The sequence below is a fragment of the Abrus precatorius genome, unplaced genomic scaffold (assembly GCF_003935025.1).
Source record: "Abrus precatorius isolate BTA unplaced genomic scaffold, Abrus_2018 Scaffold6, whole genome shotgun sequence".
Classification (NCBI taxonomy): Eukaryota; Viridiplantae; Streptophyta; class Magnoliopsida; order Fabales; family Fabaceae; genus Abrus; species Abrus precatorius.
Window position 1 is genome coordinate 9,259,052 of NW_020874406.1, and position 71,729 is coordinate 9,330,780.

Genomic DNA, 71,729 nt, shown 5'->3' on the forward strand with positions numbered 1-71,729 from the left:
GTTAGATCAAAGACAATCTCGACTGCGACAAATCGGGTCATTTTGAAGACTAGAGACCCACTTTTAGGTGTGTACAATGTCAATCCATATATAGTGGGGTTGATTATATATCCAAGGCTCTCACTTTCACAAATCAAAATCTTTTAATTTAGCAAAGTTGATGTAGACATTTTCCACAAACTTGTTCCTAACAAATTCGAAAAAGGAATCTCTTGCAATTAAAAAATTTCATTTATTAATCATAAATATTTATTAAGAGTTAAAATGATTTTTGTTAATAAAGTCTTTCTTTAATAAAAATTAAATTATGATTTTTTTAAAATTTGCACTAATGAATAATATTGAATACCAATGATTGTATATTAGTAATATATACTAATGTTATGTATTAAGAAAATTATTTATTAATTTAATACATCACATTATTAGTACAAATTTTAAATCTTACCAATAATTTAATTTTGTTAAAAAAATATGTACTAATAAAGATTAATTTATTATTAAATCAATAATAAATAATATTTTTTTCAGTACCTTTATATAATAACCCGGTAATCCAAAACCATATTTGCTGATTGTATGATCTAATGCCACAAGACGGTTACAAAGAAACAAAATAGTATGAAGTCTTACTTATATGCACACATCTCTATAAAAAAATTTATAATATATTTTTTAATTTTTTATATCACATCATTAATCTTATCTCAAAATTTCTTTATCTCTCTTAATTATCAAAAGGATTGTAGAAATTTTCATTTGTATGTGTACGCGCGCTGTGGCTAGTGTCTGCATGTGGCGTACGTATATATCTAGGAATAAAAAGGTTTGCGTCTCCACCTATGCAAGCGTTACAAAGAAACTTCGACAAGGCACGGTAACTACAAACCCTGTCTTTGTGTGTGTTTATAATGATCCGTGGAGACTGGATTCGGATTTTTCTGTAACATGTTGAATTTGTGGTTACTAGGAAGTGTCAGACCCTTGAAGTATTTAAACCCTCACTCCTCATGGGTTTGATTCATGTTATTAATTTGAGTTAAATACACATGTATCATTCATGCACAAATTGACGTAATTAAATCTGATTATTACACATCTAGCAGTGGAGCACTTCCCAAAACTATAGTATATAATAATAATAATAATATGACGATGATATGAAAAGTGGCAGATTGGTCCAAAGAACATAAAAAGATGATGGACAAATAAGAAAACTTGTTCCTTTTCTTCCACTAGGAAGAAGATCATGCTATGGGTAGCACACTCTATTTAGGGAAATGATTAGTATACCGCGGAAAAATAGAAAGTAGAAAAATAAAAAAAAGTGTGTATATATATATATATATATATATATATATATACACACACGTCTACGTCTGTGGCTGACAGAATATTTAAGATAATTATATCTTTAGTTGACACATTCACATGGTCACATTCCACTAGAATTATTGGTCATGAGTTAGTCTAACCTTGATATTCGATCTGTTGACTTTTGAATTAAAAGGCTTTATTATAAAAATAAGTTAAATATTTTATCAATATAATAAAAAATAAAATATAGATGTAATTTTTAAGTATTTTACATTATTAAAATTAAAAATTTATTTTAAAAACTAGAATACATTTTTATTATATTAACTATAGAGATAAAACTTTAAATCATAAAATAACACAAATGTAATTAAAATATCACATCTAAATTATGTTGACTTAAAAATTATCCACATGCACTAGTTGCTTTATTAGATACCTGGTTGAGGACCTTTAAGAAGTTATCAGACTCCTATATATTGTGCTTTTATTACGGGTTCTGCAAAGATTCAAGCAGCAATGTCACACCAAAATTGCTCTGATAATTTAAAATAAGCATCCGCTTACGATTAATTCACAATGATGTAAAAGAAAAATTAAACACACCATATATATATATATATAACCAACGATATATACATATCTATAATTTGAGGAAGGACATCTTATTTCCGATGGAATAAACCTGCTGTGCTTCCCTATGTAGGCGATCACTTATTCTTGCATATCCATAAATTGTTAAGAGAGTAGAAATTTATTTTCTGTTCATTAACGTGAAAAATGACTAAAAATTACCTTACCAAAGAGGAATTTTATATGCAATTAGAACTTAGAAGGACGCAGTCACCTACAGAAGAAGAATAGCTACCTATATAACTATGAAAAACCAAGCTCCGCTTCAGCGTGCTAAAAGTACTACTGTGGTATGCAAGATTGGTGTTCCAGGCGATGATTTATAGGCAACAAGACCATGAATTATTGTCAACATTGACATGTCAAGGACACTTCGATGATTGAAAGCTTATGCTAAAGGAGATGACCACGCGGCTCATGGTGGTATCAGAGAAAATATATACAGTATCTGGCTCCCTTTTTTTTTTTCACATTTCATACATGTTGATTTGTTTTCCTTTTGAAATATATCAAAACGTATATAAATTTATTTATTTGAATACTACATGATAGTACAGGATTTATTTTTTTTACTTTTTTTTTATTTACATTCATTCTATATCTTTTCTTGCTTTTTATCTTTCTCCTATTTATTTATCTATTAAGTTTCTCACTTTTTTTTTCTTTTTTCTTTCTTTTCGTTTATTTTTCACTTTCTTTTACTCATATCATAACTTCATTGTTGGGTGTGAGATGGATGTTATTGAACTAAAGATATATAATACGCTAAGAGTTTGGCATTGGATTTGCTTGCATTAAATATCTTTTTCTCTTGAAGAAAGTGAAACTATCAATATAAAATTATAAATTTATATGTCATGATACAGTTTATGATAAATAATTTGATAAGTATTATAAAAACTTATACTCACTCTTTATATATGATTATATTATTATAATACATTATACTATTAATGATTTATTGTAAACCTACAATACCTCTATTAACCATTTAATTTTTTATAGATAAAAAGATAACAATAGAAGCAAGTGTAATGCTTAATACAATTTTTTTTTTGTTAGTGCACGTGATTATCAACAACCCTAGCACAATTCACAAATTATTGAGTCTCAAATATTATAACTTGGGTATGATTTCTATTTATGTAAATAGAAAATATTTTATTGCACGGAATAAAATTTACTTTGATGATTTGAAGGTCTTGAAAAAATAAGATTTGCTGTTTTCTTTATACTTTTTTTTTAATAATTTCTTATAATTTTATATATAATACATATAAAATCTTTAAAATATAAAAAAATTACTAAATATATACATTCTTTATTGAATGATTAAACAACTATATACTCGAAGGATCTAGAATTTAGATTATTCTAAAGAAATTATTCTCTTGGAAATAGTGTGGATGCACGCTAAATATGATGAAGTGTGATTAGACACAATATCGCATATTCAAATTGTAGTATTATTCCTTTTGAAAAAAAAAAGCATTTTGTCAATTCCCCCAATCATGAATTGTCTCTCTTTGATGTAACGTGAGGTTTTGAGATGGAGAAAGAGAGACTTGGAAGAATGAGAACCATACTCTCTATTTGACAGCAAGTACAATGCAGTGTTAGAATTAACGAATTGGTTTTAATTTGGTCATTTATTTAACATTAACTCAAAATGAACCCAACCCAATTGATCCTCCGTGACAGAATGGCACCTGTCATATGGATGATAAGTCCAGTGGGAAAACACACCTGGGGCCTAACCATATTCTCCAAATCCATGCCGGCACCCAAACATGGCTCCATCTAGGGTCACATGCACGTCAGTATTTGCACGTCAAGATTCCACTTGGTCAAGATGAGAGATTAAGGCAAGGGCATGTGCATCACCTTTTAGAAAGGAGACGAGAATCGGCAGTGTAAGATTTCATGGCTCAGCTGCTCCAAAGCATCAAAATATCCTTTGATGCAATTTGAGTGTTTTTAATTCATTTTCATAATAAAATAAAAGTCCCTGTTCTTCCGTCACCGCAATCGACAGTTCGACAGTGACTGTGTGTATGTTTGATTTTTTTTTGAAAAACCAAACCTTTCTATTGATGGACAACATGGCTAGGTAGCTGCAAATGGTTATCACGTTTTCTCGGGAAAACAAAAGAAAAGGCCCCAGGCTCCATCACCTCAAATAGTGGCAACTAATATAACGTAACTATATATAAAAAGCTCAAAAATAAACAAAGATATTTGAGTTAGGTAACAAATATATAATTAATTTCCAGTTTTTAAAACTTTGCTAGAGTGATCGGGCCCTATTATCATTCTGCAATCACCACGGTACGTGTCCCAGAAATGTGAGATGGGAAATGTACTTACTCTCTTTGCAATACAGACAAAAATGGCGGTTAGTAATGGTTAAATAAAGTAATTAGTAGCCAAAAATGGTGCACAATTTAGCTGCTGATATTTCCAATAAAAGGAGGGTAGGGGAGAGGGAGTCGATCAGATGGTAAGTAAATCGACACCACAAAGAATTGCATTTGGTGTATCGATCCCAAAGCCACATATCCATGTAATCATTAATCAGTGATAATTAAAGACTCCATTGATACATTCAAATGAAATGACATAACTATAACCAAATGAATGAAAAAAAAAATCATAAAATTCCTGTTTGATAACTATTTGTGTGTTGTGTCGTGCCTGCATCTATGTGTGTTAGTGATGGTGCCGAAAGCGATAGTGGTTCTGGCCCCCTCTTGTCATGAACACATTCGTTGAATCAAACAAAAGGCTTTCTTCGAGATTATACGGACATGTGTATTTTTATCTTCAATTTGGCCCCGGGAATTAAATTCGGACAAAGAATATAAAGCATGTGATACCCCTCCACACAGGCAACATTGAAATTGTAACAAGTTACAAGTAACTTACTACCAACCTCCTATATATTACTGAAAGAAACTGTTCTTATTTTCAAACTTCAGCAACATTGAAATTTATTATGAATACATAATACAATGCTTTTTTTATATTTTTATTTTTCTTCGTCACAATCACTAGTTTACTTTGTTTTTCATTTTTTTTCTTTCTTCGTTGTAAAATCTATTGTGAAAATAGCATTATTCTTTATCATTGACAAAGATTTTGAGAATGTGATGAGGGTGATGCTTTTAAACGGCAAAGTATAGGACAACAAAAATGAGAAGCAAATATAAACATATATCACATAACGTATGATATCAAATTTTTTTTTTTAAGTTTGAATAACGCAATTCCTTTAAAATACAATTTTCTTTTCTTTTTTCCACCCAAATTTATCTCCCGTCGTCTGATTTCCCAAATATTTATACATGCATCACAACAATCTACCATCACAAGAAATTTAACTTTTAATGATCATATTTTAATAATAAATATAAAATTTATCACTAATAATTCATTATTTATGACAAATTTTTTTATATTGTCACTAATATTAATAATAATAATGACTTAACCAAAAATTATTACTATGATTTTATTAATTAGGATAAAATGTATTAGTCACAAATAATTTATCATTAATATAAAATATTAATGATACATTTTGATTTTTTTTAAAAAATTTCTAATGTTAATTACTAATTAATATTTAATCTCTTCAAATTTTTAAATATTCAAATTAAGTTTTGCTTCTTAAAATTTTATTTAATTATTAATAAAAATATAATAAAGATATGACATTTTATTAATTAATTTATACAAATAAGTAAAAAAATGAAATATTTATATTAAAATTTATGAAATAAAAGCTTTAATTAAAAAATCAGAGAAATTAAATGAGAATAATTATGAGTGATAAATTAATTATTATAGTTTCTTCATCGTCTACTAAATCTTTTAAAAAATTAATATTTTTATAATCACTTTCTTCTTTGTAATCAACTACTTTACTAAGTACCATTAGACTCCCATTAATAATAAGTTATGTTAAATCAATCATATTAAAAAATAATACTTGATCATTACTTAATATATTAGATATAATAGAGATTGAATTAATCTCATCATTTTTTTTACATGCATTCTTGTTAACCTTTAACATAAGTTTTGAGATTTTGTTTTGATAAAAAAATATATAGACGCAATAAAAAGAATTTGATTTTTTCAAATAATATTATCTAATATAAATTTTTTTTATTTTGATAATATTTAATTTAAAAATAAAAGTATATTATTATTTTATTGTTAAGAAAACACGTAATCTTGATTAAAATTTATTATATAACATTATCTAATATGCGGAAAGAAGTACTGGCTAAGACTTTCATGGAGATAGGACATACAAGGCAAGTGCCCTACCATATGAGTTTCCAGCTTTTGAATTAAGGTCTAACTTTTTTACTAATGGAAGTATATGAAAAAAAAATTAAATTTTTTATTTTATTATATTATTTTTAGTAAAATTATTAATATTTTAATAATTAAAAAGATTTGAAATATTACACCAGTTAAGCATTTAAAATGATATTTGATCACCAATTATGCATAAAAAATATATATTAAAATTATCTTGATGTCAAAGTTACAGCAAAACTAAAAGAAAAAAAAACATTTAAATAAAATTATCTTGCTTTTAATTTTATTTTTTGATCTAAAAGTTTTTAAAATTATTTATTAATTGTAAAAAACTATATCAAAATTTAAAATGATACTAGTATTCTACAAATGAAGTTAAAAATACTTGACTAAAATATTGATATTGTTTAATTATGTCATCTCCAAATAATAGCTTAAGAGATGATCGTGTTGCCATCAAAAGCTTTTGTATTTTTTTGGCAAAGATGATTAGGTGGCAAAAATTGACAACTTCCTATATATGCAAGTTTTTGTCTATTTGGTAGTCTTAAACAACATGTATTTGAGTGAAAACATAGACAAATAAATTGTTCTCTAGTACTCCATCCAAATAGATTTTCATGTGTGAGAAAATCATTAATAGTCCATAAAATAAATGTTGTAATCTAAATATTTCTTTTATTAATACATCATATGTCTCTATACCTTTCTCCCATAAATCTTTCAATTCATCAACTAATGATTGCAAATACACGTTAATATCATTCCTAGGGTTTTAGGGCCTAAAAATAAGTAATAACATTATAAAATAAGGATCTTTCATACACATTCAAGCTGGTAGGTTATAAGAAATTAACACAACTAGCCACACACTATATGCAGTGCTCATATTTCCATTAGATTAAAATCATCACTTGCTAGTCCAAGCCTAACATTGTGTGGGTCTACTGCAAAAGAAGGATATTGAGAGTCAAAACTTTTCCAAGCCAAGGAATCATCCATATGTATCATTTTCCCATTTTCAAATGGTCTTTCTTTATGCCATCTCATTTTTGCAGCAATATTTGAGGATATATATAATTGTTAAATTGATAAGTCTATATTTTGGCATATTTTTACAACCTCTATCTACATGCATGACTATCATTTTATTAGTGTTTTAAATTAGTTTTAATATCAAATGTGTAGATTAACATGAGAAGATCATAATTGAATTTTGAATGCATTTTGGAACCACATTGAATAGAAAGTAGGACAACACTGCAACAAGCACACCGATATTGCAACAGCTAGCACGCCCATGCTTCATGGACCATGCACTAGTGTACATATTAGTGAGCATGATTCTACTTACTTTCATGAGAAACAAACCTATCATAGCTTTTAAGATTTTGAAACCCTATTTAAAGAACCTTAAGGAGTATAAATGGTGACATCTTGATTTTGACCCGTCATTGACAACTTTAGGACCTTTAGAAACGCGTCTTGGGATCAAGATTTCTCTTCATCTCTTCTCTATTTGAAGACTTCTTTAATTTGTGTTTATTCCTCCTAGAGAAACACTAGTCTTCAAGTCTCTGCTCCGAAGTGATAACGTTCCTCTAACTGTCACTGACGTGGGGAGAGTACCTGCAAAAGGCACTCTGATGCTGAAGTCAGGATCCGATGTTGAGGAATAAATGTTATTTTATAATGAAAAGTCAACCTTTTACCTGTACTTTTACCTTCCTTATATAGGCACTATAATGGGCTAATGGGCCTGCTAAGCCAGTCTTGATTTTTAGCCTTTTATTTAAAGTAAATAATATGTTGATTATTACCCTTAATTGGGTTAATTACCTTTTAATCCTGACTAAGGGTATCCGGCCAAACTAGGCCGAATAGGTACTCGGTTTCCTTTCCCTACAAGTAGGACCGAGTTGTTCCCTATCCAGTACACTAGCCCCCCAAGCCCGAAGAGGTACGAAGTGAGGGCTTAAATAGTTGTTAGGCTCAGGTAGACAAGGAGTAGTCGGCTAAAATGAAGATCCATATCCATTAGTGCATTTAAACGATTGATGTGTACCTTGTACACCAAAGGGTATTCGGTTTAGTAACAGAATGATATAGGCCAAGAGAGTGGATAAGAAATTATAATATGAGAAAAAATAAATAATTGTGAAAGAAATATTCTAGAACGTTGGCCTTCCGGTTTTGCTCAGTGTGTCTGTATGAAACGAAAGGGTACCCAACTCCGTCCGTTGATTTGTAAAGGATCTGACGGTTCAAAAGGGGGGCAACCTTTCGTTTGCCCGAAACCAAATCTCCTATAAGTATGTGGTGGTCCTGCGTCCATTTTCTACTGTACCGAAACGTGCATACTGTTGTTCCAAACTGAAGGGTGCTCATTTTTCAGAGATCTTTGCTTTTCCTTCCCTACCGACTACTTGCAAGGTGCGTTTTAATTTCTCATTTCTCTTTCCTTCATGGCCGATTCTATTGAGTGGGAGGATTCTTTGTCCAATGTCTCGGGACCGTCGACTGTCGAAGTAGACATTATAAATGAAACCGAGGGGAGTGGCGAGGTTTTATCAATACCAAGCAAGAGGACTGAAGCACAAGTCAAAGGATGCAGCACCGATGTTGAGTCATCAGCTTCAAATGATACTGACGCTTTTGAACCCCTACCGAGTACCAGCCCCCTAGGGAAAGACAGGTGTTCCCCCCTGTACCATACCCGAATATGAGTGGTGCACGGTGAAATGGCCACGTACTTTTCTCATTTTAGAAGAAATAAAAGTCTTCAGTTTTTTGTAGATCATTGTGATATTTCCTTGTGGGAAGCCTCTGATCCGTATCCAATATACCACAACCCTTGTAAAGGGGATGAAACCGAGAACTATGAGTTTGTTTTCTTGGGGGGCATTGGGATGACCAACACCTATTTTTATGTATGAATATATGTTTAGAGAGTTAGGTATTAGGCTACCCTTTGATGACTTCCAAATGGGAGTTTTGAGGGTTTTAAATGCAGCACCGACACAACTTCATTCGAATGGGTGGGCGGTAATACAGGCCTTTAGAATACTTTGTAAATTTCATTATATAGAACCTAGTGTAGGGCTATTTCTTCATTTCTTCTGTACCCGCCCATCAGACTTAGCAAGGTGGGTATCTTTAATAAGGCAACCTGAGTTGCCTTTGTTGAAACCTTATGCTTCATCTTTCAAGGGCTTCAAAACCAGCTACTTCAAGGTAACCGTGGACCCTGTAGGTAGAAATTATTTTTTTGATAGCGAGAATAATCCCATTTTCTCTTTTCATTAGACTCGGGCCTCGCTGATATGACATATTCCCCGAAGACATGTTATTGGCTAGGGAGTTATTGGATTTAGAATATTTGAAGTCCCTTCTCTGAGAACTACCTGCCCGACACATACTCCTCGTGCTTAAGTCTCCGCGTCCTCGTTGGGAGATAGAGGGTATGTATCATCTTTTTTAACTTATTTTTTGAATCAAGTTGTATTGATTTGACTTATTGTTTTTAATGTAGGCTTAATGGCTCAACGAGGTGTTGATGTGTTGACTTTCCGTCGTACTCTGAAGTAGAGGATGCCGGAAAGTACGTCAATTGAGGAGCACCGACACCCTCAAATTGATCATCTGCTTGAAATATCCGACCCTCGCCCTTCTCCACAGGATCTAGTCCCGACAGAAAATCAGCCCAAGAGGCGCAAAGACAAGGGCAAAGGCAAGGAGGCTGAGAAGGAGAGAAAGAGAAAGCATGCCCACTCGGGTGGGCCAAATGGTACAGAAAGGGTGCACAAGCAAACCCAAACTGCCGCTGTAGAAGGGGCCAGCAGTTCCTCCAACCCGGTGATTCCTTTGGCAATGCTTACCGTGACCTTCTTGGCAACTGGGACACATGTCGGCCGGCTAACTGCTCCGAATCTACTGTCTGATTCGGGGAAAGAATTGGTCAAGAGTTTAGAACTGGAATCTCTCTGGCGCTGGTACGCAAAACTACAAGTACGATCGACAACTATGCTCCGAAGGCTGGTTGTAGATCCCATTCTTGAGGTGAAAAATATGCAGAAAGCTTATTTGGCTTCTCAAGAAGCCTTAGCAGAAAGCAAAAAGACTTAATCCAGTCTTGGCGAGACCATTCAATCCCTAGAGGCTGAGGTCAATCAGTATAAGGAGCACTATCGTATAGTGAAAGATCGAGTCCAAGCAGCTGAAGAGGCTCTGAGGGCCAAGGAGGAGGAAATGGAGGCGTTAAGGGTGAAGTCTGCTCAGATGGAGGAGGCCTTAAGGGCCAAGTCGACCGAGATAGAAGAAGCCTTGGCACTTGAAAGGCAGAGGGCTAAAACCGACTTGAAGGCTTTTGCTGAGAAGTGTTCAGAGCAAGTTGCTTTGGAACATGAGTCTGATTTTAACCATGCTGTTTGTCAATGTCATGGATTCTGTTACGTCCCGGCCGACTTCCATTTTGACATTACTAAAGACTTCTTTGGCGGCCAGTTCATACCTTCTAATGAAGTAAATGATGATGTGGAACCGGACGCCGAAGCCCCTAGCCGAGCTACTGCTAATGAAAACGCTCTTACTCCCGAGGGCCCTGGACCGGATGGTGGGGAAGGGCAAACATAGAACTATTTTTCATCATTTTCTATGTACTTTCGAGCCAATAGTGCCCCAATTTTGTAATTCTATTGGATTTTTGAAATACAATCTCTTTTCTGCTATTCTTATACCTTGCGTACTAGATTTCTTGAATTTTGAAATACAATTTTGTAAGTCTACTGAATACCCTTACAAACGTTATGTTTATGATTAGTTATTTCAACCTTGGCCAAGTGGAGATACTTGGACGGGATTTTTAATAGCGATTCATCCTTGGCCGAGTAGGGGTACTTGGGAGGGAATTAGTTAATTCAACCTTAGCCAAGTAGAGATACTTGGGAGGGAATTTTAATAGCGATTCGTCCTTGGCCGAGTAGGGGTACTCGGGAGGGAATTAATTAATTCAACCTTAGCCAAGTAGAGATACTTGGGAGGAAATTTTAATAGCGATTCGTCCTTGGCCGAGTAGGGGTACTTGGGAGGGAATTATTAATTCAATTTTAGCCAAGTAGAGATACTTGGGAGGGAATTTTAATAGCGATTCGTCCTTGACCGAGTAGGGGTACTCGGGAGGGAATTAGTTAATTCAACCTTAGCCAAGTAGAGATACTTGGGAGGGAATTTTAATTTAAATGAAGTGCTTGAAAGAAATTATCATTTTGATGAATGATAAACAAACAGCTTAGAAGAAGAACTTTATTGATAGGGTGCCTCGTTAAAAACCTTCCCAGGAAAATTCCTTTTCACTTTCTTTTAAGAGGACAAAATCTGGGCGAGGAAAAGAGTGCACCAAATATAAGTTACAAGAGTTAAACTAAAATAATGCTTTAAATGAGTGGCGTTCCAAGTTCTGGGTATCATATTCCCCTCTAGTGTTTCCAACTTGTACGCTCCGTTATCCAATCGTGCCGCTACCCGATAGGGTCCTTCCCAATTTGCTACTAGCTTCCTTTCCCGTCGATCCCGACAGGCTTCGCCGGTTACTCGCCATACTAAGTTATCTTTATAAAATTGTCTTGGAGTAACTTTGGAATTGAATCTCCTCGCCATCATCCTTTTACTTGCTTCGGTTACTATTGCTGATTGGCCGCGTACTTCATCTAAGAGATCTAGGTTTATGGCTAGGGACTCGTCATTCGACCGGGACCATAGCGTCAGTACCATATGTAAGCTGGAAAGGAGTCTCTCTAGTGGTTGTTTGTGGTGTACATCGATAAACTCATAATATCTCGGGCAGTTTCTCTGCCCATTCTCCCTTTGCCGAACCTAATCTTCTTTTTTAATTTATGTAAGATCACTTTGTTTGCAGTCTCAACCTGGCCATTAGTCTAAGGGTGTTCAACAGACGTAACCCTGTGCTTGATGTGAAGACCTTCCAAAAACTCATTGAATCGTCGATCTGTAAATTGCAGCCCGTTATCTGTAATTAATGCATGAGGGAGGCCAAAACGTGTGATGATGTTTTTCCAAGTGAATTTCTGTACGTTGTTAGCCGTGATGGTGGCAAGGGGCTCGGCTTCAATCCATTTGGTAAAGTAATGCACAGCGACAAGTAGAAATTTACATTGCCCTTTTGCTAAAGGGAAAGGGCCGAGGAGGTCCATACCTCAAATAGCAAAGGGCCAAGGAGAGCTAATAAGACGGAGGGTATAGGCATGTTGGTGTAGGTGAGGATCATGTTGTTGACAGGGAATGCATTTCTTTACAAACACATGGCAATCTTGAGCGAGTGTTGGGCAATAGTACCCAGCTCTGAGTATTTTTGCTACCATGGTTCGTCTGCCCGAATGGGTCCCACAGATACCTTCGTGAATCTCCCTCATGACATAGCTAGCTTGATCATCGTCAAGACATTTAAGCATGGGTGTTAAGATCCCTCTCCTGTACAAGTCTTTACCGAGGAGGAGGTATTTAGCTGTGTGTATCATTATTTTCTTTTCCGAAACTGGATTCTTTGGTAAGGTGCTGTTGGTAAGGTATTGGATGATGGAGGTCATCCAATTTTGAGGCATATTTTCTATGTCCATGCACTCTTGTTTGGTGATGCTAGGTTGGAGGATTTCCTGATGGATTACGCTTTGCAATTGCCCAAGTTTCCTTTGGCTAGCCAGTCTAGCAAGCCTATCGGCTCGTTCATTCATGTTTCTTGGTGTGTGCCGAACACATATCTCATCAAATTCATCTGTCATTCTTTTGAATTCTTGATAATATTGGAGCATAACCGAGTCCTTAACTTGATATGTATCATTAACTTGTTCGGCCACTATTTTTGAATCACTCCAGCCAGTAATACGTTTAACTCCCATCTCCTTTGCTAATCTGAGACCAGCAAGTAAAGCCTTGTATTCGGCTTGATTGTTGGATGCCTTAAACCCAAACCGAATGAATTGTTCAATGGTGACTGTGTTTGGCCCTTCAAGTATAACTCCTGCTCCACTACTTAGTCGGTTTGACGATCCATCAATATGCAGATTCCACATATCCGACATGGGTTGTTTTTGTGCTGTGAATTCGTTAACGAAGTCCGCTAGCACCTGAGCTTTAAGAGGGTGTCGATTTTCAAAATGGATGTCAAATTGAGAGAGCTCAATTGTCCATGCTACCAACCGACCGGCCAACTTTGGTTTTCTCAAAATTTTAACCATTGGACAATCTGTGCGCACAACCATCTTGTGGCTTTGGAAATAATGTCTTAACTGACGAGCTGTATGTAGTAAGGCCAGTACTACTTTTTCCATCAACTGGTATCGAGATTCAGGACCTTGAAGTGTTCGGCTGATGAAATATACATGAGTCGGTTCAAATATTTCTTGTAGTAAGACCGAACTGATGGCATTATCTGATACGGCCAAATAAACAATCATCTCTTGTTCAAGCTTCAATTTTGTCAGCACAGGTGGTGCTGCTAACATACTCTTGTACTGAACAAAGGCAACCTCACATTCGTTGGACCATACAAATTTTTGAGATTTTTTGAGCAACTCGATGAAAGGCCGAGACCTTTCTGCCATGATTGGCAAAAATCGAGCGAGGGCTGCAATCCGACCGGCAAGTCTCTGAACCTCTTTGATATTCCGAGGACAGGCCATTTCGATGATGGCTTGACATTTGTTAGGATTTGGCTGGATTCCCTTTTCAAATAACATAAACCCTAGAAACTTGCCTTCGGCTACACCGAATGTACACTTCTCGGGGTTAAACCGCATACCATGCTTCCTGGCCTCCCCGAATACCTCCTCCAAATGGGCAAGGTGTTGCTCCAATGCCGTGGACTTAACCACCATGTTGTCCAAATATACCTCCAAGCATTTACCTACTTACTTCTCAAAAATTTTATTCATAAGTCGCTGGTATGTCACCCCTGCATTCTTTAAGCTGAACGGCATTACTCGATAGCAAAAATTTGCTGAGTTTGTGATGAATGCAGTCTTCTCTTCATCTGAGGGATACATTCGGATCTGATTGTAGCCAGTATAGGCATCCAAAAAGCTGAGTACCTTGTGGCCTGCTGCGCTGTCCACTAAGGTGTCAATGTTTGGCAATGGATATGCGTCCTTTGGGCATGCTTTATTGAGGTCAGTAAAATCTGTGCACATTCGCCATTTCCAATTTAATTTTTTAACCATAACGACATTGGCTGGCCATGTAGAGTATCTGACCTCCTAGATGAAGCCGACTTACAACAATTTATTAGTTTCCTCCTTTACTGCCTTTGCTCTGTTTCCACCAATCTTCCTTTTCTTTTGTGCTATCGGTTTGGCTCCCTTATAAACTGATAAGTGATGACAGATAAATGCAGGGTCTATGCCGGGCATATCTGAAGCAGACCAAGCGAACAAATCAGCATTATGTTACAGTACTTCCTAAAAGGCTTGCCTCTCTTGCATAGACAAAATGACTCCCAGATAAGCAACCTGTTCGGGTTTTAGTCCAAGTTGGAAAGGCTGCTTATTTTCATTGGGCTCAACCGATATCCTTCATCAACTCTAGGATCAAGTTCAAAATCCAACTCCTCTTCCAATCGAGGGGATATAATGTTGACATCTCGGCTGCTCCCATGGAAAGGCTTAAGACGTAAACTTGTAAAGTAGCATTCTCTAGCCGTTTTCTGATCAGCATGAACTATAACGATTCGGCCCCTCTCAGACAGAAACTTTATGGCCAAGTGCGGAGTAGATACTATGGCCTTCAATTTGTTTAGGGATGGTCTGCCGAGTAGTATATTATAGGAAGTGGTCGCATGTACTACAAGATAAGTGATTTTTATACGTTTTCCCTCATGCTCTGACCCAAATGAGGTATACAGGTCAAAACAACCCCGAGTCTCCACTCGTTCCCCAGAGAAACCCACCAGCGGTTCATGATACTCTCTGAACTCTTCTTCTGGGATGTGATGGGTAAAAATTACTGGGAAAGTGTACCCGTTGTCGAAGTAATATTATTAAAATTAAAATTAAAGTACCAAGTGTCGTATCCACAGGACTGTTATTAAGAAACTTTTCCTTAATTGCGTAATTATTAATAAATATGAAAAATAAACCTTGTTGATCAAATTGCTAAAAGTAAAAGAATAATAAATTAAAAGGAACAGATATTCAAGTGAAAATAAATTATAGAAAATTATGACTAAAGGTATTCAATGTAAAAAGGCAAGTATCTAGACTGTAAATCCCCCTAAGTGTCTAAATAACTGAAATTCTTCTTCAACTACTTAGTTCCAAACCCTTATCGCTGCAGGAAATTCTAATTTAAATCAATATCTTTCTCAAGGGTAATGATTCCTAACCCTCAGTTGATTAATCGGAATCTCTTTCTTAATTAATACCCCTAGGTTGCATTAAGTTCATTATGAATTTCATAATTAGGGTTAATCCTAATACAGAAAACTCACGTCTTTCTATCTCTAGAAATACATTCAAGTCTTTTTAATTGAGCAATGTTAATTTCATGCAGGAATTTTACTCAAATTCAAACAAGAAAACAAGATAGAGAAAATTGATACTACTCAATTAAACCCAAGAGAAAAGAACATGAAATAGCATTAGAAGAATTCCAGAAAATTTAGTCAATTAGGATTCATTACGTCTAGATACTCAAAGGAAAATTAGAACCTAAACATCTTCAAATTAAAATTACAAAAGAGATGAAATAAAATGCTTAATCCTATCCTCCTGTCGTCTCTGAGTCTTTCGTCTCCAAAAACTTCTTCCTTAGGTTTGAGTTCAGTTCTCCTTTTATAGAAATTATCCTAGGGTTAATTTTCTCGCAAAAGTTAAATTTCTGACGCGCGTAAAAGTACACGGCCATGTATTTGGCCGTGTACATCTCTGTTTTCTAATAAACACCTTTCAAAGCTTTCCATAAAAGCACACGCTCATGTACACGGCCATGTATCTGGCCGTGTACATCTCTGGTCTTGATGATATACTTCAATTGACGCGACCAGTGAGATACACGCTCATATACACGGGCATGTACTTGCCCGTGTATATCTCTGGTTTCTTTTTCTTCAATTCTCGACATCTTTAAGGCTTTCACTTCTTGATCCTTTTTCCTGAAATATGAATAAAATGAAATTAATAATAGTAAATTTTCTCAATGAATAGCTTAAAACTCTCAATTATCATTCATAAATTACAATGTAGGATCAAGTATAGAAAGCATTTATCAAATTCCCCCGAACTTGAACGATTGCTTGTCCCCAAGCAAAGAAATGGATCAATTTTACCCTTGACAACAAAGAATCAAATTCCTGAATTTTTTATTTTATTATTATTGTTATTTTTATTTTATTTTATTTTTAGAGGGAAAGTAATTCTTAAATATCAAATTGTGCTTTCTTTTGCTCTCGACCATTGTAACTTCAGTCAGAATTGAAATAAGGACCTCTCTACCATTAGCTCTTAAAATTTTAATTCAAAACTTTGAATTCTTTCACAAGGTGTTATTTAATTTTCTTTACTTTGAGCCATGATCGACTAATAGGGTGCATTTTATGCTCCATCCCTATTAGCACAAGGTATTAATGGAAAATTTCACCCTTTGCTTTCCACATCGGTACCTCAAATAATTTCGGGGTTCTAGGATGTGGTATCCAGACATTGCCTGCAATCCACATTCAACTAGTTATGCTTCTATGGCATGCTCTTTTATTTCTGAGCAGAGCCCCAATTTTTCAGATATTAACGATTCTTAAAAAAAAAAAAAATTTATAGATTCAAGGGCATAGATTCAAGGTCCTCAAATCAGAAAAATCTACCGATACTTCAATCGAGAAACAATCAAAAACACAAATCCAATATCTAGAATAACTGCATATGAATCTTTATTATTATTATTATTATTTTATTTTCAGGAATATCATCTCTAATGCAACAGTAAAATTGACTCAATATTGCTCAAGAATAAAACAACAATTCAGTTCAAACATCTATAATTATCCACCCCACATTGTAAGATTTGCATTGTCCTCAATCAAATATAAGAATTAAAGTGCAACTGAAACTTCCCTGAAAAGTAAATAAGTAAGCAAAGAGTCGTGGGAAGCAAAGCTAATCTGGGATTCAATTGGAGAGGAAACTTGATAAAGAAAAAAAATTTATATGGAGATTTAACTCAGTTCATAATGACAAGAGGAGTAAAATGATCAAAATAATGCGATAAAGAAACATAAGTAATAAACAGACAAAAGCAATTTAAATCCTAAAAAATAACATAAGTAAAAAATTCAACTAAGACTCCTAATTGCAGACTAAAGTGTTGCACTAGCATCATCTGAGTCTTCATCATCTATACTAAGAAAGTGGTCATAAGGAGATAGGGTTCATGCTGGGGCGAGGACACTTATTCAAAATATAAATAAATGAGCAAATAAATAACTAAATTAAAATAAACTAAACCTACCTAACCTAAACTATTCAATGTAATTCAACATTCAACATTCAACATGGAGGAGTTTAAACTCCTCATTTGCAAAAGTTTGCAGTTGACCCCCTGGTATAGTTTGAGCCTATGTTCATTCACGTTAAAATTTCCTTTTTCTGGATGAGTTAATTCAATTATACCGCAAGGAAATACCTTATGCACAGTAAACGGTCCAGACCAATGGGATTTGAGTTTACCTGGGAATAATTTGAGGCGAGAGTTGTACAACAGTACTAAATCACCTTTTTGAAATAGTTTACCTCCCTTGAATTTTTTATGATGGTAGACCTTCAATTTTTCATCTGGTGGTTCATTAATGGATGGGTTGGGTTGCTTCTCTGATTTCCACTCCAAAACTTTGAAGTCTCTTTTTCTCCATAATGGCTTAGTGGCTTCTAAATGACACCACTGTTCTTGAGTTACCAAGCTCATATCATATTTTCCTCTATCATGAACTAAGCTTCTTTCCAATGGGTTTGAAATCAAGAATTCCTGTGCACAATCAGAAACATAATCATTAATTACATTAATAAAGTAGCAAGAATCATCTTGTTTCAAAGACTTTTTTATTACATTAGGAATTTTGAAAGTGACTTTTTCATCTCCAACCCTCAAAATTAACTTTCCATCCCTCACATCAATTATAGCCCCTGCAGTAGCTAAAAATGGACGACCTAAGATCAAGGGGACATCAGTGTCCTCGTCCATATCAAGAATCACAAAATCAACAGGAAAAATAAATTTGTCCACTTTTACAAGCACATCCTCAATGATACCCCTAGGATATTTAATTGACCTATCAGCTAATTGAATACTCATCCTAGTTGGCCTAGGTTCCCCTAAACCTAATTTCTTAAAAATAGAATATGGCATCAAATTAATGCTAGTACCTAAATCAGCTAAAGCCCTATCAACTATCAATCTACCAATGAGACAAGGAAGAGTAAAACTCCCTGGATCCTTCAATTTTTCGGGCATCTTGTTTTGCAGAATTGCTGAGCATTCTTCATTCAGAGTTACTGTGGCCAACTCCTCCAATTTCTTCTTGTTGGACAGTAGATCCTTCAGAAATTTGGCGTACTTGGGCATCTGTGCCAAGGCATCAACAAACGGTAAATTAATATGAAGTTGACAAAATAAGGACAGAAATTTACCAAATTGTTCATCATCCTTGTCTTTCTTCAATCTTGCTGGGTAGGGAAGTGGGGGTATGAATTCTTTCACTAAAGGGGGCTTTTCCACAGTCTCCTCTTGACATTTATCCTCCTCTTCAACTGCATCTTTTTCTGATTCTTGCTTCCCCTTCTCTTGTAATGTTCTGCCACTCCTTAATGTTACTGCATTAACCTGCTCCCTAGGATTAGTCTCAGTATTGCCAGGCAAGCTTCCTTGGGGTCTTTCTGAGAGGAGTCTAGAAATTTGACCCAACTGAATTTCTAGATTATGGATAGAGGCTTGTTGATTTCTTAGTGCTGTCTCAGTGGATAGAAACCGAGATTCTGAGGTTTGAATGAATTTGGTCATCAGCTCCTCAAGGTTTGACTTCTTTTCGGCTGGGGGTGGTGGTGGTTGATGTGGAGTTTCTTAAAACCCTGAGGCTGTGTTGTTCCGCATTGGTTGTTGATTGTTGTTCCACGGTGAGTTTGTATAGTTCCTCCAGCCCGGATTATTCATGCCATTATAATTTTGGTACAAAGGTCTGTTTCCTATCACATTGGCATGTTCTTCCTGAGTAGCTCAACACTCATGATTAGGGTGGCCTCCTCCGCAAATATCACATCTCATCACTGGAGCAACTGGATGGTTAACAGATAAACCATCAATCTTCTTTCCTAAGGCTTTAACTTGCATTGCCAAGGATGTCACTGCATCAAGACTATAGATCCCCGCCGATTTTGCAGGTTTGGATCGAGTGGAGCTCCACTGATAGCTGTTCATTGGCATTTCTTCAAACAGTTCTTGTGCAGCCCTTGGTGTCTTGCTATTCAAAGTGCCCCCAGCTGCAGCATCTATCATTTGTCTTGTGGCTGGGTTTAATCCATTGTAGAAGGTTTGCACTTGAAGCCAGTCCGGAATCCCATGATGTGGGCATTTCCGCAACAATTCCTTGAACCTCTCCCACGTATCGTATAACGTCTCTGTCTCTAACTGGTAGAAGGAAGAGATGTCATTCCTCATCTTAGCAGTTTTAGCGGGAGGAAAATATTTTGCAAAGAATTTTTCTGCCATAGCCTCCCATGAAGTGATAGATCCTCGCGGGAGAGAGTTCAACCATTGCTTTGCTCTTCTCCTGAGAGAAAATGGGAACAGCCTCAAGCGGATTGCATCATCAGTAGCTCCATTAATCTTGAAAGTATCACAGATCTCCAGAAAATTAGCGATGTGAGCGTTTGGGTCTTCATCTTGCAACCCATCAAATTGAACAAACTGCTGAACCATCTGAATAATATTGGGCTTTATTTCAAAATTTCCCTGCACATCCGGACGAACAATGCTAGACTCTGTCCCCGTTTATGATGGACGAGCATAATCGGACATGGTCCTTGGTTGATCTTCGTTGTTTGCCATTCCTTCCATGTGTGTTTGTGCGTTTTCCCTCTGTACTAGCAGTCGTCTCTCTTTCCGAATTTTTCGCAAAGTTCTTTCGATCTCTGGGTCAAATTCAAATAGTTCTTCAAACAGTGCAGTAGAACGGGTTTTGATCATACACTAGAAAAATCAGCTCCTAAAAAGAATGAAAGCAAAATAGTTAAGTTAATTCAAGACTAAAGAAATAAATAAAATTAGTAAATACGTAATAAAGGGAATCCTAATTAAACAGTCCCCGGCAACGGCGCCAAAAACTTGGTGTGTAAAAATTGAATCACTGGGCAAGTGTCCCCGTTGTCGAAGTAATATTATTAAAATTAAAATTAAAGTACCAAGTGTCGTATCCACTGGGACTGTTATTGAGAAACTTTTCCTTAATTGCGTAATTATTAATAAATATGAAAAATAAACCTTGTTGATGAAATTGCTAAAAGTAAAAGAATAATAAATTAAAAGGAACAGATATTCAAGTGAAAATAAATTATAGAAAATTATGACTAAAGGTATTCAATGTAAAAAGGCAAGTATCTAGACTGTAAATCCCCCTAAGTGTCCAAATAACTGAAATTCTTCTTCAACTACTTAGTTCCAAACCCTTATCGCTCAGGAAATTCTAATTTAAATCAATATCTTTCTCAAGGGTAATGATTCCTAACCCTCAGTTGATTAATCGGAATCTCTTTCTTAATTAATACCCCTAGGTTGCATTAAGTTCATTGTGAATTTCATAATTAGGGTTAATCCTAATACAGAAAACTCACGTCTTTCTATCTCTAGAAATACATTCAAGTCTTTTTAATTGAGTAATGTTAATTTCATGCAGGAATTTTACTCAAATTCAAACAAGAAAACAAGATAGAGAAAATTGATATTACTCAATTAAACCCAAGAGAAAAGAACATGAAATAGCATTAGAAGAATTCCAGAAAATTTAGTCAATTAGGATTCATTACGTCTAGATACTCAAAGGAAAATTAGAACCTAAACATCTTCAAATTAAAATTACAAAAGAGATGAAATAAAATGCTTAATCCTATCCTCCTGCCGTCTCTGAGTCTTTCGTCTCCAAAAACTTCTTCCTTAGGTTTGAGTTCAGTTCTCCTTTTATAGAAATTATCCTAGGGTTAATTTTCTCGCAAAAGTTAAATTTCTGACGCGCGTAAAAGTACACGCCCAAGTACACGGCCATGTACTTGGCCGTGTACATCTCTGTTTTTTAATAGACGCCTTTCAAAGCTTTCCATAAAAGCACACGCTCATGTACACGGCCATGTATCTGGCCGTGTACATCTCTGGTCTCAATGATACACTTCAATTGACGCGACCAGTGAGATACACGCTCATATACACGGGTATGTACTTGCCCGTGTATATCTCTGGTTTCTTTTTCTTCAATTCTTGACATCTTTAAGGCTTTCACTTCTTGATCCTTTTTCCTGAAATATGAATAAAATGAAATTAATAATAGTAAATTTTCTCAATAAATAGCTTAAAACTCTCAATTATCATTCATGAATTACAATGTAGGATCAAGTATAGAAAGCATTTATCAGGATGCCTAATTGCTTAAAAGTATTCCAGTAGAGGATGTCGGCTGAACTTCCCTGATAAATAAGTGTTTTCCGTACGATGCAGTTGAGAATGTCTACACTTATCACCATGGGATCGTCTTGTATCGGGTCGACTCCTTGAAAGTCTTCGTCAATAAATATAATAGGGGGGATTCAAATCCTACTATCAAGTGAGACATTATTGACTGATCGGACTTGCCTCAAATGTCTCTTTCTGGCCGAATGGGTAGGTCCTCCACCGGTAAATCCTCCAGCTATGGTATTAATGACCCTTTTAGGATACTTCTTACGTTCATCATATCGTCTAGTTAGGGGTTCCCTGGACCTACTCCTCTGTCGTTTAAATTTTTTGTCATCGTATCTCCTCGATGACTCAGGGTAACGGTCTCTTCCTCTATTGGATTGACCGATGGGATTTGTCTGCACAAAATCTTTTAAATGTCCTTCCTTAATTAATTCTTCAATTTTATCCTTCAGCGCTGTGCACTCCTCGGTGGTGTGACTCATGTTCTGATAGTAGCGGCAAGCCTTGCTTTCATCTGCCCGAGGAGAGGTGTTGGCGCGTCTAGGCATTCTCAGTATTTCTGTGGCCAATGCCTGATCAAGTACTCTGGACTGATTAGTGTTGAGCGTAGTGTAGGAAGGATATTTGGGTCCCCTAGGCAGCCTTTCAAGTTCATTTCTTTTCTCCTTACTTTCCTGCCTAGACTTGAAAGTTTCTCTTCTATCTGTATTTTTTGAATTGGACCCCTAGTCCATCCATACATGGTTTCAGTACTCGGACAATTCCTCCATCTGCATATACTTTGCAGCCCGACTTCTCAACTCGTCTAAGTCAACAGGTGGTTTCTTGCAGATGCTGTTAACAAAAGGTCTTGGTTTAAGGGCCGTTGTGAGGTGGTGCATAGCCACTGCTGGTTCGAAGTTATGGATCGAAAGGCTAACTTTGCCGAAGCGTTCCATGAATGCTCTAAGTGATTCTCCCTTTTCTTGCCTAATATTGACCAACACCAAGGATGTTAAGGGATGAGGTCGGCTTGTGACGAACTGCAAGCTGAACCATCTTGTGAGGGTTGCAAAAGAGTCGATGGATGAAGGGGGAAGTCAAGTGAACCAACTGAGGGCTGGTCCTCAAAGTGATGTGGGAAAAATCCTACACCATAAAGAATCGTTCTCAGTATACAGACCGACCTGGGTTGTGAAGACATCTAAGTGTTCCCCAGGATCAGACGTACCATCATATTTTTCTATTGTTAAGCCTCTCCAGTTGTCAGGTAGCTTAGCTTCCAAGATGTGGTGAACGAATAGGCTCCGATTCACAAGATCGTCTCGGTCATTTTTTGCTTCAGATTAAAAAACCTGCTTTGATTTCTCCTGCAACGCCAAGGATTCCCCCTGATCCTGGACGAAGGGTGTAGTTTGGGAAAAGATATGTGTTTTTATTTATTCTCTCAAGTTAGCATTTTCCCTTCTTAGAGCCGAGAGCTCCAATGCATCCTTTTCTCTCTCCCTCTTCATCTCTGTCATTTCTGCTTTGAGCTGTCTCAGTACAGCTAAGAGACTCTCGTCAGTTCCTCCTTGCATCACAACTTCAGGTGTTGTTCATCTGGTGAGACACCCTCCAGCTGTTGCCGAGAGGTTCCTCCTTGTTGAGCATGTCCTTCCTGCTAGCTTCTCGTTAGTACCATGATTAATCTGAAAAATGAGGCTAATTGTGCCCCACGGTGGGTGCCAAAATGTTCCTCCTAGAGAAACACTAGTCTTCAAGTCTCTGCTCTGAAGTGATAACGTTCTTCTGACTGTCGCTGACGTGGGGAGGGTACCTGCAAAAGGTACTCCGATGCTGAAGTCAGGATCCGGTGTTGAGGAATAAATGTTATTTTATAATGAAAAGTCAACCTTTTACCTGTACTTTTACCTTCCTTATATAGGCACTGTAATGGGCTAATGGGCCTGCTAAGCCAGTCTTGATTTTTAACCTTTTATTTAAAGTAAATAATTTGTTGATTATTACCCTTAATTGGATTAATTACCTTTTAATTCTGACAAAGGGTATCCGGCCAAACTAAGCTGAATAGGTACTCGGTTTCCTTTCCCTACAAGTAGAACCGAGTTGTTCCCTATCCAGTACAGTGTTTACTTCTCAAATGATTATGGATTGGTTCATTATTGTTTTAGTTTCCTATTACATTATGTCTAGTTAAATTCATAATTAGGGTTATGGTGAATTGTTTGCAAGACTCTATGTAATTTTTGTGCTTAATAATAATTTCAATTTTCTTTCTTGATTGTTGTTTATCCTATTTCACTCTATTTGTATGTTCAGAACTGATAAGTCTTAAACATATCATAATTAATTATATTGTAGGTGACTGAACCATATATAGTTAATGGATAAACACCAATCAAGAAATGGACTAAGATTAGTTCTTCTCTTTCAATCGTTATTAAATTAATAGCTTATAGCTCTTTATGCTTTCTTTTCCTTTTACCTTGCATAACTATCAGGGGTAATAGCTTAGGAAAAATTATTAACATTACATGACCATTGAGTGTTAATAAATTTAGTATGAGTGGTTGGCAATCATAAGAAAACTTTAATTAGAATTAATCTAAAAGTGAACATTAAGTGTAAAAGTGAAATCATATGCCCTAGAATTCATCTTAATTAGTTTATTGTCATAGATTGTGTTACTCTCTTTAGTCACTTATTTCTCTTGAATTTAAATCCTTATTTTATTTAATTTTGATTCTCTTAAGTTCAAACAATTGAATTAAGTTATTCTTAGTATTTGAAAACAATTCTTATGAGACGGTATTTTAAAAAGTTATTTTAGAATCATTTATTACTTTTTGATAGGTATACTTGCCATGTAACATCCGTATTCTTTTTATACATAATTTTAATAAAATTTAATTAAAATAAGTAACATTTTAGATAAATTAGAAAAATTTATGTGAATTTAAATCTTAAAACAATGAAAGTTATCAAAATACTAAAACTTTAAATATAAGTCTCATTCATAACATAAAAATGTATTTTTATAATTTAAATTGAACATTAAGATAAAGTAGAATTAAGAGAATTAACTATTAAATATTACAAATATACTTCAAATCATTAATTATAGTAAACTTTATCAAACCTTTTAAGTTTCTTAAAATCAACATCAAATTGTTTACATACCAAAATCAATTTCTAATTAGGATTTAATCAAAATTATTATAACTTTAATTCTAATAGAGCATAATCTTTCTTGCAATACCAGTGAGGAGGATATGATCTTAGAATAGATCGTTCTTCATTTAAATTCTTGAAAGTATAATTGTAAAGATGAGTATTCATCGCCCCACTAAATCCCTTATTTTATAAATGAACAAATAATACAAAAACATCATTAAATACAATAAACACCAAAATAATATTAGTTTGCATATTATATTAATGAATTTACAACAGCTCAAACATCATAACAATCACATCATTAAATAATTCAAAAAGTATACTAAGATCATGTCATTTTATTTATCTTTACATTAATCAATACGTCATAATACGTGCGTTCTAATCATATTAATCAATGGCATTACAATATATGCATTATAATCACACTCGTTGATGTATTATAATACATGTATTATAATAACACCAATCAATCTATTACTACACATGCATTATATTCACAAGATCACCATATTATAACAGATATGTCTACATTCATTGTCCTTGGGATCCTTAAGGTCTTACATAAGTATAAATAGTTGCTGGTTAGCCAAATCAACACGAATAGAACGTGTGTCCACTTGGCCCCTTCCAGCAAAGGTATAGTTAGGAGTTTAGTCGGAGAACAATTGTAAGGCCTATGATATTGTCATTTTCAATAATTCATGTACACCTGTAACATCCTTAATTTCTTATCCAAAACAGATAAAATTTTATAACGAGAAAGGAAAAATTAAAGTGAATTTCTTTTATGTTTTTAGTTTAATTATTGAAAAAAAAATCAAACTTGCATTTCTCTAATCCAAATTAATGAAAAGATAGGGACATTCCAAATCTTTTAAGAGAAATAATTTTGAAATTTTAAATTTACAAACAGAACAAACTAAAATTTTCGTCTTGGCAATTTATTTAGTCCATGATACATACATATAAATTTGGAACATAAATAACTTTGTCATTCAGTAAGGTAAATATCTATCTAAAATGAAATATAATCTATAATTAAAGTAACTAACTATCAATATTACAAATACTTTGAATTACTTATTACAGCAAAGTTTTACTAAGTATCACAAATTTAAAACGAATTGACCTTAAAATATTTAATACTCTTATCAATAAAAAAAAATAGAACTTAATCAAAATTATTACAGTCCTTCAAATTAATCTAAACATTATCAAATCAACTCTTCCTTACAATCTCACTAAGAGTATAATTCTAAATCAAATCAACATTTTTTAATTCTTCAATTTCATTTCTTGAAAAATGATTCATAAAGGTGAGTATTCTCGACCCACTAAATCCTTTATTTTACAAATAAATCATGCAACACAAAAATATCACCTCATACAATATGTACTAACATAATACTAACTCATTTATTGTATTAACAAATCTTACAGTAGATCAACATAATAAAAATCATATAATTAGTACTTTCATGCATACACTAGACTCATCATTTTATATATTATTATATCAAGTAGTATATCATAATAGATGTGTTATAATTACATTAATCAATCTGTTATGACTCACCTATTACAATTATACATTTCACAATTCCACAATTATTGTCTTTATGATCCCTTGAGGTCTTACATAAGTGTAGATAGTCGCTAGCTAATCTGAACAACATGGATACAATGTGTGTTCCCTGACCCCTTTTAGCAAAGGCATAATCAAGAGTCTAAAAGTTTAGTCAGAAGATGAGTGTGTATGGCCTATGATGCTCTCAATTTCAGCAAATCATGTGCACTCACTTACTAAAGTATTCACCACCTTTATTTCCTCAAGATTTCCTAAATCGTCTCTGGAGTCTATACCTTCAGTATATCTCTGTAACTATTTATATATATTCTCAGCATTTCTTATAACATTCACTTTATCAACATTTTAACATTTCACATGACATATATTTTACTAGCACTTCTCTTTTCATTTTATAACATAAGCAACTTTAATTTTTCATGCATACATATTCACCTTAGTCCTCTATTCATCAATTTTCACTAATAAACATTTTATCATATGAGGCAGTAAAACACTTTTCATCAATAACGTAAATTCACCAATCTCAACATATATCAACTATTAAACAAAATTCATATTCATATTCATTATCATCTATCATTCTAATATAGAGAAATCATCAATTAATCCCATATCATACATGTCAAGAAAATATGCTGGAGGTATTACACATTCGGATTTAGACAAATCATACAATATAATTACATTATTAAAGATCACACTCTCTCAGTCTTTTTATACAAATCATTTATCCTAGTGTTTAGCATCTTCTATTACATATTACTCAGAGTCATAATCCAACATTAACTGTAATTATATTAATATTAAAATTATAATTTTTTTAAAAACTCAGATTTTTGCTATAAAAATCTCATCTAGGTAATTTTGGAAATAGATCATAGGATTTTCATGCTCAAAATTCAATTCTTATCATTGAAATCTTAATAAATATTAAAGTTTTACCATTCAAACCAAAAATATTAAAGTTTTTAAGCCAAAAATACAAAATAAGAGTTAAAGTTTGACATTAACTCTCCTCATCTAGAAATATGTCTATAAAATTAAGTTCTTTGTAAGATTCAAAAGAAAAAATAACGATTTTAATTAAAGATTTTGTCTTAAAGATCGAGATTTCCTTGAGTATTTTATGTGTTTAGTCATTAAAAATATAATTTTTATTAAAAAAATTACAAAAAGTATTTATTTTTATAAGAAAATAAAAATTTTCATATTTTTAGAAACTAAACGTATATATTTAAGCTAAATATGATTATACATAAATCTTAGATTAGTCGAATGTCCAGTGGTATTCAGGCACTTATGTTCTCCGCTGAAAAAGGGTTAAATCTAATATATCTACTTGAATTAAATCTGCATGTTTGATCGTTAGTTAATATACCCTTCTAAGCAGGAAGTTAAAAGAGTTTCGTTTCAGAAATATCTGTTTTGGTTTTTCAAAAGAAATTTCTGCTTTTTTTTTCATATCTGCTTAAAAGCAAACTACCGTCCTTTCTGTTGGGCTACCTGTTTAAAGGTTGTTGGTTTTCAAAAAAGGTTGGGCCTATGAGTTGGTAGCATGAGCGTTTCAGGCTAGATTTGTTCTTTTCAAGAAAAAAAAAAAAGGCTAGACTTTTTCTCTGTGAGCTTGGAGTTTGACTCTTCGAGAGAAAGCGCAGCGCAGTGGTAATGTAATTTCGCTCCGGAGTTTTGAGTATGAGGGACGGGAACGAGGAAGCGTTCCAAGTTTGCAAATCAGCAAAAGCAAGCGAGTCCTGCAGAAGATTCTGAGCGTGTTGCCAGCTTCATCCATGTCTCTCTCTCAGGTTGGATACTTGGTTCCGCTAAATCAAAATTTTGAGGAAGAAGCTTCCGTTCCCAAGTTACTTATCTCAGATGGCACAAATGTTATTGGACGGTGCAACATTCCTGTTTCGGACAAGAGACTGAGCCGCAAGCACCTCACTCTAACTGCTGCTGCGGATGGCTCTGCCAATTTGCTCGTTGTATTAACCGTTGCACCTTACAATCAAACTGGGTTCTTGTTCTGCTTTTTTCTTTTTTAATTCGAGATTTTGTTCTGTTTTTTTTAATGTTAGGAGGGGACGAATCCAGTGGTTGTAAATTCTGGGAATAAGAGAAGGAAGCTGAATTCTCAAGAAGAAGGTACCATTTCCGATGGTGATATAATTGAGCTCATTCCCGGTCAACATATTTTTAAATATCAGGTGTTGAATGGTGAGAAAAGATCTTCAAGTGGTAGAAACAATGAGGCTCAACCATCATTCAGAGATAAAGCTTCAGGCAGGCTTTCCCAGGTATTCACTGCTTTATTTTCGATTAAGTGTTTGTGTTGTTCATGTAATAACCATCTATATGTGTGAGCCTTAAGCTAATTATGATCTCATTTGTGTGTGTGTGTGTGTTGGTAAAATGAATCATTTGTGTGAAATCTGCAGGATAAGATTGAAGCTTGCAGCAAGAAACAAGGAAGAAATGCAGCGGCTGGGAGTTCTCGGTCGAGTAAAGACAGTAGTGTGGAGGCCATACGTAATTTCCATGTCCCTAACGACCAAATACCTTCCACCTTTAGACTTTTGCGTGTGCAAGGGTTACCCACTTGGGCAAATACTTCTTGTGTTTCTATAGGTGATGTTATTCAGGTAGGTGATAATAATGTTGTGGACATTACTAACATATTCTGTTCATGCTGTGTTCTCTTGAATTGGTATTTTGATCTATAAATCAATTGTTTTTGTGCTTCATGGTAAACCTTGATGTTTCAGTTTTCAACCATGGCTAGGATTAATTACGCAAAGCTTACAGAGAAACCTTTACTGCTTTAATCATTGGCTCAATTTTTCACAAAAACACGCCAAGTTGACTAGTACAGGTGTATTTAGCTGGACAAGATTGGGATTACTTATTGATTTTATTTTAATGCTTGTCGCTGATAGGGGGATATTCAAATTGCTATTCTTTCAAACTACATGGTGGACATTGACTGGTTGGTTCCCGGTGAGTTTTGTGGTTCAGAATTTCCATTTCTTCTTTGCTTGTTCATTTCTATTCCTTGCATTATTTTCTCTGTTTGCTGTCTGATTTTCATTTTCGTTTTTCTTTGTTGTATTTTGAACTTGCTGGGGGCAGTTTCGTTCTTGCTTTGTCTTTCTTATGCTTCTTGTAGGGAAAATTACATTATATTACTTTACGAGTTTACGTATTAACATAGCAAAAAGGAGCCACCTAATCATCTATCTCTCTATTATGCATGTCCATTGGCTGTTGGCCTATCTGATGTTCTAAACTTTGTGCACACATGAATATATTGGATTGAACTTCTTCCATTGTTGATCTATTTCTATTTTCATCTTTTCTAAATTTTCTTGGTGTAGCATGTCCTGCACTTTCTAAAGTTCCCCATGTGCTTGTTATTCATGGAGAAAGTGATGCGAGGGTGGATTACATCAAGGTTTGCTCAGATCTAATTTTGTTTTTTTGGCTAGTTATTTGTAAGATTGAATATGTAAGACTTGTTGAATGAATAATAACTTGCTAATTCTATGATGGTTAGAGAAACAGACCTGCAAACTGGATTCTGCACAAACCACCACTGCCAATTTCATTTGGGACACACCATTCAAAGGCCATGCTGCTTATATATCCTAAAGGAGTAAGAGTCATTGTGCATACAGCGAACTTAATTTATGTAGATTGGAACAATAAAAGCCAAGGTTTGTGGATGCAAGATTTTCCATGGAAGGATCAAAATAGTCTGAGCAAGGGATCTGGATTTGAAAATGACCTGGTTGAATATCTCAATATGTTGAAGGTAATGATATATACTGTTCTTTTATACTTGAGAACCAAATAAACAATCTGAAGAAAAAATGGGGTCACAACTCACAACTACACCGATGCGATAAAATTAATACTCTGTTGTCTGTAGTTCTTGAAAACCCCAGTGGAAGTAACCTATCCCAAAATCCAAATAACTAGACAATTGGATTATTATGGAACATTCACTTGTAAAAGTTTTCAGCTTAGATTACTGTAAAAACTCATTGCCAATCTGAGCACTTACATTGCTTATGAAAGCTAAATAATTGCCGACAGTTGTTGATATTGGTGTTATTGATTGATTGGGTATTATCATTAGTGTTTCTAATCATTATTTATTGGGTGGTTCAGTGGCCAGAATTCTCGGTCAAACTTCCGTCACTTGGAAACTTCAGTATATGTCCATCTTTCTTCAAGAAGTTTGATTATGGTGATGCAAGGGTATGTTTTCCATTCACCATTCTTAAATTACTTTTTCTGTTATTTAATTGATTATAGCGATACATTGTCGGAGACACTGTCTATCAGGATATATAATGCTGTTTGCATTATACTCAGGTTAGATTAATTGCATCTGTACCTGGATATCATTCTGGTGCTGGTTTGAAAAAGTGGGGACATATGAAGCTGCGTTCTCTGCTCCAGGAGTGTACTTTTGATGAAAAGTTTAAGAAATCTCCGCTTGTTTATCAGGTGCAGTTGAGCTGTTGGCTAGGTTGCATTATATTCTGGGTGCAGTTGGTTGATTTTGATCTTAACTTATAACTCCAGTATTAAGTGAAAAGGTTATCACACTATTGTTATATTTTCTTTCATTTGATGGTCTTCAACTTATGCTAGTATCGTTTTGGTTAGAATTAGAATGTATCGTTTTGTGACAGATTTTAGAATAGTGCAGTATTTATCATTTGCAATTTGTTGATATACTTGGCCGATATCTACTGCAGTTCTCCTCCCTTGGCTCTTTAGATGAAAAATGGATGGCTGAGTTGGCTTCATCAATGTCAGCAGGTATCTCTGAAGATAAAACACCCCTTGGTATGGGGGAGCCTCAAATCATATGGCCTACAGTTGAAGATGTTAGATGCTCCATAGAGGTAAAGTACATGTATTTTGAGGATGTATTTTTTATTTTCCGATGAAAAAAGAAAGTTATCTTCAGTTTGCATTTCATGTTCAATTTAAAGGTTTTTTTTAGAGAGTAATAAAACATTTGCTGAAATGTCACATGCCTAGTCTATCTGTATCCGGTCAAGAACCCTTTCATTTTTGTGATGTATGCTTCATAATTCTTACTGGTACTAAACATAAATCTGAGAACGGGCATTGGGCAGGGTACCTAATATCACCCAGATATAGTAGATTGCACTAGCAGTAGATCTTGCCTACTTATTACTTAATTCCTTAATAGTTAGACCTGTATCCGTTTACCCATTTCCCACGTGTACATGTAAAAATTCTGACTTGTTTTTTTTGGTGTTCTATTAAAAAAAAAAAAAACTAAAAACCAGAGAACTCAAAAGTTATAATAATTACAAATATGGTACAATATTGAAATTTGGCAATGTTTTTAAATAATGATTATATATATATATATATATATATATATATATATATATCAAAATGCCCAGACCCTTGTAGATATTTCCTGGGGTACCTGTGGGTTCTGCGATCAAAGTTTATCCTTTCTACTTTAGGTATCTTTTGGTACTAACTGATAAATAATATAAACGTATCTTGACTATAAAACTAATTTATTGACATGAATGATTATTTAAATTTGTTTGACTACTCTATCATTGATTCCTATCTTCTATGATATTTATTGATGTGCAAGTTTTGTTTTCTGTTTTGTTTTTCTTTTTTTTCCTCTTCATTTAGGTGTGTTTCATAATTGAATTTTTAGATGCAACGTTTTAGACAACTATTTTGCCATTTATTTGTACTCTAGGGCTATGCAGCTGGAAGCGCTATTCCAAGTCCTCAGAAGAATGTGGAGAAAGTGTTTTTGAAGAGGTATTGGGCAAAATGGAAAGCAGACCATACCGGTCGTAGGTAAGTATTTTTTATGATACAATTGATGCTATACTACGACTTATTAATCTTACCTTTTACATAAAAACTCCTTTAGCCTGCCAATTCTTTGAAATGTTTATCATTTAAATAAATTCACATTGTCTTGGAATTATAATAATTATACGATATTTTTTGCAATCCATTTATTGAATTTGAGTCAAGAAATTGCACCACCCCACCTTTCCTAGCTTCTTGGCTCCGGAATAGGTTTATCAATAAATAAGTCACGATTGTCTTGTAGCGTATTGGTGGTTGATTTATCTAAAATCCTGGAAGGAAACCAGAAAACTTGGCACTCCTTGCCTTGGCAATCAAAATTTTACTGGAGATTAATGCAAATTTGTCTCACCAACTATACCTTTTTGTATGCTATGTTTCAGCCGTTGTATGCCACATATAAAGACTTTCGCTCGTTACAATAATCAGAATCTTGCGTAAGAGCTTCATCTGACCTATTATATGCACTTCAGTCTATCATGTTTGTTGAATTTTTTGGTCATTTACTGCACTGCTTAGTCATGCTATAGATAGTTAACCATGAAAACACCTTCCCAAATAGTTGGTTCTTGTTAACTTCGGCAAATCTTAGCAAAGCCGCATGGGGAGCTCTCCAGAAGAACAATACTCAGCTGATGATTCGGTCATTCGAGGTATGTTATGTTTTTCAGATTGTTGGTGTTCTTATTTGCACAGCCCCAAGATTAGTGACGACCATAATTTTCAAGCCTTACGGAATGACATACCAGAATCTGAAAATGCAAAAAAGAGTTTTTTTCTGGTGGTTATTAATTTGATTCTTAACTTAGGGAATTTGCAGTCAAATACATTTTATCCTGTTCTGTAGAGGTCGCACTAAAAATTATTTTTATACATATTTCCTTTCAGCTGGGAGTGCTATTTCTACCATCATTATTCAAACGACATGGATTTGCATTTTCCTGTACCAGTAATGTAGTATCTAAGGTAGCAGCACATCCTTGCTTTCTTATGGTGTTTTATTATTGGCATCATTTAACTTAAAATGGTTAGGGGAGAAGGAAGGATCTTCCAGTCACCTTCCGAAGTAGGGGTGATAGCTCAATCCATCTATCTAATAACCATCCAATTAACCTAGTGATAAAAATAAAAATTAATAGATAGATTAGATTGAATCACCCTTTATCATTGAATAGATAATGATCCATCCAACATATTTTTTATATTACATTAGATTAAATAATCTAAAGTCTATTAGATGAATAATAAGTCTTTTAACGGATGAATTGAATATTCATTTTGTAAAAAATCATTAATGAATGAGTTAGATATTTTTTATTAAATAATTTAATGGATGAATTGGATTTTTTAACACATTTTTAATAGATTATAGATTGATTAATTTTTTTTATTCATTATTATGAATTATGATTTAATTCAACTTATCTAATACTGAAGGGAAACAGACTCGTGCTAACAAACTAAGAATTACAGGATAAATGCTCATCAAAGGAAACTTCTGAAATGAAGAAAACAAAACTAGTGACCCTACCTGGGCTGACAAGGGAGAAAATGCATTCATCTTCTGAAGTTGATATCCCATTACCTGTGCCTTATGAGCTCCCTCCACTGCCTTATTCTTCTCAAGGTCTAGCCCTGCCACTCAGCTGTTTTTCATATGTCCCTAGTTTAAGTGGCCTGACCTTTTGCATGTCTTCTAATTATCATTTCCCTCTGCAGATGTCCCCTGGTCTTGGGACCGGCAATATGTTAAGAAAGATGTCTATGGTCAAGTTTGGCCGCGTATGTAAGCATACCAAAATTGATGACATTCTTAGTGTACATAACCATTGGACTCCTCTCCTTAGTAGAGATAATGGTGCTATTGTTTTTGCAGCCAAGAGTTTCCTTATGACAAGGTGTCTCATTTTCCTTCGACACAGGTTTCTTTTTGTGTATGTTTTTGTCAAAGAAATCGGGGTAAATTTTTGTTTTGGAGTAAAATATACCGAGTTAGTATATTATATGATTCATAAATAAGTTAATAAAATGGTTTATTATAATAAGTTTTTAAAATTATAATATTTATAAATTAATTGTGATAAGTTTTTGCTTTTATTCATGTAAAATTTAATTCTATTTTGTTGAACTTATTTTTTTTTATATTTGGTTTTTAAGTTAGTTCAAGTATTTTATTTATGTTTTTAATGACTATTCGATTAATTTAATGATTATGATTGAAATTTAAGTAATAAAGTTTAAAAAAATATTTAAAACAAAAGATTATATAAAATTTTTGTTTAGAATAGTATAGCAGAAACTTTATTCTATTATTTTTTATTTTTCTTTTTCAAATAGTATGTAGCAATATTTTTTAAATCTAAAAATTTAAATAATTATATAATTTTTATATTTTTATACTTTGCATTATAATTTGTGAATAAAATTAATTTAATTTATAAATATTATATATTTATCTTAATTCTTTTAAAAACAAATAATCATTAAAAATAATTAAAGAAATATGGTTAAAAATTAAAAAACGTAAAAAATTATTTCTTAAATTTTTCTTTAAATTATATTATATTTGTTTAAATTAATTTTATACAATTATGAATATACAAATTTAATATGCGTTTAAGTCATTATTTTGTTAAAGTAATTTAACTTAAATCATAATTATTTAACTTAAACAAAAATACGATATAATATAAAAGAAATTTAATTCAATCTTATTTAAGTCAAATTTTATTCACTTAAATAAATATTAAAATATTTTATGTAGCTTAAATAAATTAATAATCATTTAAATGATATTTTATTTAATATGCTTCGTTTGAATAAAAAAATATGATTTAAACAAAATTAAAAATTAAACGCAAACATACGTGAGAAAATAAAATTTTCTCTAACGAGGTTACTTCCTTCGTTATTTATGTTTAAAGATTTTGTTTAAAATTTTCACATAAATTATTGAGATAAATGAGATACTGAAAAAGTTTTATTTTATTTTTCAATATATCTATGGAGCGAGTACTTCACATAGATTATTGAGATAGGTGAAATACGTGAGGAAGTTTTTTTAACTTTTTTTTAATACATCTATCGAGTAAAATTACTCCCTTCATCACTCATGTTTAAGGATTTTTTTTAATTTAATTTTTTTAAAATTTCTATTTTTTTTTAATACATCTATCTTTAAAGATTTTGTTTATAAAAAATTTTCACAGAGATTATTGCGATAGGTGAGATTACTCCCTTCAATTTCAGATACGTGAGAAAAGTTATAACTAATATACTCCCTTCTAATGTAAAAGAAAAAAAAGTTATCAACCCCTAAAACCGGGCTTTCTAATTTTGCTCCCCAAACCGACATGCGCGCAAGCATAAGAAACCAAATCCAATTGACATTGATTGTCAAGACACACGAAACTTGATATTAGAATGCAGATATTCAGATAGTACAAAGCAATTCCCAAGAACACAAAAATCTAACTTATTTGAAGGCCCAACAGGGACCCATACTAGACAAGTTTTGAAATCTTACGAGCAACAGCACTTAAAAACCACCACGGAGACGGAGCACAAGGTGAAGGGTAGACTCCTTCTGAATGTTGTAGTCAGCAAGGGTCCTTCCATCTTCTAACTGCTTCCCTGCAAAGATCAACCTCTGCTGGTCCGGTGGAATACCTTCCTTGTCCTGAATTTTGGTCTTTACATTATCAATAGTATCTGAACTCTCCACCTCAAGAGTTATGGTTTTCCCTGTCAAGGTCTTCACAAAAATCTGCATGCCCCCCCTCAGTCGAAGCACAAGGTGAAGTGTAGACTCCTTCTGTATGTTGTAATCGGCCAAAGTGCGGCCATCCTCAAGCTGCTTCCCAGCGAAAATCAACCTCTGCTGGTCTGGGGGAATGCCTTCTTTATCCTGAATCTTAGCCTTGACGTTGTCAATGGTGTCAGAGCTCTCCACTTCAAGAGTTATTGTCTTCCCAGTAAGGGTCTTAACAAAGATCTGCATACCACCACGTAGACGCAACACAAGGTGAAGGGTCGACTCTTTCTGGATGTTGTAGTCAGCCAAAGTGCGGCCATCTTCCAGTTGCTTCCCGGCAAAGATAAGCCTCTGCTGGTCTGGGGGGATACCCTCCTTGTCCTGAATCTTAGCCTTTACGTTATCAATGGTGTCAGAGCTCTCCACCTCAAGGGTAATTGTCTTTCCGGTAAGGGTCTTCACGAATATCTGCATGCCACCACGGAGACGTAAAACAAGGTGAAGGGTCGACTCCTTCTGGATGTTATAATCAGCCAAAGTGCGTCCATCCTCCAGTTGCTTGCCGGCAAAGATAAGACGTTGTTGGTCCGGTGGGATCCCTTCCTTGTCCTGGATCTTTGCCTTAACGTTGTCGATGGTGTCTGAACTCTCCACCTCCAGAGTTATGGTCTTGCCTGTGAGGGTCTTCACGAAGATTTGCATCTGCAGCATCACCATCAATCAATAAATCAATAAATCATAATTAAACCAAACCACCACAGATAAATAAAGAAAAAACCCTAAGAATCTTAATTGCAATAATTGACAAATTTTGGTCAATGAACCTCGAGGTCCAAAATATAAATAGAAGCCAGAAATTTCGAGAGCAAATCCCAAATTATAATTATCGTGTTTAAAGAACAGCTATTATAAACCTAAATCAAGGGCGATGCGATTCATATTTGCAAAATCATAAACTATTGCCGAAAAAAAAAGACCAACAGAATGAATTTTCAGACAGATCTCAAATCTAACAAAGTTCAAGATAAGAAATTTAAAATCTCGAGGTTTAAACATAAGAACGAGGATTGATTTGGAGTATTGAAAGAACATCGAAAGCTGAAAAAGGAAAGAGGCGTATACCTTGAAGGCTTTCGCTGGATCAAGGTCAAAATAGGTATAGGTGATGTTGTATTTTGAAGAGAGAAACCGGTTCGGGGCGTATTTTATAGCAGGATTTTAGGTGACCGACTTCGCTACAGTGACGGAGAGAGCATGACCTAATGGCCAATAAGGCTTGGACACGTGTATGGATGAGTGCTAGCTGAGTAGCTGCCAGCTTTTGGCATGATGTTTAAAGTTTAGAATTAGGATACGTTAGTTAAGTTAGCGGTCTCGTGACGGAGTCAATGTACCTAGACGCTGTTGGGGTCTTTACTCTTTTATTCACCGCCAAGCGAGCGTTATGACGTCGTTATTACCGCTATTTCCTTGTCACTGAGCACCTGGTGTATTATATTATTATTATTATCCTTTGCCTACAGCAATAGGCAAGTGGGCTTTTGAAGGCTTAATCACTGTGGACTCCCTTTCCGTTATACGGTATCCGATACCTTGTAAGACTATACTTTTGCCTTTTCGGAAATCAAAATCTTACAGCTGCAAGTTTCATTTCCGGTTAACGTAGATCCGGATCCTCTCATGTTCTTGCGCGAACATGAGCATCCTTTGTTTAAATGAATTTGAAATGGTTTAAACAAATTTGAAGTGAATTTTTGCTTAAGTCAAAGTTTTTAACTTAAGCGACTCATTTATGAAATTCTGACTTTAAAGTGAAGCTAAGCAAGAGGTTGAGAATATCCGCTTAAGCGAAAAATAACTACATAAGTGAATATGGAATCGTTCTATTTTGCTCAAGTGAATATTATTTTATATTAAGCGAATTTAGAACAGAGAGCCATGTATTTTAGGATAGATACTCGCTTAAGCTATTATGTATTCGCTTAAGCAAAGACGTCATTGGCTTAAGCGGATGCAAGCGAATTTATTTAAAATAAAGCGAATTTGGGACAGAGAGCACTGATATATAGACCCATAAATCGCTTAAGCTAATTTGGATTAGCTTAAGCGAATAGATATATAGCTTAAGCGGTTTTTGTGAGATTGGAGCAAATTTATAATCGCTTAAGCGAATTATGCAGAAATTAGAAAGATTATGCAGAAACTGACAACACGTAAAAATTTTACAAAATTGCTTATCAAAGTCAACTTCAATCATCCAGAAATAGTTAATTGTGGCAAAAAATAATATGGATAAAGAGTCCATTCCATTAATGGTCCACAATTGTTCATAATGAAATATACACAAAAAGGATTCATTACTACATAGGCAATTCAAAAACAAAAAAAGTCAAAGCCATTCCATTCCATTCCAGAACATTCCATTCCAGAACAACAGAATCAAATACCATCATTCAATACACTTCAAAATATCAATTGATTATGCCAGCATAACATGGATAAAAACTTAAGTCCATTCCATTAATGAAATGTAATTGTTCAAAATGAAAGCATACACAAAACTAAATCCATGACAAAATAGGAAATATTTCAAAGTAAATACATCCATAAATAATTTGAGGACTATGGATTGATCATGTCTGCTATATAGTCTTGGTCATTGAAGTCCTCATTACGTTGTCCGTCATTGTATGCAGCATTATCCTCATCCGCTCCAAATTGTTCTTGTGCTTGGTCTTCAACCACTGGTTGATTTCCCTGAATATCTTCGTTAACTCCCTCCTCTGGGTGGACGATATCATCCTGTGCAAATTGGTGTTCAGTTGAGAAAGTTGGGCTGTCTCCAGGCCAGGATACAATAGTTGCAAAAGTTTCAGGTGTAGGCCAAGGGAAAGTCTCTCCATGATGTTGGTGTAATGTAAACCTGTGAATTGACAAAATGAGGGTTATGTTCAACAAATTGAATATATCCAAATAGTATGTAAAAGAAATTCTTTAAATAAAGTTAACTTGTAAAAAGCCTCATTCAGCTGCATGTACGCTTGGTTGTTTGCTGCATTTTGTTGTTCTATATGAGTCAAATGGTGTATGATAGCAAAATCTATATTTTGCATGTGAGGCATGGATGGTGTAGTTTGTGGTGGTGTCGCTGCAGGTGCTGTAGATGAGGTCGGCTGAGAAGAAGCTGGATTAGGATGCTCTAATGGATTAATGTAGTAATTTCTGATGAACTGAGAATTTATAGGTTTCTTCAATTTAACTGTTTGGTTGGAGCAGTCGAGAATCGTAACACCTTGTGAAGCACATAAAGCAGTAATCAAAGCAGTAAAACCCAAAGGCTTTGTCGCTGCTGCAGTAGCAGAGGTGTTGGACATGACAAATTGGTGGATTTCATCTGAAATGATTGCTGCTATGTCCACAGTTAACTTCTCCACGAAGCTATAAATCAGATATGCTTGAGGCATGCGAACATCTGAGGTGTGTGTGGTGGGGGCAATGTTGGCAAACAGAAACGATGTCCAGATTTGTGCCAAAGTATTTAAACTTTGCCTCTTGAACCTCATTGCCTTTCCAGCAGCATTTGTCTCAAAGGTTTTCCTGGGGATGCATAAGATCTTAGCTACCTCTTGGTCTACAAAACCTAAAAATCTCCTTCTACGTTGTTGGTATTGGCAAAGCTCTCCTTCTGGTAAGGTCATAGGATTGCCTAGAAGTGTAGAAATAGCCTCCCTATCATAAGCAATTGTTTGCCGACGAACCCAGGACTTCCTCTCTGACTTATCTGGTATCAACGACCATGCATTTGTGTAAAATTCTTTTACAATGATTTCATGTATTTGGTTGGGAAGATTTATCAAATATTGCCATTTCCTTCTGACAATTTTCTGCATAAATTCATCATACTCTCCTTGGGCTAATACCACTTTCCTTTCAGGTAGTAATTCCCTTTGCTCCAATTGAATGTATCTTTCAGCCTTTGCCCTAGTTCTGAACCTAAATCTATCCCATGATAAGACTGGTGTATGTGTTTGTATTTCTATTGCCTCTTGGTCATCCATAACTTCATTTTGATGTGAACCTTGTCCAACCTCAGGTCTTTGCCTTTTTCTTTGAGGAATTGACTTCTTAGGTGCCATGCTGAAATAAAAATAAGAAATAAAATCATGAATTTTGGATTAAAAATAGATCAGTCGATATCCTAAATGAACCTGAGAGGTTATTTCACTTCAATGGCATAAATGACTGAATATATGTTATTCGCTTAAGCTAAATTTGCTTGAGCGGTTTTTGAGCCTGTGGATTTCAGGTATGACAACCAAATCGCTTAAGCGACGCTAAGCGGCTTAAGCGATTTTAACAGCGTACATAACCAACATGCTGGGCACCCAAATAATAGTGAGGAAGAAATAATCAAAACATCTACTTTGTTATCACATTAGAAAATTAGAAATACATGTTTCAGAGTAGTTTGCATATATCATATACAAGAATGACAGTGGGACTTTCATTTAAAAAAACAAATTGCATTCATTTTACAGGTTAAGAAGAAAGTACCTGATTTTAAACAGTCTGGAATGAAATATGTTGGGTTTAGGGTTTTGGGATGGGAGAAGGAAGGAGAAATTTCAGAACGCAGGTACTGTGAAATGAGAATGCTAATGACCAAGGCAAGGAGAAGTCTTCAAGAGTCAAGGGTACTTTGAACTATGAAGAAGTTAACCGTCACATATTTTGCTTAAGCTAAGTATTTTTGCTTAAGTGAATTTCTGTTTAAGCGAAAAAATAGAGTTAAAAATTTCGCTTAAGCGGTTAAGTTAAGTGGAATTTCGTTTAAGCGAAAATTACTCGCTTAAGCGGATGAATTTTCTGAATGGCGCCAAAAGCTCACTGCATTGACGTATAGTGGAAATAATAAAGGATTGCTCCATTCTTCCCTTCTATCAAACACTCAATTATTTTTTCTTGTATGAATATTTGATACAGAATGGACCTTTTTGTATCTACATCCTTCACTTAAGAAAGGACCATTCTGAATCATGCTCCTACAATTGTACTAGGGAAGGTCTTGCCAACCGACGTCAACAACAACCAAGGGAAAATATCACAACGTAAACAACAGTGTAAAGAAGCACAGTTATTTAACATTGTGTTTTTCATTTACCTTATTCATTTTGAGGAATCAATGGTTATGATGTTTCTTCTTGAATTTTTGGGTTAAAAAGTAAATGGAATGCATGGATGTTGCATGGAAGCCACGTGTTGGGTTACAGTTTGAGACTCTTGAAGCAACATGAAAAATTGGTGTGAATATGGAAGGATAACAGGATTTGGTGTGAGGAAATAATATTGGAATAGGCGAAAGGTTGATGGTGTTATTTCATCTTGTCAGTATGTTTGTTGTAAAGAGGGACATCGAAAGGATGATAAAAGAACAGTGATGAAGCCCAGGACAGAAACTAGGACTGATTGTCTTGTAAGAACAACATTATTTTTGGGAAGCAACAACAAATATGTTGTACATGAGTTTGTTGAAGAGCATAATCATCTATTACAACTTCCAGAAACAACACATATGCTTGCTTCGCATCGTAACATAACTGAAGTCTAAGCTCATCAAATCGATTTGGCCGAGTCCTCAGGATTGCAACAGACAGCTAATGAGCACACTTGCAGGACATCGAGCTAATGTTGGCTATACTCTTCTAGATGCAAAAAATTATTTGAAGGTTAAGAGACAAAGGGGAATGTTATACGAAGAAGTTGGTTGCTTAATGGAATATTTTCAACGACAGTTAATTGAGAACCCATCATTCTTTCATGCATACCAAATGGATGCTGAGGAACAAATTACAAATATTTTTTGGGCAGATGCGAAGATAGTAATTGATTACGGGTGTTTTAGTGAAGTCATATCATTAGACACTACATATTGCACCAACCGAGCTAATAAACCTCTAGCCTTGTTTTCAGGTTTTAATCATTATCGAGGTGTTGTTATATTTGGGCAGCCTTGTTGTATGATAAAACAGCAGAATCCTTTAAGTGGTTGTTTGAGACATTCTTGGAAGCACACAATCAAAAACAACCTCAAACAATTTATACAGACCAAGATCAAGCTATGGCCAAGGCAATTGTCCAATTAATGCCTCATACACATCATGCTTTATGCACATGGCATTTAATGCAATATGGCATAAAACACCTTGGCAATTTGATGAAAGGAGAAAGTTATTTTATAAGAGATTTGAAGAAATGCATGTATGACTTTGATACTTCAATTGAGTTTGAGGATGCATGGAGAAGTCTCATAACATAATATAATGTTGAAGAAAATTCATGGATTACTTCACTTTATTCCATAAAGGAGAAATGGGCATCATGTTATCTCAAGGATGTGTTCACCCTTGGAATGCGAAGTACTCAATTAAGTGAAAGTCTAAACTCTAATTTTAAGGCATGTATGAAACCTGGTATTGGCATCAAACAATTCTTTGCTCACTTTGAACGAGTTGTTGAAGACAAGCGTTACAATGAGCTGAAACATGAGTATGACTCTCGCCATAAGCTACCCATGTTGCGGTATGAGGTTTCACCAATCTTAATACAAATGGCCAAGGTTTACACACATACAATATTTAACTTATTCCAACACCAGTTTGCTCAATTCTTAGCTTGTAGCATATCACAAAGGATTGAAACTCCTTCTTTGATTGAATATGTGATTACTAAAGTCCATCAACAAAGATCATGGACAGTTACATTTGAACCTTCCTCAAGCACTATATATTGCTCTTGTAAGAAGTTTGAAATATTTGGCATACTTTGTTGTCATGCATTGAAAGTGTTTGAAACCAATGATGTGAAAATTATCCTTGATAAATACATACTGAAGAGATGGACAACACATGGTCGTAGTGGGATTATTCATAATGTCAAAGGAACAGAGGTAGAAGGAGATCCTAAACTTAGTACCACACGTCAATACCGTCACCTAGCAAGTAAAATGATTAGGTTGGCCTGTGATGTTTCTACTTCAGAAGAATATTGTCAGCTAGTTGATGACAATATTAACAACTTAATTAGCAAAATCACAAAGCTTCGATTGCAAACAAACAGTCTTACGGATAAAGATAAAGATGATGCACAAATGTTGGCCAATAATAATGGTACACAACCTAAGGGATTCAAGCTTCGACCAAGCACTAAGAGGAAAGGGAATAAACGTTTCAAAAGTTGGGTTAAGCTACAAGCAAATAGAAAGAAGAGCAGAACTCCAATTTTAGATCAATCAGCATCTCAGGTTCTTTTATATAATGATTTTGGATACCAAATATATACAATTCAGTTAACTTCATATTATAACCATATAATATAATAATATGGGTGTTAATATGTTATAGGAATATCAACCAATAGTTTGTGATCCAGTTGAAGTACATTGTTCAGCACCTCCAACTTATGATCCCCCTCACACATTACTTAAGTTTCACAAATTTGTTGAGAGTAATTTTCAGCTCAACTTTACATTGTCTAATCATTGATGCTGGTTCCTAATATCTCTTCTTATCTTGTAGGGACCACTTCATAATATCAATGATTCTGGCCTGGAAGGTATTTGATTCTGTTGTTCTGGAATGGAATGGAATGGAATGGCTCTGGTTTCTTTTGTTTTTGAATTGCCTATGTAGTAATGAATCCTTTTTGTGTATATTTCATTATGAACAATTGTGGACCATTAATGGAATGGACTCTTTATCCATATTATTTTTTTGCCACAATTAACTATTTCTGGATGATTGAATTTGACTTTGATAAGCAATTTTGTAAAATTTTGACGTGCTGTCAGTTTTTGCATAATCTTTCCAATTTCTGCATAATTCGCTTAAGCCCTCAAATTCGCTTAAGCGATTATAAATTCGCTCCAATCTCGCAAAAACCGCTTAAGCTATATATCCATTCGCTTAAGCTAATCCAAATTAGCTTAAGCGATTTATGGGTCTGTGTATCAGTGCTCTCTGTCCCAAATTCGCTTCATTTTAAATAAATTTGCTTGCATCCGCTTAAGCCAATGACGTCTTCGCTTAAGCGAATACATAATAGCTTAAGTGAGTACCTATCCTGAAATACATGACTCTCTATTCCAAATTCGCTTAATATAAAACAATATTCGCTTGAGCAAAATGGAGCGATTCCATATTCGCTTATACGGTTATTTTTCGCTTAAGCGGATATTCTCAATCTCTCGCTTGGCCTCGCTTTAAAGCCAGAATTCCATAAATGAGTCGCTTAAGCTAAAAACTTTGGCTTAAGCGAAAATTCACTCCAAATTCGCTTAAGCCGTTTCAAATTCGCTTAAGCGAATTTGGACATGACGCTCATGTTCGCGCCAGAACATGAGAGGATCTGGATCCTGTTAATGTGTGTCTTGTGCGGATTGTTATATGCTTCTTAAATAATAATAAAAATATATATTTGTATGATTTTTTTTATAAAAATAGGTGATATGGTAAAAAGAGAAAATAATTATTTAAAAAAATTATTGTAGTAATAATATCACTCTTAATGACAATATTTATTCTTTTTATTTTCATTTAAATGAGTCATTTAAAAACTGTTATTTTATCAAATGAGATCAAGTGATACACGATTAGTTCTTTTATTTAAGGTAAAGATATCTATAGTCTAGACTATTTTTGTAGTGGAAAAAAGAAAAAACTAATTACAGAAAAAGAAGTAATTCATTTGTAGTTTAATCTAATTTTTTATTTATCTTTAAAATTTTGATAATAATATTCAGAATCATTTTTATTAACTTCATAAAAATAATAAATAATAATTTATAAAATAATTAATAAGGGAGAAAAATGCAATATTATCAAGTTATAAATAGTTTAAATATATAGAAAATTATTTCTTTTCTTAATTTATTTATCATAAAATGAAATGATAGATAAAAAATGGAAAATGTATAATTTTTATTGTTTTAAAATTTAAATGTATCCATTTAAATCCATATTTTTAGTTATACTAAATATTTGTGTCAAATAAAATATTAATAAATGAATCAATTAATAAAATAATTTTATATTTTTCAGATAATATTATAATCATAGATATTTTTCAAAGTAAATAATTAATTGATTGCATTATTTAATTAAATTATTAAATTTAGACACAGCTTTTAAATTATTGCATACAAGTACTAGAACAAATATACTCAAGTTATTGCATACGTGCATGTATCAATAACTAAAATGTAAAAGTTACAAAATTCAAGCAAACTATTGCATGTATGCTTTAAGTAGCAAATAGTTTAAGAAACGGTAATGCAAAGAAATAACAGTAATGGGCTTGCTTTGAGGGTATTTTTAGGCCCACGGGCTCAATGAACACTCCTCTGGAACAGTTGAATACCGCTGAGAATCCTTGCAGTAGTCATAGATGACAAGGTTCCTCTGAACCCAAGCATAATCCATTTTCTGATCATCTGAGAGGTGCCAAGCAGCATATTGATCCCACCAATTTTTGGTTGTGGTTGAAACACATTCAGGATATGGGTCTTCCCATTGGCAAGCATCCACACTGAAGTCCTTATAGGATGACACAAACGGACCTAATTTCCAATTTGTCTTCTCGAGCCCACCCCTTGTGGCCCAGTCGTCCGCATTCCAAATGCTCGAGAACAGGTACATGGGCTTATCATTGGGGAAGAAATTGTTCGGTTTTCCATTGTTTCTTAACACCCTTATAGGAACCCTGTCCACACAAAACCTGTTTGCAACTTTCAGTAGAATTTGTTTGGAAGTTTGGAAAGAGAAGGAGAAAAAAAGAAAAATGTTAATTTTTTTTATTTAGATGTTTAATATTTTATTTACTCATAATTAAGCAAGTTATAAACAAAATTAAACTCTTTCTAATCACTTTTCTCCCCTCCACTTCTCTTCTAAATCTAACTCCCAAATATAACTTTAACTAATTCAATTGACAATTCTCAGTAAGTACTAGTAAATAAATATTTATCACTTTTTTCTTAGAATAATAAGAAAGCCTCCAAAAATAAAATTTTGAAGTACTAGTTGAACATTCATTTGACACCTCATATCTCTTTCTCTCTCTTTTTAATAAATATATTAATGGTATTTTTATCTCTAATTATCATGTTTATTTAATTTTAGTCTCTTAATTTTTACTTGTACAACTTTAATCCTATTATTTTCTTAATTAAACAAATTCATTACTTTTTAAATTATCAGCCAATTTTTAATGGAAAATATATGATTTTTTTCCTTTCTCTTTACACTTTAGTTCCTCAAAGTATTGTATTTGTTTTATTTTAGTCTTTTAATATTTAATTGGACAATTTTAGTCTTTCTATTTTCTTAATTTAGCAAAGTTAGTTCTTCAACTTTTATGTTTCTTCTTCCTCCTGCCCCTAGTGAGACTTCATCATTGCCTACAAAACTCTATCATTGCTGCCACTACACCTCTTCTTCCATTACTTTTCAACCTCCCTCACACTCCTCTTCTTTGCAATTGTTTTTGATCCTTCTACATTATATTCACTTGTTCCTCCTCTTCCTCTTTCTTTCAAAGATGAAAACTTTGAACATAGATGTTAACCATTTCTTTAGGTTTGAGGGATGAATATGCTTGTATAAGCTTGTAAGAGAAATTTAGCTTGTTTAAGGGAAGGGAAGAGTATTAATAGAATTCTCTCCTTAGCATCATTCACCCTTCCTACCAATAGTTTGGGGATGCAGTAGATGAGGTGTTAGCATTGGTGCCTCCTAGCCCGAGTCCATTTCTCCCATAATCCTCCTTTCTTGTGGAATGTAAAAATAAAGAGAAAATAAAGGGTCAAAAAGTCTAAAATATAAGACAAATTAAGTCACTGCATGGTAGAGCTAAAATAGGCGTATGCCATGAAAGATTACAAAATGTAAAATTTGAAGAAGACATGGGAGAGCTCTAGTAAGGAAGAAAAGAGGAAGAAAAAAATCGTATCACAATAACAAAGTCAAAGTGGAGAGAAAGGAGAAAAGAGAAAGAACTCTATTGCTGACGACAAAGTTTAGTAAGGGAAAGAGAATGAAGAAGAGTTTTGTCTGAACGGTGATGGACTCAAGAGAGAGAAGAAAATAAAAAGACTGTATAGTTTCCATTAAAATTTGGTTGGTAACTTAACGAAAAGACAAATTTGCTAAATTAAGAAAATAAGAAAACTAAAAATGTACAAACAAAATAGTTAGGGGCCAAAATGCAATTTAGCCTAATAAATATCATTTCTCGTATCATATTTATTGTTTTTTTTTAATTTCTTTTACATCATTTATCACACCTATTTTTCTCTCTTTTCTGTACACCTCTGCAAAATATTTTCCTTGTACCAATATAATTGAAGTTGGCCCACCAGCCCTAGCATAATATTGGTTTCTTCTATCTCAGGCTCAGCAACATGCCATTCATTTACTTTTTTTTGACAATTAAGAAAGCGTTAAAGTGACAACAGTGTGAAGAGTGGTAACAATTAAGTTCATGGACCATATGTGTAAGGGATTTCATGATCTTTTACACTTTTTCTTCTTGAGACTTGGCTAATAAGCTAAAGGGTGAGAGAAGAAGAACTTACAATATGTGGTGATTGTTCCAGAGAATGGAATAGGTGTGAAAGTCCTCAGTGGGATCGAACCATAGCATGTGCCTCATTTCACGCCCACCAGTCCCATTCTTGTACACATTGGTCTGAATCAAATATGGCTCCCCTGTTCTGTTTCCCAAGAACTCAAAATCAAGCTCGTCTCTTTCTGGCCCTGCTCCATTTTCCGTGCACATCTGCGACAAAGAGATTATAGAGAGAAACTCATCAAAGAGGCACATTTATGCATGCATGCATGCTTATTATATAGTACTTGATACATGCATGCATATACACTTACATAATAAGCTGTGACGACACCAGCTGAGTCACCTCCTACCAACTTCAGTTTCATACTGAACCACCCGAATCTGTAGCGTTGCTTTGTTTGAAACCCACATCCTATCAAAGAGTGAATGATATGATTTAGAAACTAATGGTATCAAATTGAATTATAACAATTTAATTAGTTTAAAATAAGAATATACAAATATAGATAGATTAATACATATCCAACAAAATAGACACAATCAAATGGCAATCATTTAGCACCTGTGTTGTTGTCCAAGGAGAGATACCAAATCTGTCCATCTTTGGAGGTAGAAAAATGGTCATGAGACCACATTATGCTGAAGTTATCTTCAAAAGATCCCTTGGAATTGGATATTGCTGCTTCATGTGAATGACTAGAAGCAGCCAAGATAGCTGCTAGCAGAAGAATCACAAGCGATGAAGACGATCTTGCATCCATTAAGTGTGATCAGAATTTGAACATGTTCTTGGCATTTGTAGTTGTAACATCGTACGCTGCCATTCTTTTCTTTTTAGACCGAAGCTGCAATTTACTTGTTTATTAATTATTCTGCTTGCTCCGAATGTATAAAATTGCCAACATCTATGCATTGCCCCACCCCAAATGTTCTTTTTCTATTCGCTCCAAGTCTTGTAAACATAACATAATACTTTCATTTCTTTTTGTTTATTCACTTTCTTAAAAAAATATTAATTTAATAATTTCAAATTATAAATATTTTTTTTTTTAAATATTGTATACATTTATAATAAACAAAAGCAAACTAGCAATAAAGATTGTATTAAAATCTGATAGATAAAAGTGAGACAATTTTTATTATTTATTTAAATTTAGAAGAAAATTTTCAAGACGACAATATATATTATTAAATATATTTAAAAAATGAAACTGTAATCAGATGCATTTGTTTGTTTGAGAACATGACCGATTATCTATAGACACCTCTTTATATAGAACTTCCTTAATTTGATTTTTTGGGCGAGTAGATAATCATAGGGTGATAGGGAAATTATCATATTTTCTTTTCATTAAATGTTTGTATAGTTGGGAATAAGATTTGAAAATATGCTTGTTGTTTGAAAATATAATGTTTTCTAAAACTAATATTTATTTTTGTAATTTTTAAATTTTACTGAAATAGATGTGCATTTATGATAAAATAAATTGAATGTTTAGATGTGTTAAATGAGAAGTAATTTTAAGACATTTTCTATTAAGTTTAGACTATACAAAATAATCACTTCTTCTATAGTGAAATTATAAAAATAAAGTTACGTGTAATAGTTAGTTTGTATTTAAAATAAGTAATTTTGAAGGATACAATAGAAAAAAAATTAAAATAAATTGGCAGCTATTAATTATAAGGTCTAAATATTTATTTATCCAAAAAAGATATTTCTTTAATAAAAGAAATAATTAAAGATTTTTAGCTGATTTTTTAAAATTTACTGCCCGAAAATAAATGGTACTTTTTTAAAACATTATTCACATAATACACAAAAGTACTCTTATACAAATATGCATTAAATATTTGTTAAATATAAAGAGAAAAAATTATTAGAAAATAAGATTAAAAATCAATTTAAACCTTGTGAGTAATTTTTTGTGTTACACAAACGCAAATTATAGTAATTATTAGAAACACTATCTCTGAATTAGAGGATCGACTTAATAATAATAACCCTAACTTATATAATTGGGAGTATACCCGCTACTACGTTATTATAAAAACCTTACCAAAATATTATATAAAACTCTCGCAATCACAATTTGGCAGGAAAGCAAAAAGCTGAAATCAAACTGTATCAAAGCATTTTATTTTTTTTCTTCTAATGCATTTTTATATCTAGAGGTTTGTATCACCCTTTACGATATTTAACCTTTGTTTAACAAGTTGCTTTAGCAATTAGTCAAAAAGTAAAAGAGTGATTGAATCTTTGAACGCTATGTGTTGTTTTCTATATTATTTGCTTAACAAAATGTAATTAATTAATCCCTCAAACAACGGTTATTACGGGAAAGCAGCAAAGCTTGTTTTTGTTAGTGATGAAGACGATGATGAATGAAAATAAAGATGACCAACATGCCTATGCACCCAGCCCAATAAAAATGGATAAGATGCTTCGGGGAATCAACCACACGATGCATGTGATAGCATGCTAAAGTACTATTTAAATACGACAAATATTAAATAGTGGGATATAATTAAAGAATTAAAAAATATTCAAAATATAATTACGAAAATGATACAAATTCTTTTGTAAGAAAAAATTGACAAATAAATAATTACTTTCATTTTGGATACAAGCAATGATCGTAATTGGTTATTTTTCGTTTTTGTTAAAAATTAATCGTATGTCGTACGCAATAAAAATAATATCATTAATGTATATTAATGATCTAATTTTTGATACATTATTGATAATTTTTTAAAAAGTTGATTAATATCTTTTACACTAATTAATAAGACCTTAAAATAATATTACAACACTTATTAATGATAGCTTTTTTTTAAAATTGTTATTCATTTGAATTTTGCTTTTCAATTTGAATAAATATTTTTTTTAATAATTTAGCATGTATTCCCTTTTTATAAACGAGAAATCCTAATGTGCATAAAAAACACTAATAATTTTATTAGGCTTTTACATATTATAATATGATTTGTTCCCAGACATAAGTTTATTCAATTGGGAATATAATACTCAAATATTGGGGGGTGGGGATGAGTAGATTGATTAAGATTAAAAAAAAGTTATTATATGTTTTTTTTATATATATATTTTAAATACCTAATTTTATTCGTAATATAAAAATATAAATATAACTAAATAATGTATTCTTTTGGTATTTTTTAATATATTTTCAAAAGTAAAGTTATGGTTAACTTTTTATTTCCATTTTTTTCACTCATGACCTTTCGTGCTTTACTTATGGTTTTAATTATATTTTTTTGGGCTTCAAAACGGATGATAGTAACACGTTTGAGGGCCCAAACATACGTTCTGCGATGAAGCCCGTGTTTTAACATGTTATCTTGGCCCAAAAGAAAGCGTTCATGTTAAGTATCTAACCCCTACTATACTCATTTTCTTAACCAAAAAATATACTTTGTTTCCTCTAGACCAAAAAATGAAAAACTGTTTCCTTTTCCTCTCGTCTTATCAAGAGTATCTTTCTTTAGATTGGCGTATTATATGATCATTTCAGTTTTCTGTACTTGCCCTTAAGTAGAGATAAAAATAGGCTTAGATTGTCTAACAACAATTTACAGTTAAACTTATTTAAAATCTAATTTGATCTAATTTATTTAATTAATAAGTTTAATTTAAATTTTTTAAAAAATTTAATTAATTAAATAGACTAAACTTGAGTTTAAGAAAAAGTCTATTAGACTTATTAAAATAGTTTATTTAAAATTTATAAAATTATAATAATATATTAAATAATTTTATATAAAAATTATAATATAATAATATATTAAGTCAATTAAATTTTAAAATAATAAAATTTTAAATTAAAAATCTTAATTTTTTTCGTTAGAGTTGAAGAATGTCTCTATTACATATTTTATAAGAGAGAGAACTCTATTTACTGTAATTTTTTTATATATCTTATACGCATAACACTGATTTATATTACGTTATCTTGATTACATCTATCACTAGTTCATCTCATTTTATCCATATCTTCTTGTAATCTTATGTACTTGTTTATATTACATTATTTTTTTAATAATTTATTTAGATATAAATCTTATGATTTTTAAAATATATATATATTTAAATAGTTTAATAGTTTATTTATAAGAAAATTTAATGACCTATTGAATGTTTTGATATGAAATATGCTATTAAAAGGGCTAATAGGTCAAATCAGGCTTTTAAAAAGGACAGACTAAGCTTAATAAAAAGCCTATAACATATAATAGGCTAATCTTTAGCTTCAAAATTATTAGACAGGTTAGACCTATTTATACAAAGTCTAACATATTTTCATCCCTATCCTTACTGGCCTTTTGCCTATCCTCACGTGCCTGTTTTACTTGTATTTTCTCTTGTTTACTACAAAGTTTAGCTATTTTTGTTTCGAGTCTTGTTGTCCTTATTTCTTGTGTGCTAACGACCAAATAGGCATCCCACCCCAGTTAATGCCATACACCAAGTAATTCTCTAACAAATGTTAGAATAAGGAGAAATGATAAGGTCGTATTTTTATCAACAAGTAAAATATATTTTTTGAATGAGAAAAAAAAAACACTAAATACTAAAATTAATGGTATGTTTGATTAGGGTTTTAAAAATTATTTTTTGTTTTTAAAAATAAATTTTAATATAAATTTATACTATAATTTATTTTAAAAATATAAAACTATTTTTAGAAGAGTAATCAAATATGCTATAAGTTTGAAATTTTACATTATTTTTATATTGAAATGTAGATCTTGGATATCTTAAAATAAAAGCAAATAAATTGCTCTTCAAATTAATATATACGACAAGGACCACACCAATTTTGATAATTAATGTCAAGCTGATGAGCCAGCCTTTTATTGTATTTAATTTTGCTATATTATGATGATTAAAGGGGTAAAGTTAGGGACAGTGAACAAGTGGATAAATTAAGTGCAATTAAATAAAGCCGTCTGTACAACTTTCTGTTTATTATATATATATATATATATATATATATATATATATATATATATATATTTTTTTTTTCTAGTTATGACTCATGCAAATATAGAAAAACAAAATATACATACACGTGACTCCATATGCCATACTTTTCTTTAAACAAATATTAGGTATGTCAATAGAAAAGATAGAGTTAAAGGAAGATGGAGATAATTATATACATGTTTAAATAATAAAAGTGGAGTATTGTTGGTCTATATAAGGACAATTAAAAAAACACACATCGCCACAAGCAGCCAGTAACGTTGAGAAGTATGGCTACCCAGCAATCTTTGTTAGACAATAAGCCTAGAAAATCCCTTTCCAAAAACATTTGGTTAATCACCTCTGTCTTTGTTGTCATAAGCTCATCAGCCCTTATTGCTTCTTACTTCATCAATCCCACCTCTTTCTTCAACCCCTCTTCACCTCACCATGTCTGTGATCATGCACTTGATACTTCATCTTGCTTAGCGCATGTCTCTGAAGTAGCTCAAGGTTCTTTCTTGAGTACCCCAACAAAAGACCACAAATACAATTTGCTTCACTCCTTCCTAATGAAGTCCAATTCACACATTCAGAATGCTATGGACACAGCTAAAGCTATCAAACAAAGGATCAACAATCAGAGAGAGGAAGCAGGTTTGGGGGACTGCGAGGAGCTGATGGAGTTGTCGGTGGAACGAGTTTGGGACTCAATAGTGGCTCTAACAAAAGACAGCACTGTTTCTCAGCAAGATGCACACACGTGGCTAAGCAGTGTCCTCACTAACCATGCAACTTGCTTGGATGGGTTAGAGGGCCCAGCTAAGGCCCTTATGGAGGCTGAACTTCAGGAGTTGATGTCAAGAGCAAGAACTTCTCTGGCGATTCTTGTTGCTGTTTTGCCAAAGGGCCAACAACTAATTGAAGAGTCACTAAATGGGGACTTTCCTTCATGGGTTACCAGAAAAGATAGGAGGCTTTTGGAGTCTACGGTTGGGGATATTCAGGCTAATGTTGTGGTTGCTACGGATGGGAGTGGCAAGTTCAAGACTGTGGCAGAGGCCGTGGCTTCCGCACCCGACAACGGTAAGACGAGGTATGTTATTTACGTGAAAAAGGGAACGTACAAAGAGAACGTTCAAATTGGTCCGAAGAAGACGAACGTGATGCTCGTGGGTGATGGTATGGATGCAACTGTAATCACCGGCAGCTTGAATTTTGACGATGGAACAAGCACCTTCAACTCTGCCACCGTTGGTATGAACCTTCCCCGACTTAGTCACTATTTGAATCTTCCATTTATCCTTTTGTCTGTTAGTGCTTTTTTAGGTAACCTAACCATAATTCTATCTATACATCATTTTCGTTCATACTTATAAAAGTTTAGTTACATTCTTGTCTTTCTTGATCACACGAATTACGCCGGACAGGCTACAGCTGTAGCATTTTTAATTGTATACAAATCGACACTTAAATTGAAAAATATATTTTGACCCTTAAGATCTGGTTTTGTAGCTGCCGTGGGCGATGGATTCATAGCCCAAGACATTTGGATCCAGAACACAGCGGGCCCACAGAAGCACCAAGCAGTGGCTCTTCGTGTGGGTGCTGACCAGTCCGTCATAAACCGTTGCCGCGTCGACGCTTATCAAGACACTCTCTATGCCCATTCCAACAGGCAATTCTACCGTGATTCCTTCATAACTGGCACCGTTGACTTCATATTTGGAAACGCAGCCGTTGTTTTCCAAAAGTGCAACCTGGTAGCCCGAAAGCCCATGAGTAATCAAAACAACATGGTTACAGCCCAAGGACGAGAAGACCCAAACCAAAACACTGGAACTTCAATTCAGCAATGTAACCTAACACCAAGCTCGGATCTTAAGCCTGTGGTGGGGTCCATCAAAACCTTTCTGGGCCGCCCATGGAAGAAGTTTTCAAGAACAGTTGTGATGCAGTCGTCACTGGACAGCCATATTGACCCAACAGGATGGGCCGAATGGGATGCCCAAAGTAAGGACTTCTTGCAAACGTTGTATTATGGAGAGTATATGAACAGCGGGCCAGGTGCTGGCACCGCCAAGAGAGTGAAGTGGCCTGGTTACCATATCATCACAAGTGCAACGGAGGCCAGCAAGTTTACAGTAACACAGCTCATCCAAGGTAACGTTTGGTTGAAGAACACTGGTGTGAACTTCATCGAAGGCCTTTAAATATGACTTCGGAGATTCGGAAAGCAAGTGTGTGCTTGTATGCGCTGCGTGGTAGAGTCAGGTTTCGTAGATTCTCTTCGTCCCAAGTTTCTAACTATAGCCTTGTAGCCTGTGGGGCCAGTGTAATGATGCGATGTATTCTTATGTAAAATAAACTTCGCTGCTGGTGCTTCTTTGATTTCCTTTAAATGTTTTAGTGGGTTAATTTGATACACCTTTTTCGTTGGCAAATAAGTTGATGCACCTTGCCCATAGTTTATGCATGTTGCTAGCTAGCTAGCTTAAAATAGCCAACCCAACAAAAATCGGGTGTAGTATTTTTCTGCCTTACTATGAAGAATCAATAAATTAAGGGAATATTGAATAAAAAACAAAACGCTAAATTTCGTCCATTGTAAATTGACTTGTAGTTCTCTTTTATCGTTATGATTTTGATTTTTTTAAATCCTCACTCACAACATGACGATGTTATTTTCTGAAACGAGGAAGATGTTTAGTGTTTGTGGGCAAGTGTATCCATCAAAAAGTAATAAAGAAGTTTGAAAAGAATTTTCAAGTTATCGTCTCACAAAGATTATTTTTAAGTATAAAAAATAATTTGATTTGATTGTTTAAACGTAACAGAATTATAATAGAAAAAAAATAGATCTTAATATTAATAATAAATTAAAAGAACAGTAATATAATGTATAATAGAGATCAGATAAGGTGAGCTTAAGACTTATGAATTCACCTATTACACTTCTTTATGTTCTAATTAATTTAATCCTGATATTGATATCTAAATATTTACCAACCACTCATAATTAGTTTTACTAACACTCAATAATTATGCAATGTCAACATTCTTTTCCCTAAGCAAATACTCCCAATGATCATGCAAGGTAATTGGTCGAGAAAGTACGAAAACTCTATGAGTTTGTTAATTTAATAACGCTTGAAAGAAAGGAATTAAGTGTGATTAACATAGTTCCTACTCTCATTTTATCTTATAGTTCTGTTAATTACACGTGGTATGATCGCCTATAATGCAACTAACTATGGGATGCTAAGGGTGATCAAATCTTAACATATATAATATAATCCAATAGAATAAAAATAAAAAACATTAAACAAAAATCAATACCAACATTAAAGTAAAAATCACACAAAGTTTGTAGTAAGATCCACCATAACCTTAGCTATGAGTTTTGTTACTCAAAATAAAATAAACTACGAAGAACGTGATAAATAAACCCATAGCCACAAAGAAAAACTTAAATAAAAGAAACCTAGAAAGGTAAAAGATGAAGAGAGTTCTTGTTTTCCAAAGAGTACTCAATCACTTGCTTGGACTCCAAGGAGAAGCTCGTTGTCCTTGCCAATAGTCTTCAATGACTCTCAAAGATGAGTTTGGTTAGAACTAAGAAGGGAAAGAAGGTATGTAGAGAAGTCGAAGTGTCTCCAGTGTGGAGCATAAAGCCTCTTGATATAGGTTATGCCCTGAATTTCTAGTCGGTTGAGCTCTATATTTTCAAATCAGTTTTATCCACAATCAAAATCGCTCCAAATCTTCATATCTAAGTTTAAATTTTAAATTTTAAATTCAAAATTCAAACTCAACTTCACATAGTACTACCAAGTGTAATGCCCTAAATTTTGTAATATTGTGTAATTATTAATATATGTGGATTGCCATATGTGGTGTGTCAATTTACATGATGATGATGTGGATGTGTGTATGTGACCTTGTTATGATGCTAATACGTGTGTGGAAATATATATATGTTGGTTTGTGGTTGAAAATGGAACTGTTGAAATAGGCTGTGTATTGGTGCAGGGTGTTCTCGCTGCAGTGAGAATATCTCGCTGTAGTGAGAGGATCCTAGGAGAAAGGCGTAAAACTGTCGTCTTCTTACTGTAGCGAGAGGTCCCTCGCTGTAGCGAGAGAGTGGCAGTGAGGGGTGCAGTCTTGCTGTAGCAAGAGGGTCTCGCTATAGCGAGATTCTGTAGAAACCAGAGTGCAGTTTCCTCTAAGATTTTCGCTATAGCGAGAGAGGGTGTCGTTGCAGCGAGGTCTTTTTGCTGCAGTGAAAATATCTCGTTGTAGCGAGCGTGTCATGACCAGAGGGGTATTTGAGGGGTTTAGAGTTTAGAAAATCATTTTCCCACTCCTCTCTTCGAACCCTCTCTCATTTCTCTCAATTCCCAAGCCATTCATACCGATGAAATCACCTCCAAAGCTGTTTGGGAGTAAGATTGAAGGTTGAAAACGAGTTTGGGGGCGTTTGGAGGTAAGTTTGTGAGATAGGGTTTTTGGGTTTTATCCTCTTTTCTTTAATCTCATGGTTTCTCATGGAATTTTTTCCTATATTTAGGACGAAATCCGTTTGGAGAGCACGTTTATTGTTGAATTACTTCGTGGGTCTTCATTAGAGGTAAGGGGAGTTAATCCCAAACCCTAAATTATCTTGGGTACTTTGAATTTGATGAAAAACCCCTAATTACTTTTATACTATCCAAATATAACTTGTAATAAAGGCTCTAAATAAAGCTGTCTTTGAGGAACACTATGATTTTACTAAGAAAACATTGTTAGGAGTAGATGAGGTATGCTAATTGGTGTTTCTGGAATAATGGGTTATACTAAAGCTTAGGATAGACGACCTTATTACTATTACTGAGACAGTGTGAGTGATAAATTATACGATTGAGCTGAGTTCGGGGGTGTTCGACCTTCGACATATTGTATTGATTATGTGATGGGTGAAATAATTAGTGATTTCAGTGATTGGATGAATGTCGTTGATGATTGAGGCATGTTGAAATTGATTGATGATATATTTATGCTGTTTGATAATTGAGGTATGTCAAATGAGTGAAACCATAATATCAATATGAGTGTTTGTCTATTCCTAAATAAAGAAAATGTTTTCTGTGTGATGTGTGATGCAATCACAGTGCCACAGTGAGCGCACGTGTAAATGAATTGAATGAAATGCTGGACAAGTGATCATAATACGAGAGTCAGACTGGACGAATGGATATGATTGTATTGATATGATTGCAATACAGGTATTGTGGTACGACCAATGGGGGTACTCACAATAAATGTATTGTAATACACCAAGCTATATGGGTAAGACTCGCGTAATATGACACGTGCCCTATAAAAAGGGTGTGGAAAAGACTGAGAAATGTTAGTGGTAAGTTTAGATAGCTTAGATATACACTGGGGGTATAGAGTCCGGAGAAGATTTGAGAAATCTTGAAAAATGAGGCTAGTGAATGCTCAATGTAAACGAGTGCATATTGATTTGCTAAAAATGAAAGCATTCAGAGGCCACACACTTATTTCGTAACGAGACTTTTGACTATATCTTTGCTAAAAGGAGCTGGAGAGGCACATATGTATCTGTGATGCTGCGGCTATCTAAGCTGTGAAGTTCTCAAGGGATCCCAGGGGCATTGAATATGAAATGGAAATAAATGTGGAAGTGTAATGTGTATGAAGTGGTATGCAAATTGTACAGTAGTAATATGTGCATTGTAACATTTCGGTTGATGTTGTTATGATATATGTGTTGTAATACATCCACAGGTGCGATTGGGACACATGTGTTGTGACACATCGATTGACATGGTATAATACATGTATTATGGCATGCAGATTAGTAAAAAAATGCATGATCTGAAGTGGTGAACATGATTGATTGTTTGTCTTATGTGCTTCTTTATGATGGCAAATTGGGTGATTTGAGTGTCCTTACTGATACAAATCCATATTAAATAATACTTCTAGCATTATATATATATATAAACATGTAATTATCTTACTTATGTTAGACCAGAGATTTAGTGAGGTGAGAAATACTCATCCTCACTAATGTTTTCAGGTAATAAAAGTGAAGAGATAAAGATGTTTGATCCGTCCTAGGATCATAGCCTAAGTGTATTGAAAGGAAGGATACTCTGTAGGGATTAAGTTTAAGAAATTGTATCTCGTGATGACTAAATTTTGTAAGTGATTTTAAATGTCAAATTTTGGAATATATGATACTTGGGCCAATTTCGTTGTAATGCATATTCTGAAAATGTCCTTAGTAGAAGTATTCGAAATAAACTAAATGCTTTGTTTAAAGTGAAGTTAAATTTTATTCAATTACTTCAAGTTTTGAAGTTTTACCCTTGAAATAATGTGAATTTTTTCATAAAAAGAAAATACAAGTTTTGTCCTTATGTTATTATTGAGTTTGTGAATGGAAATAAATTCATCATTTTTTTATTTGCCATGACAATTTATTTATTTGAATAAAGAAAATAAGGATGTTATACCAAAGACTAAAAATATCTAATTTTTATCCAGAATATCTCCATAATGCACTAATAACAACTTCCAGCTAAATTGTGTCAAATCGGTGTAATTAAATATGTATTTAGTATTCCATTTGAAATTGTAAATTTGTATGCTTAAAGTTTATGAAGTATTGGATGTTGGAATGTGTAATGCCCCTAATTTTGTAATATTAATTATTGTTATATATATATGAGTGTGTATTTTTAGATATATATTGTGGATGTGTGTATATATATGTGTATGCATGACTGGATAGGCTGAAAATAGGCTAAATGCCTAAGTGCAGGGTGTAATATTGGACGGTTCCGGTGTAGCGAGAGGGCCCTGGGAGGAAGGACTGAAATTGTCACCTTCTCGCTGTAGCGAGAGAGCGACAGTTTGGGGTGCATTTCTGGATGCAGTCTTGCTGTAGCGAGAGGGTCTCGCTGTAGCAAGATTCTGCAGAAACTAGAGTACATTTTTCTCTGAGTTTTTCGCTATAGCGAGAGGACGTGTCGCTGTAGCGAGGTCCTCTCGCTGTAGCGAGAATATCTTGCTGTAGCGAGAGTGTCACGACCAGAAAAAGATTTAAAGGGGGTTAGGGTTCGGGGGGTTATTTCTCCCTCTCCCTTCAATCCTCTCATTCCCAGACCCTTTTTCACCAATTAAATTGCCTCCAAAGCCGTTCGAAAGCTAGATTGAAGGTCAAATCCGTGTGAGGAACGCTTGGAGGTGTGTTTTAATGGTTAGGGTTTTGGTTTTTCATCCCTTTCTCTATTTTCGTGGTTTCCATGGGTTCTCATGGAGTTCTTCCATGTGTTTTAGGCCGCAATTTGTGTAGGGAGCACGTTCGTGGTCGAATTCGAGTGTGAGTCTTCAATCCAAGGTAAGGGGGGACTCTACCTTACTCTTTTTATGTGTAATTGATTGAATATGGAGTTGTGGTTGAGTTAGGAGGTAGAAAATATTCAGAGAATGAGTTGATTGAGAAATGTAATGTAGGCCATGTGCATTGATATGTGAACATTGTGTGTGTGTTACCCGAAATGGTGAATGTAAATGGTATGCTAAATGTTGCATGATAAAATGAATATTGTGAGTAAATGTGGGCCCGAGGGCCGTGGAATATAAATGAATATTGGCTATGTGTCATGTAATGTGAAATGTGGGCCTAGTGCCGTGTGTAAGCATGATTATCGCATGCGTGAATGAAATACATGTGAATGGGTGCGTTAGCGCCGTTGTAATATGCTGTGAATGGTTCAATGATACATTGAGGGTGTGGAAGATAAGGACGGTAGAAATACCTCGGGGAAGAGTGAGTGGTGGTGACACCAACTGTCCCAACTGTCCCCTCGCTCAAGCGGGAAGAGATCTTGCTTAGGCGAGAGGTGACCTCGCTCGGGCGAGAGAATCTTGCTCAAGTGAGGAGTCGCCAGAAAAATGGGTAGCTCTCTGGACTTAATCTCGCTCACGCGAGAATGTTGCTTGCCCAGGTGAGGATGAGCTCACTCAAGCGAGGATTAGCTCGCTCAAGCAAGAGCGTGCAGGCTTGGAGGGGTATTTAAGGAGCCTCAGCATCTAGAAACTTAATTTCTCACCAGACAACTTCCCGCTCTCATTTTCTCTCTTTTCTCTCATCATCTTACCTTAGAGAAACTTTCTCAAGGCCGAATTTCTTCCCGATCCAAGTGGGAACTATTGTTTAGTGTGGATCTAGTGAGGAAATCTATATCGTGAGTGTTGTTTCTTTCATTGGGGACTACGTGAAGTTTGATATGAGGAAAACTAATTCCAGGTAAGGGGAGCTTATTTGAGTTGGCTTATTCGTCTAGTAAAAGCTAAGAGAATTTCTCCGTTGCTTAATGAGTACTTAGAATGTGGTAATGAGACATAATATGCTGAAATACTGTGATATATGCGCTGAGAATATAGTGCTTGAAGTGTTATGATGGAGTTTTGTCGCTTGATGTGTGAAATATAAATTTGTTTATATTTGAGATAATTGTTGGAATACGGTTGTACAATATGTTGAAACTGATTGTTAAGTGTTACGACAAATGTATTTAACTGTTTGCTATATGATGTTGAAATTGTATGGGATGGTGGTTGGCAGATGTGCTAAGTGGTAGGCAGATGTGCTGAGTGGTAAGCAAGTATGCTGAGTTGTAGGTTCCTTCTAGAGTACTAATGACGTGATGTCAGTTGGAGCTGAGTTGTTGTTGTTGTTACTATCGTAGTTGTTGGTACTCAGCGAGTTAATAAAAGGGTTGTATTGCTGAGTAAGGTATTGGAGAAAAATTGTTGAATAATAAGTTGTTCAAATATTTATGTTGGTAATATATAAATTTACAAAACTTAATGATTATGACTATGTTTCGTAAGTTCACCATTGTGTTTTATTAGTGTTGTGTGTATTTGGCAATGAGCGTATTGTGATACGTGAGTAGAGAGGACAAATACTGTAGCTACTTCTCAAGCTAGAAGGTCTGACTAAGGAATACCAAAGTCAACATATTTTGGAGAAAATTGTAGCTTTATATTATTTTGTCAGTCTAGGTTAGACAATAGATCTAGAACATTTAGCTACAATTAAGAAGATGTAATTATCATTATGTAAAGGTTTTGTATTTCAAATTCCATATGGGACCACAGTTGTAAATATACATGCTGGTATAATTTCTGAATTATATAAAAGTGTCTTTGAAATTTTATTATCTTGATGGTTTGAATGATAAAGTTGTAAATACATTAGAAGTTATAATATATCTCATAGGTGGATTTGAATTCAAAGCGATAATTTAGGGTATCGTGGATTATGTACAAAAAGAGGACGTGACAAACTGCAATAATTAATAACATAATTAGTGTAAATATATATAAAATAGAGTTTAAATATAAATATAAGTTATAAAATATATTAAAATATGAACTTATCATTTAGTGACCTAAAACCTATTATCATCTTTGTATTCATATAGCTCTATTTATTATAGAACTCAAAACATGGAGAGATTATGATAATAAAAAAATTCCCATAAAATCTAAATGTATGCACAAAAATAGGATGTGAATACAAAATTGAATGAACTAAATAAGTTAACAAGTTATGATCCTAAAAATTAGGAAACAAAATTGTACAAATCTATGAACATTCTCCTATTTGGTCCATATATTCATTATCAATCATAATAAGAAGTCAAATATATGAATAATAGTGAATGTCCTATATTAGTATGTATTATTTTTCATGTATCATAATATATTAAGTCTCTCAACATTAACTCTTTAACTTAATGAATAAACCACATATTTACTTTATGTCAAAGCTAGAAGAGATTTTTCAAAATAAATAAACAAATATGTATTCAAAATAAATGAGAAAACATCAAAACTGAATAAGAATATGAAATGATTATCACATCATGAAATCAAGTCTCATTCACACTATTAAAAACATACAAATTACAAATGAATTTTTGAAAGTTTACCGACAAATTTTATTATTACAGACAAGATAGAGTCATCTATAATTTTCTCATCGGTTAATTAATATAAATGAATTTTTGAATCTGTCTATAAAATTTTTGTGGGTATATTTGATCACATTTTATATCATTAATTACAATTAGTATTTTCAATGTGACTTTAAAACTATATATATAATTCTAATTAATTAAAAATGTTGTGACTACTCTGTAATTTATTAAAATTATATTTATCACTAAACATTAATTTTCTCTAAAGATTCAAATAATTCCATTAACATTAAATAAAATAAACAATAATACATAAAATTGCATGTATAATATGTATATAATATCTAAATGTAAATAATAATCTATGCAACACATCATACCAGTATGTCTAGAATAATAAAATAAATATATAATATTATTTTAAATAAAACATGCAAACTTACATGTAAATAGAACATGTTATATATCACTTTAAAATAAATATTCTACAAAGCAAAGAACATAACTTAATGGTTATTAGGCTAGTCTCAATGAAGGACTCTAGTTTGAGTCTTACATCTATATTTGCATCATAAGCATCTACCAAATCTACACTCGCTACTGCTTCAACAAAATTTATTTTTGACTTATTGTACGCAAGTCTTTTATTTATGTTTTCTTATCATCTAGTGTGAATGTATATCTTAAGGGGTCTTTTTAGCTATACTTTGTGATATGAACCACAGGTTTTTAGTTTTGGGTCATGGTGCTACTATTTTTTGAAAAATACTATGTCAATTTTATATATAATTTTTAGAAATATATATGTTAACGACAATTGAAAATTGCAATATAATCTTTTTCTTTATTTCAAGTGATTGATTATTTTTATTGCACAAAATATTTATTTAGTTATACTTTACCATTTTAATTAATTTTCTCCTTAAGTCAAAAGTTATATTTTCAATAACATAGTAACATATATTATACATTTGAAATGGGTGAAGTATTACAGGATATAACTCACTATTTGCTACTATGTGAAACTTGCTCACATACATTCATTTAAAGGAAATTATTGCCTAACTCTACTCTACCCTACCAATACATCGAACTTCAAACTACAAGTTTCGTACTTTAAACTTCAACCTTTTTACTGCAAACTTTAAACTCCATAAATTTTGTATAAGTAAAAACTCAGCACCACCATTATCATATTGTAACCTGATAACAGTGTTATCATCTTGTACTTGTGTACTAATCTTCTCATTTCTATAAGATTATTTTGCTGTTTATTAATTGTCTCTATTGCATGATAAAAAAATGGTTTATTATTGAAAAAACTCTATTCCTCCTACATGAATAGAATAAACCAAAACATGAAAAAACCATGGCAGTACAAGATGACAAAATCATAGCAAAACAAAATGAAAGCACTAAAAAATTAACTTACTCTAAAATTTGGACACCTACAAAACCTTCTACCTAGATTTTGAGGAGTTCCCCCTACAATCACAGAATGACACTTCATTCTTCCTCCTCGAGGTAGAAATACTTGTTGTAGTGGGCTCTATTTCTTACTCTATTGCAGATAGAAGAAGCTAAGGTGACCACTTAACTCGTTAAATTTGTTCTACATAAGAAAATTTTATAAATGTCATCAAGATGGAAAATAACAACAAAGACTAAATTTACCTATAGAGATTTATTTATAAATTTTTCACATGTACAGACTATGTATAAATTTGGGTCAAATATAAGGACCAAAATATCATTTAGACAATATTTTATTTTGTAAGTTGTACTTAAATCACATATGCATTTTATATGCTTGGATGCATATATGTTACATGCAATTTTTTAGAAGCAAAATATTAAAGTTTTTTTTATTTTATTTCTGCAATATATTTTTTTATCTCCTTACACGATGTATAAAATTCATTTGAAACGATTCTTCTTAATGTTAGAAATTTTTTTTGACTTTGGTGTACACTCTGTTTCAACAATACAAAGGGTTTACTTTTGTTTGGAATGGTTTTTATTGACTAAAATATAAGTTCTTTCTTTCCTTTTTGTATTTTCTAATTGCTTGAGTTTTTTTTTACAAAAATATCTCAATCATTTTAACTTTCCATGTTTAATTTGTTTAGAATACTCTAAAAATATAATAGTAAAAATATCAAAAGATAATTAAAAGTGAATTAAAATTATTCATACAATTATAAATTAATTATAAGCTTCAATTCACTCTTGATCATTTGAATTTGAATTTAGACTATGTGCATCATAATTCCTTAAATTTTTGTTAAGTCAGTTAAGTTCTTTTATTTAAAAAATTGTATAAATTTAATTCTCCAATTAATTTTATTCTACTTAAAATTCCTAATTTTTTAAAACTTTTTATTAGTTTTTTTGAAGGATTGTAATAAAGTTAGAACGTAAATGATTCTAAAAGTTTAAAAGGAAATTAAATTGATAAATAATTGATTTTTTTAAATAACAAGATGTGAGATTAGAATTTAAGAAAAAAATTAAATTTGTTTTTATTTTGGGTGAATTTTGATTTTTTTAATTGATAATTTTAAATAAATAAAAATTTAATCAATTAAATTTTGAAATATTTAAAAAATTTAACTAAACATTAAATGCATATAATTTTAAAAATAAAGACTTAATTTTTTTTAGAAAACTAAGATAACTCATAATCTAAATTAAAGTAATAAAAAATTATACCTAAAAAATAAAATAAAAAAGTATATGATTTCTTTATATCATAAAAGGATTGTTATATATATATGACAATAAATAAAATTTGAATAAGTTATTTTTCTTTCACTTTTTCTTTTGCACGACTTACACCAAAATGTTAAATTATATATATCATAAACATAAATAAAAGTATCTACTTCTCTATCTTTTTCAATATTATAAACTTAAACATGTATATAATTTAAATATAATATAAAAATAGAAGATACCAATGATAAAATAATAATTTTATACTTTTTATAAAGTTTATATTTTAGTTGTTTCATTTTGCAAATCCTTGTCAATTCTAACCTAGACACGTATTACCAAAGTCGTGTTAAGTCTATTCCTAAAGTAGCATCTTGATGGTGTATGTTATCACAAATTGTTTTATAACTTTAATATGCTTTGATGTGAAATAAATTTGGGATTGGAGTCTTCCGGCCGCCTTAAACATTAAATAATTATAATGATGTTTTGAGTGATTAGGACTCACATGCATTACATCTAATGACTAAACAAAGAAAGAATCTCATAATTAACTTGCATCATGCATCATCTCTCGTGTATTTTTGTGGTAGTTGTCTCACGTAGTGAATTTTAATTGCATTACCATTTTGACTTGGTGAAATGTTACACACTAGGTGTTATAAGAGTGATTGATGATGAGTTCTCTCCATGGAACACTATATGGTTTAAATGCTTTTTTTGTATGCGTGGACTCATCCTTTGTATGTTTTGGTGTCTTTCTTTTTTCTTGTGTGTGTAATTTGTTGTGGGTGCAAATGAGTCAAAATTTGATCAAGCAATGAGTTTGACTAACTAAGGAGGAGTTATGGATTTGTAACCCTACCACCAAGCAGTGAAATTTTTTGAGGGTTTGTAACCTTGAGTTTGGAACTCGTGACTGAAAAGGGGTAGGAGTCCTTTTGTGTCGAGGTTGTACTTATCGAATCTTCTCTTGAGGCACCTAAGTTGAGTCTTAGTGAGGAATACACGCCTCAACTTATCTCGTAATGGGTGTTATATGTATTGGGCCATGTTAGTGTCAACCTTTTGATGTATTGATACCTTATGTACTATGTTCTTTTAGGTTGTACTAGATTTTTTTTAATGCTTAGATTTACTTAACATGTGGGTCATAGAACCTAGTACCTTATGATATTCTGAATTTGCATTTAATGTTAGGGGAGGTGTATTCTGTATATAAATCTAAATATATATATATATATATATATATGTGTGTGTGTGTGTGTGTGTGTGTGTGTGTGTGTGTGTATTTTGGATATATGTTGTGGATGTGTGTATATATATATGTGTATGCATGACTGGATAGGCTGAAAATAGGTTAAGTGGCTAAGTGCAGGGTGTAATACTGGGCTATTCTCGCTGTAGCGAGAGGGCCTTGGGAGGAAGGATTAGAACTGTCGCCTTATCGCTATAGCGAGAGACGTTTTGTTGTAGCGATTGTTTGGGATGCATTTCTCGGTGCAGTCTCGCTGTAGCGAGATTTTGCAGAAACTAGAGTGCAATTTCGTCTGAGATTTCCACTGCAGCGTGAGGGCATGTCCCTACAGCGAGAGTATCTCGCTGTAGCGAGAGTGTCGCGACTAGAAAAGAATTTAAAGGGGTTAGAATTCAGGGAGAGTTATTTCTCCCTCTCTCTTCGAAATCTCTTTGATTTTCTCATTCCCAGACCCTTTTTCCACCGATTACATTGCCTCCAAAGCCGTTCGGGAGCTTAATTGAAGGTTGGATTTAAGTGAAAAACGCTTAGAGGTGAGTTTTAATGGTTAGGGTTTTGGTTTTTCATTCACTTTCTCTATTTTTGTGATTTCCCTGGGTTCTCATGGAGTTTCCCCATATGTTTAGGACGAAATCCATGAGGGGAAGCACTTCTTAGTGAATTTAGCGTGTGGGACATCAAATCTGAGGTAAGGGGGGACTTTACCCTATCTTAATGTATTTAAATTCTTGTATGTTTTAATGAATAATGCAATGTGGTTGAGATAGAGAGTAGAAATTGTGTGTTTGATGGAAATTGGTGTACAATGTAATGTGTGCTAAAATAGTTAGGCCCCGTGGGGGTGATTGTGTGTGATAGAATGCTATTGATTGGTAAATTAATGTTATTGTGAATAAATGAAGGCTATGTGGCGTATATTGTGGATAAAATATGGGCTATATGCCGTGTACTGTGAATTGAATATAGGCTGTGTGCTGTATGCAAGCATGAATGTTGCGTGTGTGAATGAAATGTATGAGAATGAGGTGTGTAGCGCCGTTGTAATGTGCTGTGAATGGTTCAACGATACACTGGAGGTGTGAGAGATGAGGACGATAGAAATACCTTGGGGAAGAGGGAGTGGTGATGACACCAATTGTGGAACGAGTGCACTACAGGCCACACACTCTCTTCTTGACTAGACCTCTGACCACTATCTTTGCTAAGCGACCCGTGACTGCCCACACGGTATTTGTGAAGCGGGGGTAACCGGCGACCATTGATGGTGTAAATCTATGATCACAGTGCGACAGTGAGTGTGGTTGGCGTGCATATGCATGGGTTTATGTATTGTACTTATGGATGTGAAATGTTGTCGATGCCGTGAGTGCATTGATGTTAAATTGACATGAGCTGTGTGATAATGTTGCTTGTGATTGTGTTTGTTTAATGTATTAGAAATGTTCTGGAGGTGAGACTCTATGTTGATTGTGTGTTTTTGGGTAGTGTAGAGTACTCACCCTTACATTCATTTTTCAGGTAATCAAGACGATCAGCACTGGACTCAGGGACGGATGGACTGCTATAGGACTTGGCTTTTATTTTTGAAAGTGTTGTAATTGAACTAGTCTTGTAGCAGTCATTTGATATTAATTTGTAACTCTTCCCTTATTTTGAAGTATTTTATAAAAATTTGATTGTTCGAATTTACGAAATTCTTATTTAATTGAATTTAAATTTGAGGTGTTACATATTCTTGTTGTTGATTTCATTGGATGATGAAAGTATATATAGTTGTGTTTTACTTTGAATTAATGACCTTGCACATAAGTGTAAAAGAATATTTGATGTATATGTTAAGATTTGAGTCACATTAAATTGCTTATTCATACAACTAGATGCATTCATTTGATATAAGGTGTCACATTCTACATATTTCAACATATCACTTCATTATTATTTCTAAATTAAATTTCAAATTTACATGACTAGAAGTCTACTAAATTATTGAAGATTAATATATTAATCATAAATAAGTTTTAATTTAATCAATTTGATATTTGTGTGTTTAAACTCGAATAGATACTTTTATAACTTTTTTACTTACGTGTCATGTAACATGAAAGATATTTATTAAAAAAAATTGTGCAATAGAAATTATTAGAAAAGTGCAAATTATTATGAAGGAAAGAAAATGCAAATCCACAATTCATATGCATTTGCACAAAAAACTCTAGGTCTTTACCAATGTAAATCAAATCTAAATCCTAATTCGAACAAAAAATGTGAACATGATTATTAGAGTTACCAACGTCAAATATGACATGAAAGCATAGTATTTGATTGATTCATTGGAAGAATAAGCAGACAATAGAACTAAAATACTCTAGTAGCAACGAACAAATTTACAAGATAGAGTATTCATATTCAGGAACTCAGAGTAAAAAAGACATATAATTATTAGCAAATAGCTTATTAGAAAAACATAAAAAAGATTAGGGTTAATCCAACTAGTAGTAAAACCAAACTTTAAATTAAGAATAGACCTTCCTATTCTAGTATTATTAAGAGACATGAAATTTAGTAAAGTACAAGATTCGATAATAGCAGCATAGAAACAAATTTACATGATGGACAAGCCTTTTTTAACTGTTATCCTAACTTTGTTGTGAGTCTTAATAATGAAAAAAATAGCAAAAGCGATAAAAATCTTTATTAAAACACCAAACAATATAGTAGATAATTCATATGATCCTTTTCATTTAATATATAGGGTCTATTATAAAGTTACAAAATTATAGTATAATTATAGAGCCCTTTACAAGATTCCAACTAGTGAAACAATAGTTATACAAGCTAATTTACAAAGAAGTATCATACATGATTTTTATAGTTCTCTTCTAAATAGTAGTTGTGAGTTTAATTTTTTGTGTGTGGTAATTTATTTGATGTGTATTTTCTATAGGACTACATATTAGAATATTTGCAATAAAACGAGTATGATAATTAACATATTTTAATGCTTGAGTTGTGAAATTGTTGCATAAAAAGTTATTCTGTTAATTATACTAATTATTCAAGTTAACTGAAATAATTAATACAATGAATGTTTAATTAATTATTACACATGATTGTAATAAGATGAGAAAAATATTCTAGCCATTTACTGTCAAAGAAACTGAACTAAAAGTGAAGAAAACTCACATTTTATAGCTAAAATGGCATTTTTGTAAATAAGGATGTAACAGAAGGGCAAGCTAATCCAGTTAGCTTTTAGTTGAGGGACATTTTTGTCCATAATTAGTTAGTTGTCCTATCTTATTTCAGCCAAGCTTTCTTCTTCTCATTAGAAACAAAATCTACGTAAAAGGGGGTGGAAAAGCCATTTTTCCACCAAAGTTCACTTGAAATCCAATTTGCTTCTCCTGTACGTGTGGCTAAAATATTGGACCAGAATTCAAACTTCTCAAAGCCTTAAAGAAGGCTTTTTTTGTGGAGATAAAACCTTAATTTTTTTAGCCCTAAAGTTTAAATTTTCTTGCAAGTTTGGCTGCCATATATGGCTCGAGGTGCTAGAATTTTTAAGTTGATTCTTTTTGTTAAATTTTCAGCTGAAAACTTTAAATTGAGTGGATAATTTGTGGGTAGTGAAGAATAGAATTTTGAGCTTAATTTATGTCTTGTATGAGTTAGAATTTGGTAGATTTTAGGGAGTGGTGGCTGTCCAAGGATTTTGAAATTTTTTGAAATTAGAGTGTAGTTGTGTCTTCAGCTTTGACCCTTAAATTCGTGTGATTGTGTGCTGATTTAGACCTTTTAAACGACCGATTTAGCTTTCTGTATCCATGAAAGTTATAGATTTTGATGTTAGCTTTCCAATGGCTTTCGAACCACCTAAAAAGGAGTTGTCAATTATGAGATATGCCCGTTTTAGTGAGCAAAGGTCAAGCTATCAGGACTAGGAAAATATGTTGCGGTTTTTTATATTTAAAGCTAGGAAGAAGGTCTTTTTAGAATTTTATGTCTTCATAAGAATTGTAGTTCATTGTCTTAGTTTTCATATGACATAAATTGGGAATTGAAAGAATTAGTATAGCTCTCTGAGTGTTAATATCTTTAACAGTTGCCGCGGGAAAATACTTATTTTGTATGGTTCTTAAAGTGTTAAAATTCAAAATAGGTTTTATTTTCCTCTGTTTACTAGAAAATATCTCCTAAATAGGAAAGGAATTTAGGGATAACTAAGGTTTACAATTTTAATGAGATTTTTTAACATTATAATTGTACATTTAGGTGACATAGGCGTAGAAAAAAATTCACGGGAATAATTTTGGACAACCGCGACTTTTTGGTGATTTTGACCCCATTGAAGTAACAAGGTAAGGGAAGCTTATATAAATTTCAATTCTATTTCATATGTAAATGATTTACTTATATGGATATTATGTAATGAAAATATTGAGATTATTTAATATGTGAATAAATCCTAGGATAGAATTCAAAGATTTGTTATAAGTAGAATTCTCTCTTTCATGAATGATATTATAGCTGTTTTAAAATTATATGTGCTGTGTGAGCTGAGAAAGTGATAAATGTTGTGTACACGTCAATTGGTTGTGAAATATAATTACTATACTATCTATATTTATGAATATGGTTGTACTGTGTTGAAATGTTAAATTGAAATATCATATAGCTAAACCACAATTTTAGGTGATTAGGTGTGTGATGGTAGAGATCATACTGTGTTGAGCTATATCTGGATCCAG

General features: G+C 33.4%; 7 protein-coding genes and 1 non-coding gene across 11 annotated transcripts; 4 read left to right on the forward strand and 4 right to left on the reverse strand.

Annotated features, from left to right (window-relative positions):
* Positions 1-12,494: 12,494 nt before the first annotated feature.
* On the reverse strand, positions 12,495-14,171 carry LOC113870124. Its single transcript, XM_027506724.1, has one exon. The coding sequence runs from the start codon at positions 14,169-14,171 to the stop codon at positions 12,495-12,497; it is 1,677 nt and encodes a 558-aa protein (XP_027362525.1).
* A 481-nt stretch (positions 14,172-14,652) lies between these two features.
* LOC113870125 lies at positions 14,653-19,335 on the reverse strand. The gene is made up of 4 exons (XM_027506725.1): positions 18,421-19,335; positions 18,100-18,303; positions 14,856-15,073; positions 14,653-14,704 (listed from the first exon to the last, which is right to left on the reverse strand). Exons 1-4 carry the CDS (start codon positions 19,333-19,335, stop codon positions 14,653-14,655), a joined length of 1,389 nt encoding a protein of 462 aa, XP_027362526.1.
* A 550-nt stretch (positions 19,336-19,885) lies between these two features.
* Positions 19,886-19,992, forward strand: LOC113870517. The gene has a single exon (XR_003505541.1). It is a non-coding gene; the product is annotated as a small nucleolar RNA R71 (small nucleolar RNA).
* Positions 19,993-28,258: 8,266 nt separating this feature from the next.
* Positions 28,259-34,588, forward strand: LOC113869197 (tyrosyl-DNA phosphodiesterase 1). 4 transcript variants are annotated; one of them, XM_027505409.1, is made up of 16 exons: positions 28,449-28,731; positions 28,825-28,963; positions 29,216-29,388; positions 29,683-29,743; positions 30,121-30,197; positions 30,300-30,557; positions 30,917-31,006; positions 31,124-31,258; positions 31,513-31,662; positions 32,517-32,620; positions 33,022-33,075; positions 33,201-33,291; positions 33,527-33,592; positions 33,693-33,710; positions 34,112-34,265; positions 34,358-34,588. In XM_027505409.1, the coding sequence occupies exons 1-16, from the start codon at positions 28,537-28,539 to the stop codon at positions 34,426-34,428; spliced, it is 1,836 nt and encodes a 611-aa protein (XP_027361210.1). In that variant the 5' UTR covers positions 28,449-28,536; the 3' UTR covers positions 34,429-34,588. The 4 variants fall into 4 exon arrangements, with proteins under 4 accessions (XP_027361208.1, XP_027361209.1, XP_027361210.1 ...); XM_027505407.1 differs by lacking the exon at positions 33,693-33,710 and having other exon boundaries at positions 28,259-28,731; positions 28,825-29,043; positions 29,185-29,388; positions 33,527-33,604; XM_027505408.1 differs by lacking the exons at positions 33,022-33,075; positions 33,693-33,710 and having other exon boundaries at positions 28,399-28,731; positions 28,825-29,043; positions 29,185-29,388; positions 33,527-33,604.
* Positions 34,589-36,021: 1,433 nt separating this feature from the next.
* LOC113869426 (polyubiquitin-like) lies at positions 36,022-37,563 on the reverse strand. Its single transcript, XM_027505745.1, has 2 exons — positions 37,515-37,563; positions 36,022-37,094 (listed from the first exon to the last, which is right to left on the reverse strand). The coding sequence occupies exon 2, from the start codon at positions 37,092-37,094 to the stop codon at positions 36,177-36,179; it is 918 nt and encodes a 305-aa protein (XP_027361546.1). The 5' UTR covers positions 37,515-37,563; the 3' UTR covers positions 36,022-36,176.
* A 5,289-nt stretch (positions 37,564-42,852) lies between these two features.
* On the forward strand, positions 42,853-43,933 carry LOC113870126 (protein FAR-RED IMPAIRED RESPONSE 1-like). The gene is made up of 2 exons (XM_027506726.1): positions 42,853-43,692; positions 43,793-43,933. Exons 1-2 carry the CDS (start codon positions 42,853-42,855, stop codon positions 43,931-43,933), a joined length of 981 nt encoding a protein of 326 aa, XP_027362527.1.
* A 1,827-nt stretch (positions 43,934-45,760) lies between these two features.
* Positions 45,761-48,778, reverse strand: LOC113869213 (probable xyloglucan endotransglucosylase/hydrolase protein 8). The gene is made up of 4 exons (XM_027505432.1): positions 48,580-48,778; positions 48,329-48,429; positions 48,022-48,224; positions 45,761-46,163 (listed from the first exon to the last, which is right to left on the reverse strand). The coding sequence occupies exons 1-4, from the start codon at positions 48,776-48,778 to the stop codon at positions 45,761-45,763; spliced, it is 906 nt and encodes a 301-aa protein (XP_027361233.1).
* Positions 48,779-53,291: 4,513 nt separating this feature from the next.
* Positions 53,292-55,214, forward strand: LOC113869341 (pectinesterase-like). The gene is made up of 2 exons (XM_027505628.1): positions 53,292-54,258; positions 54,517-55,214. The coding sequence occupies exons 1-2, from the start codon at positions 53,292-53,294 to the stop codon at positions 55,212-55,214; spliced, it is 1,665 nt and encodes a 554-aa protein (XP_027361429.1).
* Positions 55,215-71,729: the final 16,515 nt, after the last annotated feature.

Excerpts from the sequence above, each read along its gene's own strand:
- LOC113870125 (XM_027506725.1), bottom strand. The coding sequence starts at position 19,335 with ATGACCAAATTCATTCAAACCTCAGAATCTCGGTTTCTATCCACTGAG. Across the intron at positions 18,304-18,420 it reads ATGGAAAGTTAATTTTGAGG|GAATTCTTGATTTCAAACCC; the intron begins GTTGGAGATGAA and ends GATTGTGCACAG. Across the intron at positions 15,074-18,099 it reads CACCAGATGAAAAATTGAAG|GCCATAGTATCTACTCCGCA; the intron begins GTCTACCATCAT and ends AACAAATTGAAG.
- LOC113870126 (XM_027506726.1), top strand. The coding sequence starts at position 42,853 with ATGAAACCTGGTATTGGCATCAAACAATTCTTTGCTCACTTTGAACGA. Across the intron at positions 43,693-43,792 it reads TAGATCAATCAGCATCTCAG|GAATATCAACCAATAGTTTG; the intron begins GTTCTTTTATAT and ends AATATGTTATAG.
- LOC113869197 (XM_027505407.1), top strand. The coding sequence starts at position 28,537 with ATGTCTCTCTCTCAGGTTGGATACTTGGTTCCGCTAAATCAAAATTTT. Across the intron at positions 30,558-30,916 it reads AATATCTCAATATGTTGAAG|TGGCCAGAATTCTCGGTCAA; the intron begins GTAATGATATAT and ends TGGGTGGTTCAG. Across the intron at positions 33,076-33,200 it reads TACAATAATCAGAATCTTGC|TTGGTTCTTGTTAACTTCGG; the intron begins GTAAGAGCTTCA and ends CTTCCCAAATAG.
- LOC113870124 (XM_027506724.1), bottom strand. The coding sequence starts at position 14,171 with ATGGTGGTTAAGTCCACGGCATTGGAGCAACACCTTGCCCATTTGGAG.
- LOC113869213 (XM_027505432.1), bottom strand. The coding sequence starts at position 48,778 with ATGGATGCAAGATCGTCTTCATCGCTTGTGATTCTTCTGCTAGCAGCT. Across the intron at positions 48,430-48,579 it reads CTCCTTGGACAACAACACAG|GATGTGGGTTTCAAACAAAG; the intron begins GTGCTAAATGAT and ends ACTCTTTGATAG. Across the intron at positions 46,164-48,021 it reads TGGAACAATCACCACATATT|GTTTTGTGTGGACAGGGTTC; the intron begins GTAAGTTCTTCT and ends AGTTGCAAACAG.
- LOC113869426 (XM_027505745.1), bottom strand. The coding sequence starts at position 37,094 with ATGCAAATCTTCGTGAAGACCCTCACAGGCAAGACCATAACTCTGGAG.
- LOC113869341 (XM_027505628.1), top strand. The coding sequence starts at position 53,292 with ATGGCTACCCAGCAATCTTTGTTAGACAATAAGCCTAGAAAATCCCTT. Across the intron at positions 54,259-54,516 it reads CTTCAACTCTGCCACCGTTG|CTGCCGTGGGCGATGGATTC; the intron begins GTATGAACCTTC and ends CTGGTTTTGTAG.